Source organism: Zonotrichia leucophrys, chromosome 4A, assembly GCF_028769735.1.
Source record: "Zonotrichia leucophrys gambelii isolate GWCS_2022_RI chromosome 4A, RI_Zleu_2.0, whole genome shotgun sequence".
In the NCBI taxonomy this organism is placed as follows: Eukaryota; Metazoa; Chordata; class Aves; order Passeriformes; family Passerellidae; genus Zonotrichia; species Zonotrichia leucophrys.
Window position 1 is genome coordinate 19628108 of NC_088174.1, and position 71058 is coordinate 19699165.

General features: G+C 41.6%; 3 protein-coding genes and 1 long non-coding RNA gene across 12 annotated transcripts; 1 reads left to right on the forward strand and 3 right to left on the reverse strand.

The window, feature by feature from the left end:
- Positions 1–5981: 5981 nt before the first annotated feature.
- VGLL1 (vestigial like family member 1) lies at positions 5982–14248 on the reverse strand. The gene is made up of 5 exons (XM_064712785.1): positions 14011–14248; positions 10610–11493; positions 9600–10016; positions 7446–7505; positions 5982–6827 (listed from the first exon to the last, which is right to left on the reverse strand). The coding sequence occupies exons 2-5, from the start codon at positions 10818–10820 to the stop codon at positions 6787–6789; spliced, it is 729 nt and encodes a 242-aa protein (XP_064568855.1). The 5' UTR covers positions 10821–11493; positions 14011–14248; the 3' UTR covers positions 5982–6786.
- A 5391-nt stretch (positions 14249–19639) lies between these two features.
- Positions 19640–30365, reverse strand: HTATSF1 (HIV-1 Tat specific factor 1). The gene is made up of 9 exons (XM_064712786.1): positions 30026–30365; positions 26282–26486; positions 25928–25975; positions 24626–24780; positions 23470–23633; positions 21791–21890; positions 21165–21254; positions 20545–20682; positions 19640–20161 (listed from the first exon to the last, which is right to left on the reverse strand). Exons 1-9 carry the CDS (start codon positions 30194–30196, stop codon positions 19877–19879), a joined length of 1356 nt encoding a protein of 451 aa, XP_064568856.1. The 5' UTR covers positions 30197–30365; the 3' UTR covers positions 19640–19876.
- Positions 30366–36021: 5656 nt separating this feature from the next.
- BRS3 (bombesin receptor subtype 3) lies at positions 36022–40912 on the reverse strand. Its single transcript, XM_064712859.1, has 3 exons — positions 40397–40912; positions 37374–37725; positions 36022–36786 (listed from the first exon to the last, which is right to left on the reverse strand). Exons 1-3 carry the CDS (start codon positions 40810–40812, stop codon positions 36379–36381), a joined length of 1176 nt encoding a protein of 391 aa, XP_064568929.1. The 5' UTR covers positions 40813–40912; the 3' UTR covers positions 36022–36378.
- A 17875-nt stretch (positions 40913–58787) lies between these two features.
- Positions 58788–66577, forward strand: LOC135447692 (uncharacterized). 9 transcript variants are annotated; one of them, XR_010440244.1, is made up of 12 exons: positions 58788–58897; positions 60899–61562; positions 61637–61664; positions 61771–61938; positions 62022–62102; positions 62180–63284; positions 63361–63402; positions 63498–63541; positions 63642–63686; positions 63768–63808; positions 63890–66256; positions 66439–66577. It is a non-coding gene; the product is annotated as an uncharacterized LOC135447692 (long non-coding RNA). The 9 variants fall into 9 exon arrangements; XR_010440245.1 differs by lacking the exon at positions 58788–58897 and having other exon boundaries at positions 59792–61562; positions 63890–66140; positions 66215–66256; XR_010440247.1 differs by lacking the exon at positions 58788–58897 and having other exon boundaries at positions 59792–61562; positions 63890–66140; positions 66224–66256.
- Positions 66578–71058: the final 4481 nt, after the last annotated feature.

Below are 71058 nucleotides of genomic sequence, written 5' to 3' on the forward strand. Positions count from 1 at the left end.
AGCTCCTGATACTCCATTGCATCTTATGAGGGAGCCTGTGTCTGCCCTCATAAGGATAAAAGGCAGAATCAGGTCAGGAGATCCTGGGCTTTTCAGTATGTATTAAAGCAGATTTTTGTGTCTGCTGCAGCTGTGTGTATGAGAGATCAGGGGCTGGATTTGCACAGGGGTATAAATCTGGCTCTTGTTCTCCCCAGTTTGTAAAACCACAGAAAGGATTTTTCCCAGTCAAGGAGGAGCAATAAAGAAGGCTCTCATTTCCCTGAAACCCCTCCCTTCTCAAGCTTCTTCATAAAAACAGGCAGCCATTCTCATTAGTCACTCTTACACGGTTGTTTTGTGCCCTGCAGCCTGTCAGTGTGGGAAAACTGCCTGGAATCAGAGCAGCCTGGCAGCCTGCTGCAGCATCAGCACCCTGCAGGATGATTCCAGAGCTGCTTCCCAAACTGACATTTCTCAACAGTAGTTTCAGGCTGCTTTCCCGTGAAGCAAGAAAAAAACCCCAAGAAACCCCAAACAAATGCAACTGCTTTTTGCTTCCACAGTCTGTGGGCAGACTACAGGTTTCTGTGCAGGCAGGGGGCTCTCGTTAGCGCCTGTGCCAGGAGGATGCTGCCCAGGATCCCTTGCCGGGATGAGGCACATCCCTGAGTCGCTGTCTGCTCATGCCTGTGAGCTCCACTGTGACTCTACCTCCTGATCTTCCCCACTGTCCCACCATGCCACGGGTTGTTCCTGCAAGACAAGCTCCACAGCAGCGTGTTTTGAAGGGCAGACTTAGAAGCCTCCTCTTCAGATCCATCTCATCCTCCAGCCCTGTCCTGACTCATGCCCTATCAGCAGCTCAGCCCTGGCCTGGGGAGGGGCAGGGGGAAGGAGTCCCACAGACCAACTCTGTTCAATGCACCACCTTAGTGGTGATGCTTGTGGATTTTATGCCTTAAACCTGTCTAATAAACCGAATTCTCTGTAATAATTTTTTTTGCAGGAAACAGTGGTGCAGCCATGATCCTGGTTCTACAGATTTGAACAAACCCAGAAAAACAGTCCAAATTGTTCAGGACAGGTGTTGGGTAATCATTTCATGCTCTGCTTGCAAATGCAGATGCCAGCAAAAACGTGCTTAAATCCTTCATGGAGTAGAGTGGAAACAGGCCCAGCCTCTCCTGCCCCTGCTCTTTTACTCAGAGTAAAACACTCACCTTCGTGCTATGCAGCAAACTCAGGTTTTGGGCACCCACAAGTGCCACAATCCTTAATGCTGTTTTTCTAGCATAGTCCCTTTGTCATTTGCAAGCAAAATAATGCCTGACTTTTGCAGTCAGCAGTCATTAGTGCAGCCTTGGAAAGGAGGGGGAAAAAAGAGTGTTTTAATGCTATTCTTTTCTTAAAACGTGGCACAAATCTAGCACCAACAATGTGGGGTGGAACTGTGATAGTATCACATGCCTCAAATGTCTTGGTTAGGTGACAGTTTAAAGCCAGGAAGTTTTCCTTAGAATCGACTTAGTCTACCCAGGAAAAGAAAAAACAAACAAATTTATGCATTAAAAAGTCCAGCTGGAGGACTTTCCTCATTGCCCATCACTTTTAATTAGCTGATGTGTTTTCCCCTAGAATGGGACGAGCACAGCGCCCAGACTGCACACATTGTTCCTTGGCTGGGGAGCTGCACATATATATAATTTATGCTGCGCATGCTTGAGACTTGATGATGTTTGGGCAGTTCGCATGGAGCCCATGCAGCATGGGTGCTTCTGCACTGCTCTCTAGGGTGACAGGGCCCAACAGACAGCTGGTACAGGATTATTTTAGGCTGTGCTCAGTCACTAGAGATGCCCTTTGGGAGTTCAGTACATTCAGTTTCCTCCCATCCACTAAATTTGTTTTTCTGTTTGGCAGAGGAATCTATCTAAAGTGACACCTTGCTCTGGGAAAACATGGTATTGGGAGCTAATTGATTCCTTTATAATTCTGAGCATAGAAATATTTTATTTTTGTGTGGGAAAGAGATGTTATTTTATCCCTATCTTAGGTGGAAAGGTCATAAGCAAGAGCTGTAATACTGTTGCATTCCAGAATCAAATGCTGCTTGATAATATTTTTATAAGCCTGTGCTGATTCCAGCATTAGCCTTTTAGAGAGAGATAGATGGGGAAAACACAAATGTCCCTGGTCAGATACAAATCCAGAGCTTGCAAATCCTGGGCTGGGGCAATGGAAGGAGATGGGAGTACAAGAGGTGAGGATGAAGGTCAGGGAAGCAGCCACTTTTCTCAGGGTTTTGCTGTGCCTAATTTGACCCCACCTAGAAACCAGGGTGGCGGACAGCATGAATCAGCAGTGAATTCTTGGCATTGGGCTCAGCCAGGTCCATGGTGGCTCACAGGGGACCCTGGGCACTCCTGCTGGACCCTGTTTTGGGGAGCACCACATCTGAGTTGGCTCACACTGGCTCAGTCAGCTCCATTATGGCTCCAAGAACTTGAAAACATCCTCTGTGCTTTCCTGGACAGCCCAGCTGCTGCCTGCTCAGCACTCAGTTTTGCACCTCCTCAGTAAATAAATTGTGATCTGTAGCATATGACCACAGTGCAGCTGCTTGTGCAGCTATATTGTCAGACCAATAACACACAGTCCTCTGACACAGCCTGTGATAACTGAAGCCCCTCCCAGATACCAAGGCACCAAAACCACCTCGTTTGCACCAGTTTTCTGCTGAAATCCTCCAAGTTTAATGATATATGCTAGCTCAAAGGAGTACCAAACCAAATTCTCAGTGGGTCAGTGACTAAGTGGAATAGAGCCCTGAGCCCAAAACATGCAATGTTTTAAACCAGGCACTGCAGGAAAACAGAACACAGAAAAAAGTGGTGCAACAATGCCTTTACTCTGGATCATACTTGGTAAAGCCTGAAAGAAAATGGGATTAAAAACCACAAGACAGTAAAAAATTCCAGTGATGAGTGAGTGCTTGCCAAAGGCTACATGCCACATGGGTACATGAGGTGTCCCTTGCTCACCTGGGATGTGACAAATTAATTGACGCCTGAACAGAAATGAAAGCAAATGAAAGCTCATGCTCCCTTTGAAAGCGATGAGCATTCCTATTTTTTTAAAAATATATGTAACACTTTAGGTTATTCTTTCACAGCAAAAGAATCTCTCTTGTTTGTCACCACAGTCTGGGGCTATTTTTAACACTGCTAATGAGTGACTAAAGCAGGGTGGAGTAGCTAAACTAGCTTGCTGCTCCCAGCCACCCACAAGGTTTTTCTGACCATCAGAGGTGGACCAGAGCCAGCTCATGCGAGGAGTCAGAGCAAGGCACCTCTCAAATGTCTGTGTCCTAGGACACAGATGGTGGAAAAAATGCACACCCATTCCTGCAGCTGAGTAAAAAAAGGCCTAGACTCCACACAGGGCAGGTATGTCCAGCGCTTGACTTCAATCTCTGAGACTAATGGATCTCAGAGATGCATTCATCTCTGACCAGAGCTCATAAAGCATGTAGTTGGCATCTCATCTGTCCATCAGAAAAAGACAGGAGAAAAGCTACCTGTGCAAACAATTTATTCCTGGATTAGAGGACGCCCAATTCAAGGAAAGTAGTGGTTTCTCACAGGGTCAGTAAATTAATAGAAAATCATACAATCATTATGGTTGGAAAGACTTCCCAGATCATCAAATCCAACCATTAACCAGCATCACTGTGTTCACCATTAAAACACAGCCCTGAGAGCCCCACCCACCCACTTTTTGAACACTTACAAGGATGTAACACCTGGCCCCTGTCTGTTCTTAGGAATGGTCTTGGCAGAGGTCCATTATCATTCAGGGGATCAGAAGCTGTTGAAAGGGGAACATCCAGCATCCCTTCTCCCATCACCTCCAGGACTGTTGCATTCAGAGGAGGGACCAAAGACAACTGGAAAGCACCAGCTTAAAAATGCGGGTGTTAAAGTGGTAAGCACTGCTGCCGATCTCTTGTCCCCAGCAAGCCTCTCTTGTTGAAAGACAGGCTGAGTTAACATTCAGGCAATGCAGTCAAGCCTCCACTCAACACTCACCGCAGCTGCCTCAACCATAGAGGCAAGAAAGCTCTTCTGCAAGGTTTTATTCCAGCAGAGTAACACAGTTGCTAAAGGACAAACCCAGGGAAAAGAGGATGAGCTGCGTGGAGCAGGAGCTTATGAAGAGGAAGGGGTGGGGAGCAGGGCTAAGGGCTGGCCAGAGGGGCCTGGCCTCCAGGGGAAGGGGGGTGGCCACCTGGGATGCCAAGCCAGTGACAGGGAAGGAGAAACCCGAGGAAGTGGGAACACCAAGTCCATGGGGGAGATAGTTTTTCCCCTTGGTAGGGATGACTCTATGGTAAGTGGCTAATGTTTCCAAGGCTGAGGGGATTGACCAAGGGGGGAGAGCTCATGGGATGCTACACCAGATGGCAGCTGCTGGATACAGCATCCCAGTTGCCAAGTCCTGGCCAGTAAGGAGAGTACGTGCCGAATGGGAGTGAAGACAGTCATTGGAGCATAACAACAGCAGGGCAGCACAGGAACACTGCAACATGCTGGGCTTGAACATCCCGAATGCAAGAAACACTCCACTCCAGACAAACTATATTCTAGAGGAGCCTGTATGTGTATCTATATTGTTTTAATGTATACATGTATAAAGAGAAGCCTACCTGATGTAGGAAACTGCTGTGAAATGTTCAAAATTCTCTTATACTAAATCATTAAAGGCAAATTGCAGTGATGGGTTAACTATGTTTATTGCAGAAGAGCAGTGAGATGCCATAAACCCGGGCACACTCTGGCGCATGGTGCTGTGATGGTATTAGACAAAATGCCAGAATAGCAGAGCCTCTGGGCCGCAGCCCTCTATTCCATCCTCCTTCCTCTGAAAGCCAGGGAAGAGAGAAAGCACCTGTGTGCCTGGTGTGGAGCCTGCACTGGCAAGGGGTCCAGGGACCTTTGGGCTATTTGGACACTTGTTCCCTTTCCCCAGGTCTGCCAGACAGCTGGACAATGAGGACGCAAACCTTGCAGCAATGGCTCAACATGACCCTGTCAAGGCAGAGCCATTAATGCCTCCCTGTTCTTGCAATAAGTGACATACATTTAAAAACAAGGGGTTTCCCCCCCCCACACTGTCCAACTCCACTTGTCTGATTCACCAGAAATAAGGGTTTTATAAGTAATCTTGTATATTCCCAGCCCCCCAAGGGAAGCACTACATTTAACACCATTTAAATAGACTATCTTTTCAGACCTTGCAGGGAAATTAAATAAGTATTGTCCTTTGGAAGGGATGGAAGAGGAAGGAAAAAAAATTCAATATTTTTAAGAATAGAATTATAGCATATGCCAGTATGACAGATTTACATGATACAGGTAGGAAATCTTTGCTATGGTTCATAGAGGAAGTCAAATTATATTACCATGTAGCCTTAAAATCAGGTAATTAAATGAGTTGGGATAACAAAACTACTTGGACAAATATTTTTAAAAGAGAAGAAAGGGATTTTTTGTAGAAATATTAAAAAGGAGTGGGGTTTTTTCAGTGCTTATCTATAGCGAGACAGGACATTGGTGTATCTTTTATTAGTTTAGTTAAAACAGTTCCCCTTGTGATCTCAGATTGATGTAGAACATGTAACTGCTAAAGCAAACTTGTAAAATTAAAAAAATAAATCCTTTTAAAAAAAATCTCAGTTTGAGAATTAGTACCACAAACTCCTGATGTTGTTAAACTCATATTATTTATAAAATTACACAAGGTGTTATAACTGGAGCTGTGGCAGCAGAGATATCTGATATAACAGTCATAAACATTTATACCAGTTCAGGATTTGTCCTATAAAAATCACAAGCTCTGCCATCTCAAAGGTCAAATTGCCTTCAGCAACTACACAGAGCTGTCAGAAAAAGCTAATCATGCTCTATTATATTATATTAATGTATAACCAATGGAGAAGGAAAAGATAAACCCACAGAGCTTATTTACAAAAGGAATCTCTTACATCTGCAGAGAGGCTGGGAAAATAGAACACTCCTAACCTGCAGATTTTTGCTGAATGGTATTTTAATTGCACCCAGTGAGAACCAAGGTTTCCTCTCAGAGCTCCTGTGAATTCACTGCTTTCTAGAGGATGATGATACATTAGTGAGAGGACAAAACAGAGCCTTCAGGCATAAGTATATTATATACTTCTGAAGAGTATCCCTAGGAATTGCAAATATGGTCATAAATTGCAGCACTTTCGCAGCATAAATAATGTGCTTTGCTGGCCTGTGGTTGAAGTCTCTTGCCAGTGGCCTAAGACTGTTTTAAACAGTCTTATATGTAGATATCAAATCAAGCTAAGAAGGTCCAGCATTGAAATATGCTAACTGCATCCCTGCATTTATGGGTTATCAACTGCATTGATAAGAATTGCTCTTCTTATCAGGAGTGGTAAATTAATAAACATAGAAAGATTAAAAAGGGCAGGAGTCCTTTCAAGAGACCTACATGAAAAGTCTTAAATTGACAATATATGGCCACAACAAACATACTGCCCAGGTTAATACCTCAAACATTAGAAATCATTGTATAGAAATTACTGTATAGAAAAGGATTATTTTGTCATTCCCCACACAGTAAATAGTACATGTATTCTTCCAGCTGAGAGAAAAAAACACAGGATAGCTGCAGTTCATTTCTTCTTGATTCACAGTTGCAAATAATAAAAGTTCACAGAAATAACTTTCTCTTTCAGAATAAAGTAGAAACATTCAGTTGCTAGAAGTACAAATCTCGTCTTCTGTCATGAATCTGAATACCTGAAAGACACAGCAGCATCAGGACAGTCAAACAGCACAGTCCTTGCAATGTCTTAAGATGTTGTGCAAATAAAATCGCACCTTTGAGTTTGGTGCTAAAGAACCCTTACTAGAATAACCAGAGCGACCTATTCAAAGTATGCCCAAAACATTGCACATCAAAGAACCAAAAACGGTTGGTTGTACCAAGAGACTAATAAAAATAAGAAAGCCTGAATGCTTTGGGAATAATTTCTTAGAGTATGGTGGGTTTGTTGGTGCAAACTGCAGCAGTGCTACCACATGCATGCTTGAGGTATAAAACAAGGGCTGTTCTATCTTTCTGGGATCTGAAACTTGGACAGTGAGTGCAAAACAGGCATTGGGAAATGGCAGTCTGAAGGTATAAGCACAAAAACTAAGGTGAAAGGGGTAAAAAAACCCCCATGTATCTCATTTTAATATAATGTAGTGGGGTTTTATTCTTCTTTATTAATGTAGTTATGGGAGGTGGTGGTTCTATCTGGGGGGAAAATGAGCTCTTGAAATACAAAAGCAAACAAGGAAGATCTTCAATACTACATGCATAAGCAAGACTGCTGTCTGATTTGTTCTAAACCTGCTGGTTTCTTTACTCACCTGCAGTGGCATGGCTTACACTGGGATTTTCTGAGCCTTGGTAAGAGCTTCCTTTCCTCTCTTAAAAAAAACACAAAACAAAACAAAAACTACTGGGGATGAGCAGAGATTCAGCACAGAGCTAAAAGTAGACCATAGTTACTAAAGAAACCTTGTGCTTTTGCAGCCCAGCCTATAGCACAGGTGCTGAGGAGCTCTGTGCTGTCTGGCACAGCAACATACACTTCCATAAATATAAATATCAGCTGTTCTTACACATGACACAGAGCAAGAAGTAGTATATTTAACAGATAGAGCCAGGAAACAAGGACTGCTGCAGCTGAACTAAATGTACATATCCTAGGGATTTGCCAAAGACTCCCTGTGAGCATGAATCAGCCATTTCTTATTGATCCTTGTTGTGTTGTTTGATAATCACAATTTGATGGCATTACATGTGTGGTGCTTAGAGGCTCCGAATATTCAGAAAGGCCCTGTATACATCCTGAAAGAAACAGCTTTAATTGGTAATGGTTGGAGAGTACTGGCCTGTTTCATTTAATTTTCAATTTTTTCCTCACTCATTTTCTTTCTGAATTTTTGGGAAAAGAAGTCCACTGTTGTTAGTAGTGCTTCCCTGTTATCAACACAAGACTAATTTCATGAAATAGCTCTTTTTCTGAAGGAGTCAATTCCTGGGGCTCCCAGGAATTGGGATAGGCTTGCATTGCCCCCTTGGGGGAAGAGGGCACCTTAGCTTGTTCTTAAATGAGATCCCAGTTCAGATGGTGTCTTCAAAGAAATTAAACTCTCATTCACTACCTACACAAAGTCTAGGGTGAGTGCCTGTGCAACACATACAGAAAACCTCTGCTCATATACCACAAGCAGACAGCTTGCATTCCAGCTGAAGATACAGACACTGTCCCTTTAACATGAACAGACAGGGCATTAGACATTCTAGCAGTAATGAGTTAGCAAAACACATACGGTCAGGTCCTCATAACAACATAGATCTGTTGTATCCTCAAAAGAGGAACTGTAGATAAACTCCTGCTTGTATCTGCAGGCAGTCTTTAGCCCACATTCTGCCAAATTCCTGCTGATGCAGTTTCAAAACTTGGTAACTAGGAGGTATTTCACAGCTGCTTATTTTTCAAAACCTAAGCCTCAGGATTGCTTCACATGCCCAATGTTTTTTGTTTAGAAGAACCAGGAAGGACACACCGTATTTTTCCAGCAGACTCCCTAAACAATTTCACAATCCTTTTCCTTCCAGACCAGTGTCAAGCTACCTGACTGGGGAATGCCCAGGAATAGCAATGCAGATGTACCCCAACAGGCATCAGCACTTTGGCCAGGAAGCCTGACCCCAGAGACCTTCTCAAAGGCAGAATTACTCACAAGAGAACATTTTATCCAGCAGATCTAGATGCTGTGGGGACATAAATGAACTTCAGGCATCTTTCTGCCGTGCACTGGTAGTACCTCGGATTGGGATTCCTAGTAATTGTGGATAATAAGCAACAATCACCACTGTGTGAATTGCATTAGCTCTGGGAAATCTGCAGAGAGCAGCCATAGCCTTCGGCAGCCAGGGCAGCAGCACCTCATGGCAAGGAGCTCCTAGCCAGGGGACAAGGCAAGGCTGGTCCACCAGCCCCTGTACCCTCACCATTCCAGCTACAGACAGGGACTGGGAGGGAGAAAAACCCCCTGGCCATGCTGGTAAGGGCTGGAGTTTCCCACCCTGTACTTGGAACATAATTAACAGCCTGCACAGTGGAGAGGCTGCTCAGGGATCTTTCCTGGCCACCCCTTTCTGGTCCCAATGAGGGAGCATCTGATATACGCCACACCTAATACCCATGCTTATCAGAGATTAAGATAGCACTATGAATAATGCTTATAGTCACTTAAAATACCTTTCCAATGTAAGCCAGAGGTGAAATATTGTGTGAGCAGGCACATTTTTTTGCACATTTTTTGATTAACCCATACTATATGGCTAATTGATTCCAAGTACCACAGTACACACCAGGCTTATCTACTGTAAAAGATTTCTGTGAGTTTGCCAGAAGTTGGATCCGGCTTGAAAAGCTTAGCAACAGATGGCATTATTCTGTCACTTTACATCAGATGTCATGAAAGAATAAAGCGATAGTGTTTTCTTACCTCCCCCAGGAGCTGAACTTTGACTCATATTTTGTAACCTCGCAGGTCCAGTCATACAAGCAGAACTTGAGTATTGCTTCATGGTGCATTCTTGCATGGATGTTAAGCACCTTTCCTGTTGCAGAAGGCCAAGAAGAGAACTGTATTTCCTGTCAGAGATCAGCTCATCGGCTGCATGCAGGTCAGGGAGGGTGTGAGGATACACTGAACCAGTGACACTGGGAGTCCCAGTTGGAGGGAAGGGCCATAAATCTGCAGGTTGAGCTGGATGACTCCGCAGAGGCGATGGCTGGCACTGGCCTACCACACCAGCAGCAGAAAAATTCAGAGCAGAAGTTGCCATGCTTGTTGAAGAAGATGATGGATATGGTTTGTAGCAATGCGAAGAGAAATTCCACTGATGGGGAGACATGTTGTCTACTTAAAAAGAGAAAAAAAGCATCTGAAGTCTCATCATTTCTTACTTTTTTCCCAAGGCAAATTCCAGTGGACTTCTAAGGGAATGCTGCCAGATTGCATATTCATTTTTGCAGAAACACAAAATCACTTTAATGCTGCTTATCTTAAAAATCAACCACAAATTCATAATAAAAGCAGATTAAACCACCACCATCAATCTTTCTACTAAGTACTTATACTGTAGTATGTGCACTACAAAACCACCAACTTAGGCAGGTTTTTGACAGCTGCAAGCTTAGACAAATATATTTTTGTGAAGATTACAACTTAAGTCATAATGCACTTATTGCATTCAGCAGTGATGGGGACACTTGGCTGGAAAATGATGACCTAGTCCTGTCAACAGGACCATGGAAAGCTTAGGAATCACTCCACTAATCACAGGGATTTATCCAGGAATTCCCTGCTACATATCCTAGGGCTTTACAAGTATGATTCTCTTGCTTTCTGTTTGCACACAATTTCAAATTTAAGATCAAGGGATGTTAAATTCCTTAGTAAAAGCCAGTCATCCCATCCAACACCAGGCCCACACAGGGAAAGGAGCTCACCGTTTTTCAGGACAACAGTCTCACCCCTGTGCTTTGTGCTCAGGTCTTGGGGGTTCTTGACATTGTTGAGAGCTCTAGAAAAATGTTCATCTACCATGCTGTTAATGTCCCCTTGGAAATAGGTGAACACCACGCTCTGAGATCCCCATTCTGTTTTCACAGGCTCTTTGCTTTTACTCAGCTTTGGGGAAAGCTTCCTTGTTTCTTCCATTTTCAATGACCAACAGTCCCTGCAAAAAAAAAACAACAAAAAAAAAAACCCAAAAACAAACAACAAAACCCAAAAACACAAACCAAAAAAGCCAGACAGGGCAAAGAGACAATATTCAACTTCAAGTGCCTAGTGAGTGGCGAGCTCAGCTTCCTCCCAAAAATGGTAGGGGCCAGAAGAACACTCATTAGTAGGAGTAGATTCTCTGTTTTTCTGCTTTTTCCATGCACCTCTTTACTGATTTTCCTATTAGATACTTCTAAAATGAAATACTTGGACAGAATTGGCATATCTACCCACCAGCTTTCATTTCTCACCCTGACTTTGTAAGTCTGGGCTTAGGATGTAGTACTGTGCAAGTGTGCCCTCTGAAAGAACTGAAACACTTAAAAAAATAATTCAGAGGTGGCACTATCCCTGAATGAATTTGGGGGCTGAAGTTATCAAAATGCTTTGTCCAATTTAGGTTTTTGTGTTGTTCAAAAAACAATGACAAAGTGAAAAAAAAAAAAAACCTCAACAAAAGAGAAGCAACAAAAACCCCAAACCCCACTATACTACATTAGAGCTGAAATTAATAATTTTTAGATAAGGTAAAGTCTGAAGTACCTTAATCACTTTCAGCACAGATCTCCAAAACAAAAAGACTTTTAAGAGCAATTAGTTGCTTCACCTGTTGAAAAACAACATTCTGATTAAATAATTGGAAATTCAAATCCTGGCTAATTCAAGTAAAAAACCACCACAAAATGACAACAAAACAAATAACCTTTTCTTGTTTGAAACAATTTACCTAGGAACATGGTGGTTCTGCCAGCTGCTTAAAATTTTGGAGCAAGACTGCTAAAACACACACTGTGGGTCAACCAGAATGTAAGGCTGACAATCCAGAATTTAAGGTAAGACAACAGGTTTAAGGCAGGAATGCCTTAAACGAAAATAGTTTGCAGGAAATCAACAGAGGCTCTCTTTTATTCTCTTTAAACATCTCTGCAGCCAGGTATTGTAAGAGTAGGACAAGGAATGTCACTACTTGCCCTGGAGAAGTATAATTTTAATGCATTTTTACAGTTTCTGGCCACAAGGGAGCAACTTCCCAGCCAGAGCTCACAAGTCCTTCTCTAATCAAAATAATATTTAGCAAGACTCAGGCTACAAATGCAGTGAAGTGCCTGTTGTTTCTATTCCATTTTCCAGTCTCATTGTCAGGTCGTGACACTGCATAGTGTAATTGATTTAGGTAGCAAAAGGAAGGCTGTTATTTTTCAGAGATCAGGGCAACCTTTAGCCAATAGCCAGCCGTACTGCATAAAACATCATGAATCATTAGATATGTGTTTCCATCCAACTAACTCTGTAATACACACCACTGCTTAACGCAGTTGAACACATTTATCTGATTTCTTTCCTAGTCATACATCCCCTAATCCTCAAAAGCTTCCCAATAAACTCCACACTCATCTGCGTCTCAAAGGATACCCTGAAGTGCCTGCGGAGTCTGCCTTCAAATGGTTTCTCAGAATTTTCTTGCACATGAAAAAAACTGCTCAGGCTGCAAGACAAGTATTCAGAAAGTATTAGGAAGCATGAGGATTAAGGTTGTCAAGCCATAATCTATCCCCATTCTGATGCTTAAGCCTTCACCTAAAAACTTCTTGTCCTTGTTTATCATTTGCTTCCATATTTAGTTTTGCTTGTTTACCTCCATCTCCCACCACCATGTGCTCTGTTCAATTCTCCCTGACTCATGGTCACTTGCTCAGCCAGGCCTAATCTGTCACCAACCGCTAACTCATGTCCAAACTCAGGAGCTCCTTAGTCCTTATTTTAAAATTTCTATTGCTTTACCCCATCCTCCTAGATTCACCTAAACACAGCAGTGGGAGCAGGAGTGCAAGGTCACTGATTCAGAAGACAATGTTTCACAACTTTAAAACTGACCCAGCTTTCCCAGACATAGAAAACTTTAAGAAACACTTCCTCCCACTTTACAGGCACCTTTCCAAGGCCCATGAGGGGAAGCAGGAACTAGCACAACCCAGCCACACAACTGGAAGGACTTTGAGCACAGGAAGAGATGCTGTTTTTTCCCAGTCTTGTTTTAGAAAGCAACCTGCAATTTGGGTTAAGAAACTTCACAATTGCTCAGCCAGGGGCCAACACTTGTCATTGAAAATTCCAATCCAAGAATTGGCAAAGACACGAGCAAACAGATGGCCTGAGAAAGGACAAGAAGTCATCTTGACAGCAATAAGCAAAGCAGCTTTTCCTACTCTGCACCAGCACTACGCATCAACATACAATTTACAAAGCATTAGTGCTGGCCCAGAGGATCACTTTTCCCATTCTTCACTCAGTACAAGCCATTATGTCTTTGTACCACTTTATCAACATGCTTAACTAGCTCCTGACATTTATTCTGGGCTCCTTTAGCATCATTTGTGTGCAACAGCTTGTGTGATTGTGACCAGTTAAAATGCTGGAAAAATAAAGTATTTTAAAGGAAAAAAGGTCATTTATCTCTTTTTTCCCAGTGTTTCCCTTAAAAACCTCTTGCACTTTCCAACAAGTAGGCAAAGGAAGGCTAGGTATAACATAGGTTACATCTCAGTCCTCTCAGTGATTGTATGGGCATAAGGATTCTAACGTCCCAGGAGACAGGACCTGAATTTGCAGCACTATAGTCTTCACTACCTGAACTTCCTATTATTCCATCACCCAGCACGAGGTCTGCAAATGGCAGAAATCCTTCTAACTTGTGACTGACACAAACCATTGACCAAAATAGAGTAGAAGTGGAACTCAGGATGAAAGGGACTCAGCTCATATATCTCACTACTCTTAGAATGGGTTAATAAGGGCAAAATAGTGCAAGTTATTTCTCCTTCAAGTGGACAAGGACCTATGGTCAACACAGGCTTAAGAGTGGCGGCTGTTGACAGCTCACCACAAGACCTAATACTTTACAATATTTTCCACATTCCCCACACTTGCCAGCAGTACTAATTTAGCAGTACTGGAGCATCTGACAGGGAACACTTCATTCTTGATTTCATGTAGCTCAAAACAGTTTTAAAAACAAAAAACTCCCACTTCTCAAGTATTAAACCACAATTTAACAAGCAGGCATTTCCTGTCAAATAAGGGAATAATTAAGGGAACATTTGAGGAAGTCAGTGAATTGTCCTACCTTAACTCACTGTCAGTCAGATTTTCCAGATGAGCGACACTCATGTTGTGTCCAGCAGATCGGGATCCTTCCTGGGCCCGGCCAGCTCTGTGTGCACTGCAGCGACTGCAGAAGACAAGCCACGTTCATGAACTCCCCACACTTTCTAGCCTCCAGCTGCACTGAATGAGGCGTTTCCTTCAGCCTATCTGCTAAGAATGCATGAAATGCACTCCAACGAGTCAACCAGGTTAGGAGGTTTCAGGAATGAGGAAAATAGGATTGTAAGTAGGTTTAGGTTTGGTTTTTTTTTGTTTTTTTTTGGTTTTTTTTTTTTTTATGACAATGTGTATACAATAAAGAAGATACTGTGGACTTTGGAAAAGTCTGGAGTAAGATGATAAACAAGATATGGCAATGAACCAAACTTGCCCAGGATGATAAAGGATTTTTCCTATGTTACAGAATATTCACTCTTAAACTGGTAACAATAAACACCTATGAGAAAAAGACCTGCTTCCAATCCAGATAAACTGCATAATCAATTTTCTCACTATTCTTTGCTGGATCTGTTTTAGTAACTACAGGGAAGAAAAAAAAAAAATCATTCTTTTTCTTTAAGGGCTGTAGCAGGAAAGAGGTTTTTTTGTAGCAAGTTTACCAAAATTAGCAAATTTCAACCATTCCAGAAATGCTGAAACAGGGTCAAACTTGCCAGTCTCAGCTGGAAAAAACACACTGAGGAACTAGTCACCAAACTGGTGACATTATGTCTTTTATAGAGTAGCTTAGGGGTTTGTTTACTCGCCCAGAAAGCTGGAGAACACAATCCAATTCCCTCTGCCTAAATACGTATGAATCCACCCTCTGCCCTTCCCAGAACAATTTAACTACCAGGCTGGGAGAGTTCCCGTGACGGTGCTTAGTCTTTTATTGACACACTGTTTGCGCAAACACGTTTTCATTGTGAGACAGACTGGATTCCAGTCCACCAGCAGGGCAAGAGTCTTCAACATCTGCACTGCTCTTTCTCTGACTCCCTTTTCTAAACTGTGTTGTATGGCAGAGATTTCCTTCCGCTAAAGCTTTTCAAGACCTTATTTGAGATCTTCCTCCCGTGCTGACAGTTAAAGCTCTCGACAGGTTAAGATGGCATCAGTTTAAAGCTCCTAGAAAGAACTACCAGGTAAAATGGGATTTTCATCCCTATTCTTCAGTACAAGAATGGAATGACTGATTTCCAGTGCTTTTGAGGCATTCAAAGTGTCAAAACGCTGAAGAAAAAAATTGAAAACCTTTGAGAATTAAAAATTTAAATTCTATTTGTCCTTATTATAAACTGCTTCACAATCTCAATTTTAACTGCAGTGTCTGCAGTGATCCTTCCTGCTCCTTTTCTCTCCATGCAGGTCCATTAACATCCCAAGCCAGGAAGAAGGCTGAAACCAAATCCATAAATAGGGAACAAATACCATATTCCCACTTAAAGTTCCAGCAACTTGTCTAGTGGGTCCAGCTGGAAGCTCTGGCACATTAATATATGTGGCTTATAAACTGAAGCTCCTGTACACCAAATGCTATGGTATCTTTTACTGAGGAAAAAAGACAAATATGTTACCTTGAAACTAATCAGCAGAGACTTGTTCTGTTCATGAGTTTGTTTATTAAAAAGGTAGTATAAAACACAACCCCTTTAAAAAACAAATCAAACGAAAGGTATTCTCAGATGCTGTCACAAGTCTAGATATTATTCAAATAGCACTTTGCTTTGTAATGTTGCTTTTTTAAAGGATAAATGAAAATGATTAATTTATTGAAAGAAAATCACCTGTCAGAAAAAATTTTGAGTTTAGTTACTGAAAAGTTTAATCTAACAATATACTTTTCATATTACAGAATGAGCAAAAAACCAGCTTGCTGCAAAAGATTTCATAATTCTATAAATATTTTACAGAACTTTCAGAGTATTCTGATAGTAAGATGTCAAACTATAATGAACACTACAATACACACAAGTCAAATCAACACAAATACACAACTCACAGAATTCATTTACCATACTGCAGTATGTTTTCTCAAATGCAGAAATAAAAATAAGAATTTTAAAATCCAATTAAAATCCATAGGAATACATGGGGTTTTTTTCAAATTTGGTTTGGTTTAGTTTCAAGAATTCCAGGTATGAATATTGATGAAAGACAAGTTTGGGTTTCTATGAAGTATCCAACACCTTCAATTTTCTTAAGTGAATGAAGGTAATTATTTTTAACTGTTAATAGGTTAACCTTAACTGAATAATGTGTAGGATGTGTTTTAGCTGAAATGCACTGCACTTAACATATTGAAGGTTTTAAGTGAATTGCAATCCTTATACAAAACCTAAGCTGTACAAGGGAGTGAAATTCAATTAAAAAAATTTTAAAAGCCAGCAGGAGAAACAGATAAACATTTTGATGCAAAATGAAACTAATTCTCTATTTACACCAGTATACAAACATTTGAGAACTTGCAAAAAGATATAACCTTCTAAAAAGCCTTTTATTTTGAGGCTTTTTATCTCCAGGTGTCTACATTGGCCATGCTCCTCCAGCCATGTCATGTCTGGTGAATACCTGTAACTCCATAAAAACTCCTTTCTGCAAACCACTGAACAGCATTTGATTTTAAAGCAAACTACCAATTTATCCTGAAGCTCAGCAATTATTTTTGGATGGCTCAGAAAGCGATTCTGCAAAATTATGGTGAAGGATTAGTTAATACACTGTCATATTGTACTTAAGTGGCTTTACATCCATATTATTACACTGAAAACTGGTAGAAACATCTATTCCTCTAGTTCAAAACTGAGCAAAAATAATTATCTACAAATTGTTTCAGTCTGCTGCTAGTTATTGTTTCTATCATATACAGAGGAAAGGAGACAGATTATCTTAAAATTAACCTCTCACCAAAAGCACAGGGATGGAGGAACATGCAGTATACACTGGAATGGGACCTAAAAAAATAACCTTAGAAACTGAGCAAAATGGTTGTTGTTTCACTTCTAATAAGCAAGGAAAGTAAACAGAAAACACTTTTAATTAAAGAAAAAATAAAGTGAGAATTCCTTTAGGGTTTTAATTTCTTACAAATTTATGTACGATGCTGATTATTAAGAAAAATATGTAAGTTTAAAAAGGAACTCCGCTTATTCAGATTTGTTAAAATTTCTGATTAAACATTACTGCTCTATACTCTAAGAACTTCATAATCATAGCTCAAAATAGCAATTTTATCTTCTGTGAAAATTCTTTTGTTCAGACTGATTTATACAAATTTCATAAATTCAAAATAACTTCATAATTTCAAAAAGGAAAATATCTAAAGAACTTGGTTTTAATGAAAATCTGCTGAAAAGAGTCACAGCTGCATTAACCTCTCCCTGGACTACTAAATGCCTCAATAACTTAATGAATAGTTTATAAAAATATATTTTTACATTTTACTGGGGAAAATGGAGGTAGACAAAAGGAAAACACACGTTTTAGTATAATTCCACACTTGAGAACAACATATTTGCATGGAAAAAGAGCTTTTATTACTTAAGAATCCTAGTTAATAGGAAAGCCAGTAAAGCATTTGGTCTCAGTCTTTGTTGGTGCTCTACTTTAGTGTGAGGTCTAAAGGAGAGGATGAAAGGACTAAGAGCACATTGAACTTCTGCACCAAGCCAGTCAAATTTGCACATCAATTGGAGAGAGGAACATACAGCACTTCCTTATTTTTCAACGTCTTATTTCAAATACTAAAATTATCCTTGTTCTCCATATCTGATACCATGATAAGACTTCATAGAACTTTACAACTACACATATTTCCACAAGTTTCCTTGTATCAGCTGTAATTCCACTGTAAAACAAGTGATTTAACCATGTAGTGTTACACAACTGGGCTCCCTTAAAAAAAAAAGCAAACAAAACACAAGAGAAAGAGATCTAAAGCCTGGAGTCCAGAAGCTGGAAGAAAAAAGGAGCACTGAAAGCAATACTCACCACACTAAACCACACTCCTCATATGCAAACACTTCCAGCTCTCAAAGGTCTGTGGTGCTTCTTACCAATAAAAATAACTAAGGCAGAACCAACACAACCCAGGAATGTGTCTGAATACACCACTATGTGCAGCAACTAACCAGGCAGTGTTCCAGATTCCCTGAATTCTTCAAACACCTGCTTTACTGAAACACACAATCCACACACTTGGAAAGATGAGAAAATTGACTTTTTTTTAGCTGGCAAGAGCTACATCTCTTCTTTATAATGAATTCAAAATGGGAAATTTGTCATATCAGCATATGATGAGCCCCCGGACTTTTAACCCCTAAATTCAATTATGACGGCTATTTTTGTCACAAAAGAAGTAACTTATAACCACAATGGCAGTGTTAACTTAGATGCTCTTGTTGGCATAGCCACCCACACATACCGACTATATATTAAAAAAACCCCAACAAAATAAACTTAGACAACCATCTAGAATTCAGGACAAAAATCTGTATGGTAATCTATGAGCACAAGGTTTGAAAATAACATTTTCAGAGTATTCTGATTACCTCATGATGGAAACACAGCATCTATAGTTTCTTGCAATCCAATATGAATTTAAAAATCCTCCTTGCAAATATGTACTGGTGATCATCCCTATAAACAGCATGCTATGAATTTTGAATTGTTTAGTGCCTAAATCATGTTCTTCTATCCGTACTTATCAAAACAGTGGAATTCTAAATTAAGAATGACTATGCCCAAAACAGTTCCCCCCAGTTATTTTTGAAAGTCTGCCACTTACTAAAATATCTTAAGTTAGAAGATATTCTAAGTCCTTGCTTTTGGAAATATTTTGAAGTGGAGTACCACTTGCTTTTTCCATATAAGAGCATTATTTGAAAGCATATTTTAAAGTATTCTAACTTTTGCACAATAAACTGCAGTTTGAGCTGCCAAAGCATTTAAATTTTATGAAAGATGTGAAGAGCATACAGAGCGAAATGAAAATGTTGAGGAGAACTCACATTCAACATGCTAATGTAGTTTACAAAAAACCCTTACACTAATATAAAAGCAAGAACTAATAAAGCCACCAAAAAATCAAAAGCCTATTTTGATACCTACCACATACAGACCATGAAGAGTGTAAAAACAATGCTATTATGTCCCAGAATGTGTGTGTTCATGCACTTCTAGTCTCCTTGAGATAATTCCAGCCTCTAACATCAGCAGAAGATCTGAACAGGGAAGGAAAACTTCATTTGTTGAATGCTCTGATTTAATAACATCTCTTCACTCAATTTGCCTTAGGGCTGCTGTGGCAACACTGTCTGCCACTTTCTTTAAGCTTATGACCCGAGACTACTCGTCTGCCACCTAATACATAGCAACACATCCAATGCATTCACCCTATCTGGATCATGGCACATGTTCCATAAAATTATCCAACATACCAGGACACAAGTTATTGAAATACTGAGTTCCAAGGGAACTTAACAGAAAAATTAACAGTACAATCCACAAATCTTGTGAAAGCTTTGCATTACATAAGTTACATATAGTTACATAAACTTAAAGGCTGGAACATATTTCACACTCACATCATGAAACACTGACAAGCATAGTTAGAACAAAAGAAGCCTGATGAGTTTTACTGTGCTCTTGAAAACTTGAGTTACTTCACCTGAACAGCCAATTAATACAAAATTTTAGAACCCCATTAAATGAAAACTTCAAAGCATACAGTTGATGACATTCTAATACACCTATATTCATATGAATATCGCCTGAAGTCACCCTGAAGAAAGGGATACACTCAAACATCACCCTAAAAATCATGCTTTCATAAAGCATTAAAGATGTTATGTATCAGCTTCTCCATCACTGCCTGCAAGGCTGCTGTCTGTGGATGGAGCTCCATCTTCATTAATACCCCCACCATTATTCTCCCTTTTGTGAGTTTCATCATTTGCATCCTCCTTAGGTGTGTCATTAACCTCTGGAGGCTGTTTCCCTTCAGGCAGTGTAACACTACTTGATGCAGAATGCGAATCAGATGCAGTTTGCTGTTCCTTTGCATCAGGATCCCCTAAAAATGACTCCCACACCTTGAGCCTTTCTTCCCTTTCTCTTGCAGTCTCCTCCACCTGTTAAAGAAGTGTTTATACACATCATTAGAGTCACACTTGTTAAAATGAGTATTTACACAGATGAAAATAGGCAAATATTTATATTACAGAAATATCTCAATGCTGACTGTGAACTAATGATCTGTATATCCAGTGGCTAATCCTCTAAGATTAGCCACTCTGACATTTTCAGTCATTCAGGACTCAAACAGGTCCTCTAATTTTTTGCTAAGTTGAATAATTGAGAATGATTTTTGGAGACATTCTACAGCTTTTGAAGAAAAGCAAGATAACGCAGGCAGGGGAAGGGTATGGGGACAGGAATGCCAAGGACTCCTAGAATTCAAGGAGGTTTACTGTTTGGAAGACACATTGGATAAAATGGAATCACAAAAAGCTACCTGATAATCCGTTACACCATCCCATGTTTCAGCACTGAGCTGACGGCCACCAAACCACCTTCCATTTAGAGTCAACTTGCACAAATCAGCTTCTGTTGCTTCTTTAAATGACACAGAAGCAACACCATCAGGGTGCCTCTGTAAGGACAGGCAACTTGCATTTAATAATATTCTAACTAATGCATTCATTCCAATACCCTTTATATTGTCTTATAAAATCCATCAGAATATAGCTCTATTCTGATTGCACATAATCATGTTTGAAAAGTTCAGTTTTCAAGTTACCATACGTTGTTCTACTGGCACACACAACACAATTTTTGAACACAAAATAAAAGTTATTTCAGCTAGCTTAGCTACAAATAATGTGTCCATACACTTTCAAACTTGTAACATATAACCAAGCTCCTAGGAAGAGTTAGCTGCCTTTACATAGGCTGAAGTATACAGGTGCTTAGACATTCAGTTCTAAAAGTTTTAAAGTACTAAAAGATTAAGTCAAGTTTCCATGAAGTAAACACACCCAAATGAATGCTCCACTCATATTTACAGCAGCCTAAATATTTTGCATTTTTGCACATTACATCAATTCTGCCAATGCAACATATAAAAATACCTACATCAAATATGAGAACCTTCTTTACTTGACCAAACTTTTCACACTCCGTCCGCAGATCTTCTCTTATCTCATTTAGCACTAGAGGGTCCTCCTGCAGAGCAATTACACAGCTTTAATTAAACACAAGCATTCACTTCCCTCAGCTCTATTTTAGATCCATCACAGTGGTACACGTGTTGATCTGTTAAAAGTCCATAAATTAAGTGCTATTATGCTACATTTTCAAAGCTACTTAGGAGTTGGCAGACAGCTCTCATTTGCATTTAATAAATACTACTTGTAAATAAAGCTATTCTGTGCTCATTTCTCCATTCTAACTATTACTGTTGTTTACTCCTCTTTCCATCCCAGAAAAGAGTATTGTGAGATATACAGGTTTTTCAGACAGTGAAAAATCCCGACTTGAAAAATACATTCTTATCAACATTTTCTCCTTGCTTTTGGAGAGAGATGAATGAATTTAAAGCAGATGTCTGGCACAGGAGAACATCCTTCCCAAACAGCAATTTAATTTTGCTTAATTTTGTTTTCATCCACTTAGAATTTTGCTACAACTTGTATGGCAGAAAGTTGAGACATGTTAACTTCTAGCAGCACAATTTGCAGAAGCAAACTGCATCTTCCTACCTCAAAGTCCTTGGGGTGAAACATATTCCTGATAATAATGATGCGCTCATGCCGCATTCGAGTTGCCCCATCTTTCTTCTCCGGCCTCCAATCCAGCTGTCTAATGAAATGAAGCAACAGTAAGAAGATATTGTTGCGGCTCTCTTCAGTTTCTACAAGTATTTTTTGAAAAAAAAAAAAATCATTAATTCTGCATTTCTTGCGCTATATTAACATAAATTTTGACAAAAAGAGTTAAGCTATTCTTCTAAAAAATACAGTAATTACCCAGGTTTACTACTGCTAGCTACAAAGCATTTGAGGTTGTAAGGTACTTAAAGGCTCATAGAAGGAATACAAATAATTTTTGAAAGTATTTTTTAAAACACTGAGAAAATATTTATGAAGTATTAATTCCTTCCTAATATCAACTCAGATAAAGGAACCAGCAGTTTTCAAGTGCAATTAAAATGTCGGTATTTTACCATTTTTTCCTAACTTATTCGGGAAAAAAGGAGATCCACTATTCCCCTAGGTAAAATCTAACTGCGTTTACTTAAAAGAACATGTAAGAACACATCAACTCTTACACTGGTATTACCAGAAGATGTATTTTGTTCCCCAGTATACAGCCACTAACACAAACTAATCACATAACCCAGCACATCTGTTCTAGGACTTTGCCTTCTCACAGCAAATCTTACTTCTTGTAGAAATGCCTACTTCATATCCTATTACAAAAACCCCCACACATTTACTTACACTTTTAAATCTCAAGATCATACACTGGGGTGGGGAAATCTTAAGTTTCTTCTTGTACCTGCTACTTTAGCTGAAGGAAACTTGGATTTCCAACGAGAGTAGTTATACCAGTAAATTCAACTCAAAAGGAACACAGTCCTTTTATTCACACAAATTGCTGTCAAATGCAAATTCATAATTTTCATACACCTGCCTACACACTGGAGACTTCTTACAGCAAGAATCATCAGTGTATTTTTGGGGCAGATATATTTCTGGCTTTAACTGATGAGATATCAAGCAGCCTTGCTTCCCTTAACTATTTCTGCATTACTATTTACAACGCTTACTGACTGTCGCTTTCACTGAAATACCAAAAATATTCAAACTTTTTTCTTCTTTAATCTGCATCTTCTTGGTTCCAAAAGGCAGAAGAACAATTTTTAAGAGACAAAATGAATCAAGGTACAACTCAAAACCCAGTATATTTTGTAACAGAGAAAGACATCTGGGGAAACTTACAGAGATAATTTAGTATTTCCTCCTAACAGCAGGCATTTCTTGCCCTTTGCAACTACTGCAGTATGGCACTAAATATATGTGAGCAGCCAGAGTGTTATGACCTTCCAACAGTAAGCCCAGATATTGTGGCAGGACTTGCACACTCTCATCCACTGAAGAGGAAGAGAGTCTTACTTCCTCAGAGTTGTAGTATTTTCTTCTACATCTGAAGGCATCATTGCTCCCTGTGTATTAATTTAATGCATCAATCGCCAAGAAGTTCATCTTATAAACAATTTAGGAGTTAGCCCCCTTCAAACGTGCAATAGTTAAGCTATTTCATTGTCAGACAAGACTTTAACCTTTGCAAAACTTAGCACTGTATTTGAAAGAAAGCATCACTTTTCTAATAGCACTTAGAAGTCTAGCAATATTTTACTGAAATAAAAAATACAAACTTCTGCTGCTGTGACAACTTCTTCTTGTAGTCTTTACATTTCTTCTTCTTTTTGCTTGCATCATACTCCCCCTTCAGTTGGAACTTTGCAACTTCCACATGCAATTTATAGCCTCGGATTTCTGCTTCATCCAGAAGCCTCAAAGCAAGTTGAACTGATTCTCTCTATTTCAAGATAAAGCACAGTACAAACTTTAAAGCACATGGCAAAATCAAACTGTATTCCAAAAAGTTGTCATTAAGTATACTGTGCTAAGAATCAAGTCCCTGTCACTGAAAACCATAATGCTGTCTTCTGACACAGCTGGCACTGTTTTCTTGATCAAAACCCAGTATTTCTTCACTCCTGTTATAACTGATTAATACTTCAAAAACAGCTGCATATTTCATTCAAATACATCATAGACATGAATCTGCAATATCTAAGCAAGCTGATGAACTTAAAAGCAAGAATAAAAAGGCTTCAGGGAATTATTTCCTATAAAACTTGTATCACTTTTCCACGAACAGCAGATGTTGAGACTCTTAAGTAATTTTTAATGTTTTCCTAAAAGTCCTTTAGAGTGAAGACAGCATTTATGCTTGTGCACTCCACGGTCCTAACTACTACAATTGCAAAAATAGTACAGACTACAAGCCATTTGATTTAGTACTGCCTTGTACTTCTTGCAGAACTAAAGCCAGCTGCACTTGCAATCACCAGCTTTCCAAATTATTCACAAGTGCAGCACATAAGGAAATAGTACTGCAACCTAAACTTCTAAGGCTTAATAAAGAATGAAAGCACAGTTCTGAACCAAGCCAGTTCTCAATTAAAAGTTGTAAATACAGGACTACAGTATGTTTCTTCCTGGCTCATTATTTCTCTATTTTTGGTTACACAGTGGCATATTTTCAAAGTCCACTATCTTTGGCACCCAAGACAGGAGCATGTAGAGACATGTTCAGCAGGTACTATGGCCATTTCCAGGCCGAGGATGAGGTTGGGTAAGAGGAAACAAATGAGCTTAATGGGCATTTCTGTGTAAATCTTTAAACCAGACACCTATATTCTAAACTGTGCTTTAGATTATCAAGAGTCTTCTGAATGTGATTCTGATACAATGGCCATATGTGCCTTCAGCGTGATGGACAACTTCATTTCAGTGCACCCTGACCTTCAGATAACAACAGAGGCCATCTCCTTTAAGATTTCCTTCCTTATCTTTGTACAGTTTGACCTTGTGTTCTTCTGTCTGAGGATCTCGCATGATGATACCACATTTTGACATGACTTGTACAAATTCATCTTTCGTAATGTCTGGAGGTAAACCTGCAAAATAAATCCCAACAGAAGGCTTAAGGATGGTCTATTTTTAAAAAAGCCTCATTAGAACAAATTTTCTGTAGCATTTATTTAAACTAAAGATATCAAAAAGGACAATTATTTACATACACTGCAAGAAACCACTGCCCTTCGGCCTTACCTTCTAAGCATTACTTCATACTAGTATTCTGCAAATCCTTGTACTTTATAATAGAAGTAATGCACAGAAAAATCTCTGTGCTCCCTAACATGCACACCTAGAGATTTCTTGTCAGACATCATCCACACGGCAGTGGACACAAGACCTCTGCAAATGTAACTCTCCTACCCAAGCTTCAAGTCCCATTGCACTTCTAGGTATCAGAGACAAAAAAAAAAATTGCATAAGAACACAACCTATAAACAGAAAACTGTTTTCTTCACTCACAAACTCAATAAAAAGAGTAGCGGATAATGTATTAAGATTTTAAGAACTGAACTCTGAATTGAGGATAAGAAAAAACCAGAACAGATGAGAAAATTATGTGGATGTCCCATGCTAGTTTGGCCTGCATGAAGATTTTTGAATCTTTTTGAAAATGATTGTGAAGATGCAAGTATGTGCACTCCTGTGACTGCTCACAATCACCAAGTGTACCTAAGTATAGGCATCTAAAGAAAGCACCCCACCATCCAAAAGAACTAGAAAAACACTAATAAATAAGTGCACAGATACTTCCATTTGAGCTTTCACGTTACTTTCTCATTCTCTTCCCAACATTTTTACTGTTTACTCCTTCTTACCTTATAATTATTTATTAGAGCAAATAAAAACTATAGATTAAGTGATGCATATAGTTGATCCGTTGTCTCATCATAAACTTGTCATTATCCTATCCCTTAAAAGCCTGCAGAAACTGTTTTTCCTACAGAAGAATAAATTAGTGACTTGGCTGACACAGCTCAAAGAATATCCCATTTAACAGATAAAAGCATGGAATCTGTCCATTCTACTTCTTTCCCATATCTGCAATTTAAAGGTCACAAAGACATTACTCAGTCATAAATATAACATTAAGCAGCTTGCAGTGACAGATTGAATAGATAATATTAGAGACATATATGACTCTCTTTTACCATCTTTAGCACAAAGTATATAAATAAACACTCTTACCTGTCACATAAACATTTGTGTTCCTATCTTCTTCAACGTGAAACCACCCTAAATACAAGAATCTAATTCAGTCATGCTAATACATTAAACACAGGAGCATAAACATTTATATTCCAACAGATTTATGAGAATTTTTGTTGCTCACAGAGAAGTTCTGACCATGTCGTCCTTTTTTTCTTTTTATATACAGATTCCGGAGGATACTTATGAAGCACCTCACAATTTTAGAACTATTCTGCAAATTACCAGCACAACCTTATCTTTGCTGTACCAGACAACAATGATTAACTGCCAGTTTTTCGTCAGTACAATACAGGTCACAGCCTACGCAGAGGGAAGTGCTTTGTCACTTACCTGGCTCTAGCTTCCTTTTTTCCAATTTTTGTTTTGGATCTGTTTGTTTTTGTCTTGTCTCATTGGCTGATGGTTGTGTTCCTGATTTCTTAGAACTTACTGGTTGCTTACTCTCAGTGGCTGTACCAGAAGCAGATGAAGTATCTGTCTCATCTGCATGGAAACCATAGTTGGCATGATAGGTTGCCAAGAAATCTTCTGTTATCTGAAAAGAAATTAGGAAAATTAATATAAAATTTCAAAGAAGGTTCAATACAGGTTTGTATTTTAAAGTTAGTAGGTGATGGTCATTTTCTGATCTGGCAACATAGAAAATAACAATATTTTAAAACGATCTTTGCAAAGCCATACACACAACAAGAACAATCAGTTCAGGCATTACCTGAACTAGACAAAAACACAAATTCCATGCATATGCATATGTAGTTTTTACACAAACACTTCACAGGTTCTGCCATTTTTCAAACAAAGCTTTCTGCTTTCCATGTGAGTTGGATCTGCCTGAAGGACAGAAATCAAGTGCTCCTGGCCGTGGTGAAGTGTTAAAGTGATACTGATAGTAAGCCAACAATTTATCCACATATGATGATGAATGACTGACATTTGCAGCCATCTACCTTTACATGGAATCATTTCCAGAGATGTCATGTATTTGTGTTGACAGGCAGTGAATATTACACTTAACTAGAGATGTTAACACGTTGCTTCCAAGGCAATAGGCTTTACATTATATCCTACAAATAGATAGAGCGACTATATTTGGATAAAATATAAGACTCGCCAATGCCTATGCTTTAGGGACCAAAACAAAAGAAAAAAACCACAAACTATACACAGTATTTCCAGCCACTGGCAATCTCAGGCAAAGAGATACATCATAGCTGCTTTTGTTAGCATCTCCACATTATGAAGTAATTTCTGAAGTTGCACACTCTGAAATATTTTTTCTCAAAACTGAGCCTTAACCTTTGAAAAATCTTATCTGACTCTGACCTTTGCTGCACTTGTTTCATTTGTATTCAAAAGGAAACAAAACTATGCGCCACTAAGCTATTATAAGAGAGCAATTTCAAGTGTCAGTGATGAAAATGTAATCTCTTATTTTCCATAGTAATTTGAAGCTTGATGTTTGAGCTCTAAAATTTCATTACGACAAATCAGAAATGCAAAATTGACAGTAACAGGCTTGTCAGGAACATAGCAAGATGCCACGGAGTCCCATAACTTTAAAGGTGAACACAAAATAACTCTTAGGCTAAACAAGATTTGCCGCACACCTCAATGAAGAATGTAAATGGCTGCTCTTACAGGTATGATGTAACACAGCATCAAGAGAAAGTACAACCACATTTAGTGAAAAAAGGAAGACACTGCTCTAACCAGGTGCATTATCTTTGACACTAGCTATCTTAGCGAATCCTTAGTGCCACAGTTGATGAGATCCAGAGAATTAAGAAGCTTCTGTACTTGCTGGTGAACAGCATTATTAACTTTTATCAGAGAACCTATTAGTAAAATAGTGATTAAACCTGCAAAAGCATTATTTTTCAGCTTCTGGGGGAACCGCACTCAGTGTAAACCTCCATTTACTTTCAGCAAATTATCTACCACAGACTATAAAATTTTGTCACTCTGTAACAAAGATGTTTTTTGCATAAAACACTACCATCCTACCATATGGCCATTACCACTACTTCACCTTAAAATGTCTTTTTACAAGCAGTTTATACACATATAAAGGCTTTCATTGGAACTCCTGTCATACCCGACAGCACTAGCAACAAGTAGTCACAGAACTACTTACTGGGAACTTCAATCCGGTTCTGGTGGAGCACATCACAGAGATCAGTCCTACCTACACATGCACACAGTCACACAGTTTAGGGTGATTAAGCTTATAGAAAAAGAAACACAATACTAGAGAATACGTGAGCATGTAACTAACTGCTGGTGCCACTGAAATGGAAAGGAATAGAATAACCAAACGAAGAACAGATACCCTGTGCTTGCAGATGACAGCCAACGTCTGTATTTTCATGGCAAGTGATGCAAGCAGCAGATGAATTTCACATGTTATTTTGTGCTATGTCTGTGAAGCTAAACTAAAAAAGTTGGCATTCATCTATACAGTACCATTGAAATTAAAATAATTAAATAATAAACAAGGTTGCAATTGCTTCTATTAAATAATTTACTGTCTCCAAATTTTTCTAGGGAATGCTGGCAGATAATATCATTCACTTTTTGCCCTGCTTTGAAATTTGCCTTAGTGGAAGTTCAGCAGACACTGTACTCCCAAAGCAGAGCAGCAGTGCAATGCCAGTCTATGGATAAAAATTACTTAGACCAGTCAGAGTATCTTTTGTCAAGAAACAGATTAAAAATTTCATTACTGCCCAAGGAGAAAGAAGTTCAGCTTCTGGTTACAAGAGTCTCCTCAGTTTATCTAGGTAAAAAATTCTGTTAGTAATCATCAGAAAAACTCCATGGCATCCAGCTGGGTAAAGAATCTTTGTGCAGCACTGTGGGTCATGGATAGGTCACCAACTTCTATTATACATCGTATTCACTAATGAACTTTTCTGCCCCTATTTAACCTATCCAACCCTTAATGCTATCTCCTCTCCAAGACGGAACAGACAAAAAAAGCACTTAGGAAGCACAAATGCTACTGAGAAGAGACACATTCCAAAAGAGGCAAGAAGAAGGGGAAGAAATGTGAGCAAAACAAGAAGAACCCTCTTACAAATTACTGTTGTTACTGGATATAGCATCCCACAGGGAGCCAGAAATACTCATTTCTCCATTGCTCCACTTTCTGAGTCTGGATTTTTCACATTTTTACCCCTCCATAAGCCATCTGCTCCACAGACACCTTCCTAGGTTTACACGCATTCAAACTTGGCACTACAGGCTTCACTCTCAGTCAGATTCTCTACATTGCAATGAATTCACAGTCACAAACTAGAATTGGCACATTACATCCATCAAGTAGATGCCATAAAACGTCTTAATATGAAATTAAGTAATTGCTCTCATTCATTGCTATATAAGGAAACTACTATTTCACTCGCAAATCAGTAGATTGGCTCAACATATTAAATCTATGTCCACTCACCCTTTGAGGAGCCATGTTATTACAGCAAGACCATATTTCATAGTTAAAACATTTAACAAAATTTTAAAAAACTAAAAACTGTAATGTATTTCCATGCTGTGGAATGCCACTAAAACAAATACACTTATTTTTCAAATGTACTTCTAAAGCTGGAGAAGATGGAAAAACACATCTCTTACTTGACATAATTCTCAGATAACAATGAAAGAGATAGTACTACTCTGCTTCCATCTAGACTTTATAACATACTAATTAATTTCTACACTGCCCACAAAGAGATCACCACAGCTACTGTGGTGAGACTACAGTGGTGAGCTACAGAGACCTAAGAACATCCCAGGCACCTCTGATCAACATGCACAAATATAACCATGACTTCATCCCAGGCCCGAACAGTTCTACAGATTCTCCGCCCAGGCAAATAGCCAACACGCAGTTCCTCACGACAGCGCAGCCGGTCAAAGACGGAAACGACACCGTGGTTTTGCCTTTAAAAAGGTATGTTTTGGTGCTGCTGAGACTCGCAGCAGACACGATGTGGGTGAACGCAGACGCCTGCGTACCGACGAGATCCGGCATCAACCGCTCCTTTTTCTCCCCCTTCCTCGGGGCTCCCCCGTACCTACCTTGGGGAACCAGGCCTTCTTCTCCAAGTCCCACTCGTAGGCAGCCCCGTCCGCCGGGTCCACGTAGGTAAAGGGGTCGGACTCGCCTTCGCCCTCGGCTGGCTTGGCCTCGTACTGCTGCTGGAGCTGCAGCTGCCGGTAGAATTCCTCGTTTCCATCCTCGCCGCTCATGCTGCCGCGTTCACTGGGCCTCGGACACCAGCGCTCTTTCCGCCGCTGTCTGAGGCAGGCAGGCCCGCTCCGCCCCTCTCGGTGGCGGGAACACGCGCGGACAACCCCGCACCTCGCGCGGCCGCCACGACCGTTCTGGGCCCTAGCGCGCGCGCGCACAAAACCGGATATACCCCATCCGCCCCCATACCTTCCACCCGCCCCGCCTCTTTACCCCGAGCTGTAGCCAATGAAACGAGCGGTATTGGGTCATGCGGAGACCGACAGAGCCAATGGGAAGCGGAGGGAGAAGTCCTTCCTGTGAAGGGCGGACGCAGGAGGCGGGGCCTGGGCGGGGCCTGGGCGGGGCCTGGGCGGGGCCTGGGCGGGGCCTGGGCGGGGCCTGGGCGGGGGCCTGGGCGGGGCCTGGGCGGGCCTCTGCTGTCAGTACGTCCGTCGTGGGACGGGGGCCGTTGCCACAGCGGCCCTGCCCCTTTTTCTCTTACCTTGGTTTTTTTCCTTTCCCTTCACCCTCAGGCTGCCGCTGTGTTTCACCATACACAGGCGGGGGCACTGCGTGAGGGCAGCTGCCTCTGGCGCACCAGACTGCTTTGGGCGAGAAGCTGTACCTTGACCGGCTTTGCATGGAGTATACTGCTGCAGTCCTCCCTGCTGCATCTGTTTCCCTATTACGCCTCCGACAACACTGGACAGTGAAGAGGCTTGCTGCCAGTGGTGCTGTGCAAGGCTGGCTGCCGTTCGGCACTGGAAGTGTACGCATGTCCTACTAGAGGCAAAGGTAGAGCCAATAATAGAAAAATTAGATTGAAATGGCAGTCTACATGTCAAGGAATCATATTGCTTCTCTCTGCCCTCTTGGCTGAGAGTGTCCAGCGATTGTGTTCCCATAGAAAAGGGTTCGTACGTCGTATTAGTGGGATGAAGCTTGGCTTCAAAACACTCAATTCCTTTTGCATTGATGATGTCTGCAATTACTACTCTGTCTATGGATACTTAAATATTTTAAATACAAATTTCACCCATTTCTTTTAAAAGCCCTTCATCTAATGCCATCTAGTGGTTTTTACAGTGTAGCCCAGACAGCATTACTTGAAAACAGAATTTTAATTGCTATTGTATTTTAAAGTATTTCTATTTAGAGGATGAAGCAGCACACTCTTCATGTTTTCTTTGGCAAACCTTAACCTGGAGTTATAAAACCCTGTGTATCATTGTACACACTATAGATGAAAACTGAGCTGAACAGCCCCAGCAAAACCAGCAGTGGCTGGTTGCGAGGGGCAAAAAGATCTTTCCACTCAAAAATAAAAATAATAAACAGAAGTCTTCTGGAAATCAGTATACCAGGAACAAATATAAAGACTGGAATGGTAATTAAATCAAAGACATGTGATTGTGAAACCCTGCAGGGAGAGATGAACATCAGCTCCCTGACTGGGCACCAGGCTGTCAGACAAAATTGCTGAGGATATAGAGTTCTAGTAACCTTTGCTGTTGCACAAAGAACATCCAGCCTACTTAATGACATCTTTGATGCTTCAAGAATTTTCTCTAGGCAGGTCTATTATGGTAGTTGTCCAAAGATTGCTTTGTGATCCCTTATAAACTTACCACCTAAGGGACATTTTCTACACTTTCAAACAGTTATTAGATTTTGGAGTGGAGCATAAGCGGCTTGACATAAACTGTTGGTTGCTTATAAAATTTGGAATTGGGTATATATTTGGAAATCAGATAATGATAGCCTTAAACTTGTAAGAAAAATATAATTTAAGTCTTAAATTGCTTGTTTTATTTTTGCAGGATTCTATTATTTTAATGTTTATTACCTGAGTGTTTGCAGTGAAGTCTGTACAGCTTTCCCTGCTGTGCAGATCTGCCTACAGCAGGGCGCTAGGTTTGTCCTGTGGAGCAGGAAATCCAAGTTTATTCTCAGTCCAATGGGAGTGAGACAGTGCTTCTGTGCAGCAGGGGTAATGCTCAATAAAACTGCTCTGCACACTTTGATGTAGTTATGAGGACAAACTGCCTCGAGTTCCCTCACACTTCCTTTGCATAACAGAATATGTGACAGCAGCTGCTGTGGTGCAGCCTCCAGTGGTGTCACTGCCATCTGTTACCTCATCCTTGGTAAAGACACAGTGAACAGTCCAGGGAGACAACTCAGCTGGAAACTCATCATTTTGTGGTGTCAATACAACTTTTCTCACAATCTTATGCTTGAAAGTACACAGATCATGGCTGCACAAGCACTGCTGCTGCAAGCTGCATCTTCTGAGGAGGGCGCAAAGGGCGCAAGCGTTCCAAAGCTGGGATCAGTCCAAGTTGTCAAGAAATGATGTTTTAAATTCTGGCAAAATGTCTCAAAGCAAATATTAAAAGGAGGCATTAGCATGATGATTCTGTATCTGTGTCTGTGTGATACAAGCTCATTTTGGCTCATCAGAGCTGATTGATGTCCTAAAGGTACAACCTGAATGTTGTTCTAGAGGTACCACCTACTAAAAGTATAGATAAATTGGTTTTCCTGAAGTTTTTTGCTTCTTTTAATAAGGGAACCAGCAATTTGCTGGCTAATCCTTAATTTGGTAGGCACTATTTTCCTGAGCTGCTTTGTTATGTTAAGTGAAGGCAGTAACTAATGACTAAGTACAGACAGTCTACTCCTCTGAGCTTTTCAAGGGTCTGGAGCCTCTATCTGTTACACAGGTTACTGAGAGTGATGAGGAGTCTTAATGGTAGGAAAAATTACAGAACGAGTACAGATGTACTAAAAATTCAATATTGTGTCCCGTGCATGGAAATTCCACGTCATAGTTCACCTTGCGCTGGGGGGACCATCTGTGGCAGAGCCGACAACTAAATGCTGATTAAAACCCATATTACATTTTTAAAGTAACTCTGATTGAAACGTGTAAGTGCTGTAGCTGTGTGTACCTTTGGGTTATTCTTTAATTGTAATATTCTTAGCAGAAGCACAGGAATGTCAACAGGCAGCCCATGTAAAATAAAACAAAACAATTTTTATGGGAACAGGAGCGGGAGCTTTAAAATGGCTGTAATTGTGTAACTAACTTTTATATCCCAGTCACTCCCACTTTAGCAGTGTTTTGACATAGGTTTCTTAATTTTTGTGGATTTTGGGGTGGATTAACTACTGATATTGAAACTGTTGCTAATGTGCATGTGAAATGTCTACATTTCATTCACAAAACAAACTAAAAAAAACCCAGTGTGTCCTAGAAACTGTATTTACTTTCTCAGTATGACTCCATATGAACAGAACCTTTGAGGGAGTCATCCTTCAAGTACTTTGTGCCTTTTTTCCTACCTATTCTTACGCTGTGGACATAAATAGTGAACCCCTAATTATTCATCCCTTTTATTTGCCAGATAATACTCAGTACTTATGTAAATAGATGGTATTTCCATATGCTTTTATAGAATTACACTTGTATTACTTAGGGATGAAAGAATCTGGTTTTGGAACACTGAGAAAAGATTGCAAAAGAAGCAACCCTTTTCCCCTAAATCCAGTTATAGTAATGTGGAGACCTTTTATGCATAATGATATTGTGGGGAGTAGATGTAATAAATAATATCAGATTGGTTAGATAAAAATATATGTCGACCCATATATCACTCTAATACATCATGCCATGAAGATTTGAATGTACAGAATTATCAATGCATAAAGTACATAGAATAATTAAATTGTGGCTTGAAATATTGCCAGTCTTTAAACAGAACATGTGCAGAATATAGCAAAAACATCAGTTTTGTAACAAGATATATTCACAGTAGAAAGACAATCCAGTTAGAGGAGGAGTTACACAAGCAAAAAGTAGCTGCATGCAAATGAAGAGAAACGGTGAATTAGGAAACTGGGTTTTAAGGGTTAGCCAAAGATTTTGCAGTGGGAAATTTGGTCTCTGACAGAGACAAACTGTGAAGTCCAGAAACATGTAGATCTGTTTCCCAAAGGCATTACTAAGCTAAAATAAAAAAGGCTGTAAGCAACGGTATTGTTGGTGGATATTTCCTTGGTTTAGAATTTCCTGTAGTAAGATCCAGGAAGATAAATGTACGTTCATAAGTGTGTAGGCTTATCTACTTATTTCAGTCTCACCCTGCAGTTTCATGAAGGAAAGAGAGAAGAAGAAAACAGCAGTGCAACATGTTCATATTTGTACATGGCTCTCTTCCAGGCAATGTGTTACATTGAGACAAGGAGAGTAAAATAAGGTCTCTGGAGTCTGCTTTGCAATAAATTGTATTTCTGTACTATTGGATTTCCATTTATTTCAGTGATCCTATCCTGGTTTGCAATTGGTACAATAAAAGGAGGAATCCATTTGAAACGTAGTGCATGTAGCCTTGCAGCGACATGAGGACCATAGTAAAACAAGGCCATGTCTGATGGGATTAAACTGGTCTGTCATTAACTGGTTTATGATGATGACTGAGGTTGTATTGCAATGCCCCTGGGATTTATAGTTTGGCCTTATTTTTCTGGTCAGAGCAGGCAAGAGAGAGAGTCTATAAATACATTTTCTCATCTTATAATCGACTTAGTTAATGATGCATGAGTGGATGAATCTCCAGCCATATGTTGCTAAGGGGCTCTGTGCAGTTGAAGGAGGGCTATACCTTCAAGGGTTAGCTGAAATTGAAGGTTCTGTGACTGACAGAATTATTTTAGCTCATATGTTGCAACTTGTGTTCTATATTTTAACACACAGATTCTTTCTTGGAATAGAAGTCCCTTCATTTAAACAATGGAAAATCTATTGTGTTTTCTATCACCAGCTTCCACAGAACAAAATTTTGGTTCAGGGAACATAAAATTCATGAAAATAAGTGTCACTCAAATATTTTGTAACATGGGGTAGGAAGACTTGCCTCCTGTACTTCCTGATGGGAAGGCAGTCCCTGCCAGCAGTGCTGCTGTGCATGGACAGGCTGTCCTGATTTGCCTCTGCAAGCCCAGTCATAAAATCAGTGGATTTGAGATCAGAAGGCCTATGGCATTAAGACGGCCTATCTTAATGTTAAAAAGGGATACAACTTGAAGAATAGAAAATTAGTATAGCAGAAAAAATCCAGCTCTCCCAGTGTGCTTGAAGATGTGTAAGCCACTTAGATACAACCACATACACTACAGCAGAAGTGGATCTGTGCAGGTAAAGAGTCAGTCTGCCTCTCCATTCTGTGCATTTTTCACTTCAAACTCACTCTGCTCTGGTTTGATGGATTGACCACACACTTCCATCTTAGAGAAATCCAGGTTGTGCACTCAAGACCACTTTGGGATATAAAGTAAGGCAGAAGGGGATATTTGAGCACTTCAGAAGTGCACTGTAAATCCCAAATAGAACCCTTGATACAGATCCACCCCAATTTATTGATATTAAATCACTGTAACAATAAAAAACTCTGCACTATCAAGATGTTTTACCCATATATCACAAAGAATTTTACAAGTGTGGTTAAAGGTGATTATAACGTTCTCAGAGAAATTATCACCTGCTCATTCCCTTGACTTCTTAGGAACATCCATCTCACTACAAAGCAGTCAGCTCTTACCCAGAATTTCTGTGTCAGTGACAGAGCAACAGCTACTGTGGATCTGGCCCATATTGCTTTTTCTTTTTTTACTTTACAGTGCTACAAATCTTAGCCTTTCATTTTAGCATTCTTTCTTGTGTGTTTACTAATTTTTAACATTCAGGACAAGAAAATAAATAAATAAAAAATGTGCCTGGTTGATAGTGTTATGACCAAGTGGCTTTGCTTGCTTGCTGCAGATGCAAGCAGTTGTCAGAGGGAGCTCACAGTCATGACTCAAAAAGCAAGTCACCAAGAACAAAACTATCCTTACAGCCAATTCTTGCACCAACTCTGCTAAGTCCCTTCCTGGCCAGTACAAGAATTCCAGCTAGGAATCTGTGTTCATTCCTGGAAACATGAGTAATCCCTTTGAGCTTATGCTGGAAAGCTCAGCTGTTGCAGCTTCTTCCCCCACACAATTTGATTTCTTTATTCCATACTTTGAAAGATGAGGAACTGCTGATGAACACACTTTCACAGATAGGGCAAGCCATGGCACCTCTTTCCAGGATACCAGTAGCAGGAACTTGATAGCAATGACTCAGTTTCTGTCCTTCTTCTTCCCACATGGACTAAACACTTTCCTCTTCTTTCGTGATGCTATAATCTGTTAGCAGTGTAACACTGATTTCTGAGCCACGCATGCTGCCTGTGACTGACAGGGCTCTGGTAGGAGAACTGCTCTGGGGAGCACTGGGAGGCTTTGCACAGAATGCTGCCTTGCAGCATGAGACTTGCTTTTTAAAATGTTGCCGGAAACTTTTACTCAGCCAATAAAGAGCAAAAGGGTTGACGCAGGAATTGCTGAAGGCCAAGGCACGGGAAAAAATAGTTGCTATCAGATGAAAGGTGGAAGCATTGACAGAAGTGTGGTATGTAAAAGAGCGGTACAGGTAGAGGATGTGGTTGGGCAACCAGCAGAAGGCAAAAAGAGCCACAAGCACCAGCACTGTCTTTGCAACTCTCTTGCGGGATTCAATCTACAAGAAAGAAATGCATAGCTGGTGGTAATAGCAATTAGTAAAATATTTGTGTTGTTGGTGCTGATTTGCAAAGCAGTGTGAAAGTCTAAATGCTTGAATAACCAAAAAAGCAAAAAGTAAAAATAAAATGAACAAATAAAACCCCAAACCAGAAGACCTAAACCAGAAAATAAATCTATTTCATATTTTTAACAAAGCATTCCCAGTCAAGAGCACATTTCTTTTCCATTATACATCATATGACACTCTCATCTAGACTAGGACTTAAAAATACGGTAATTAATGTGTCAGCTCACATGGATGAGGTCCCAGTATTTAAAATTCAATGTTTTAACTCTTGAGTTTACAGGGTCACGATAAAACACAGACCTGTCTCTCTTTAGGAAAGAGTGGACACTCACAAATGACGAGTCATGAGCATATGCCTAAGTGCACAGATGAGTTTGGATTGAAATTTGGTACGGGCTAAGTTTGTGGAGCTTTTTACTCCATTATGAGGTAAAGTTCTGCACTTAAGAATTAGTATTTAATCAACACAATAGACTTTAGAAAATTGGAGAGTTTAGTGCTTGATCAGAGCTTACCTGCTTACGGGCATGAGAATGTTCTTCTGCTGGCATGTTGGATGTACTTTTATATAAAGTTCTGGCGATAAGAAAGTAGTAGACAGAAATGACAGCTAAGGGCACAATATAGAACACTAAGAAGCAAACCAGGGAGTGAGCTTCCTGCAGGATCTTCTCAGATACAGGATAGGGGGCACACGCCTCAAAAGTTATATTTTTCTCAGGATTGCTGAAAGAATACAAATCTGAAAAAACAGCCTCTGGGATAGCAAATATCATGGAGACAATCCAAACACAGCCCGCTTTACAGCAGGTCTTCAGGAGCGCATCTGAAGTCTGCAGTTCCAAGGGTTTAACAATGGCTCTGTACCTAGAATGACCAACATTGCTGTCAGAATAAACACAGAAATAATGTGAGCACATACTGCAAAATTCTTAAGGCTAAAGCCATTACTGTTCTCGCTAAACAAAGGGTGCTGGAATTCTCTTGGAAATGAAAGCAGACACCAGCTCTTTGGAATTAAAATCAAAATGTAAAAATTAATTTCAGGCATGTATTTTAATGGATTGACAGGCAGGAGTTGCCATTAAAACCTTCCTATGTAAAGATGACTTCTAAAGTTTGGATTGGAATCACTAAGGGCAATCATCACTCCTAATTTTATGACACTGCCTTGAAAGATATATGAGGGAATTTGTATGCAACATTGATGAAGGTATGAAACAGGTTAACTACTTTATAAATAGATGAAACCATGCATGCTCGCCCTTCCTTTCCTCTGTCTTCCTGAGACCCCTGCTGAGTGCAGTGATCTGACTCAAAATAATACTCCAGGATTCATTCTTATTTATAAAGCAGGAGAGGGCGCTGCTTTTGATTCATGCCTGTGATTCTGCAGCATATGGACTGAGTCAGGCATACAAGAAGAATCTGGATTAATCTATAGATGTGTGATAATCTGTGTGGAACTGGGACATAGACCGATTTCCATGAAGGTAGATGAAGCACAAGAAACAATATACCCTGCTCCTAAAGGACCAGGGAGTCTTGATAATGCAGAAAGAAGCAACCCCTCCAGGGGAACACAAGGCTGGCATGAAAAGAAAGGCGGTTAAAAAGGACCCAGAGGATAAGAAAGCCTAGTTGTGTCATTTTGCACAAGCTGAGGATCTGGTCTTTTTCTCCTCTAGGCAAATTTAAATAGAAAGCTGGAAGCTGGCTTGCTATTTATCAAATAAATACTATTTTTATACACTTTGAGCTCTTCTAGCATATTGGAACACAACAGTCTGGCATTAAGCCCGTGACTGATCTGAGCTTGCTCTGTAAAAAGTTTATGATGTAGTTACTCTGTGAGAATGTAGTGCAGAGTATTTATATAATGAAGCTACCATGAAGAATTAAACACAGAAACAAGTGTCTAAACCATACAATCAGAGGAGAGTTGGGGTTGGAAGGGATCTTTGAAGGTCATCTAGTCATGGTCAATTCTGAATTGACATCCTACAGGACCAAGACCTTGGAGCTACAATAGATAGTTCAACATAAACATTAGTTTATTTTCAGCAGTAGTTAAAAAACCCTAAAATAAACCCCAACCAAAACAACAACAAAAAAGCAAAATGTTAGGTAGTATTAGGAAAAAAATGGAGAACAAAAGACACAATTATGCAATTACCTGTATCCCTGATTCATGCAACTTTTTATTATCATGTGTTGCTCTGCACACCTTAACTAGAAGAAACACAACCTAAGGATGGATTATGACATGAATAGCCTGGAGACATGAAGAGAGATCACTGTCTCCCAACACAAGTGCCAGCACCATCAAATGAAGCCATGTGCAGTGCAGAAATAAAAGGAGTTACTTTGTACAGGCAGTGAAAGCCATTGCTAAGCAAGTTCAAGAAAAAGCTGAACAAGTATCCAAAAGAGAAATTCTTGGAGGTTATAATAAATAGACAGAAACAACATCTGTTCAGTGTCATCTGAAGGTATAGGGTTAAAAATGTAGTTCAATAGAGGTTTTTTATTCTTCCTACATGTCTTTTCTTGTCCTTATCCTACCACTGCTGGAGGCTAATACTGGTCTACATGGATCCTTGATTTGACCCTATGCAGTCATTCCTGTGCTGGCTGATTATTTTGGAGTACAGTAACTGTACCACTGGTAAAATTCTGGACACATGAACAATTTGCTATTACATACAATCCACAATCGCTGGCAGACAAGAGTACCTTTTTTCTCTCTCAGTACTAAATTTCATTTTTTGTTTTTCTACTCCTCAATGCTCCTGCTGATTGAACTGAAATCTCCTCTTAGTTTTGTTCATTCAAGAAAGAAGTACGCAGAAAACAGATTCAGCACTTACTGACAGCAGTCAGAACACTGATCCCTCCTAGTAATGCTGTCATTACTAACCTGAGTTTAATTTCATGACCCCTGGGCTAAAATATTTCTGTAAAAGACAGAAGAACTACAAGAGAAAAAGAATTATATATATATATACACTTCTCAAGGTGAAAATTACATTAGCCATCAAATCACGAGAGTCATTCCTTTGTCCCCCAGTCTGTTCTGTGTTTTCATTTGGCTTTTTATCCCATGTCAGTCTTTTATGTTCTAGGATTTTAAAGCATCCCTGAGTACATAGGTTAAAGAATTTTCACTCATAATCAGTTTTGTTTTTCATCTTCCTTGACTACTTCACTGTACCACTAGATAGCACCAATATACTGTCTTTTCCCAACTTAAGCCATTTCCTTTTTCTGTGCAATTGAGAAAAACCCTTGTACTGTACCTCAAACTAATAAAAGGTCAGAAGAGTTAAAGAGTTTTCCTCACCTCACTGCCTTAAAAAGAAGTGCTACAATTTTACTATCACACATTTTAAAATTATATGGGGGGCTGGTATGTTGGGATTTTTAATCTATTGCAATGTGCTGTTTAAGACTGTGCAAAATTATGATATCTGCTATTTTATTAATTTCTAATTTCAAACCTGCAGCGTCTCCTGGCAAATCAGTTGCACAGACCCACCTGTCAGCACTGAGAACAGTCAGGGTAAACACTGATACTCCAACTGATGTTAACTGGATAAAAGACAGCAGCTTGCACCCAATTCTTCCGAAGAGCCAGGTATCCACAATGTAACGTGTTGCATCTATAGGCACACACGTTAGTAAAAGCAGCAGATCTCCGAATGCCAGGCTGGTGATGAAGATGTTGGGAACCGTCTGCATTGATTTAATCTTGAAAAAAACTTTGATGAGTATTGCATTTCCAAGGAGACCCACTGAAATGATCACAGCGTATGTAACATAAATTGTGCACAATATTTCTAATCCTGGAAAGGAGTCTTCGGTCCATTTTTCATTCGTGCTTTCATTTTCAGAGCTTGATTCCACAGATGCACACAAAGTCTGATTAGCTGATTGCAAGTATAATTGAGACATTTCTTTAACTGTCTCTTCTCCCCAGGCTGGACTTCAATTGATAAAAAAAATGTTTAATATTTAGCTTGCAGCATGTCAGCAGGGTCAATGGAAAGGTAGAGGCTTGTGTCTGAAAAACAGATTCCTGTTGCACATTAAATACTTTCACTCCCTTCTGTATCTCAAAACATGCCTAGGAGAAATGCACATAGGTCTTGTTCTGAACTAGATAGGAGGAGAATTTTTTTATTGGCTTTTCAGCTAGTGGAAAGAGAGGGAGGAGGAAAAGAGAAACAGAGTTCCTTTAAATACATTAGTTGAAATGAGGTGGGATTTTTACTGCAGATATACTTATGATAAGTAAATATCATATTGTATCAAAACTATAACATTAGGGTTTGTGTATTACATAGCAAACATTTATTACTATTGTTCAAAAATTTCTAAAATGAGACTATAATGAAAACCTGAAATAGTTTTCTCAATAGTATGGCTAAGCACAGAATATACTAAACACAAATGGCACATAAATGGCCACACATTAATGGCAGATAAAATATATCAGAATATAGTTAATATTTTCTGACAAAGCAATAGAAACGGACTATGCTCTTGTTGCAGCGTGACAGGGTGGTAGAAATGCTGCAACCTTCTTTGAAACACCTCCTTCAGAAGCCGCTCAGAATAAGGCCACAAGAACAGCCATTTCGAGTCCATGCGCATGCCACAGATAACTCAGAAGAGGAAAGGCAGAAAGGATCTTTGCATGATATATTCCAGCAAGGGGTTTATTGCATTCACCATGCCAAAGGGACCAGAGACAAAAGACCAAACCATGTGGTCTGCACGACTGAAGTGTGGGGTCAGTGACCAATGACCCGAGGGCACAGGTGAGGGCAAAGGGTAGGACCAAGGGCAGCAACCTGCAGGGGGATGAGGGATGAATAATTGGGGTGGGCAGTGTCACCTGGCCAATGGGCGAGGCAATCTGATGTAGATTGACAGTAGTGCTGCAGAGCATCATGGGTTACGTCTTCTCTATAACCCTAGGTGGGGAAAACTCTATGATAGAGTCTTCCCTGAGGGGGAGGAGTCAGAGCATTCCACATGCTCTGATTAGCCTTTCTCTCACAGAAATGCAGTGACGTTCCAAAAGGCAATATAAAACCAAAATTTATGGCCACAGTACTGGTAACACTTAGGTTTTTTCCCTTGAAACAGTCCCACTCTTTCAATTTATGCCAAAATATGAAGAAGTTTACAGGTAGTTGCTGGATAGATACCTGTTATCTTGCAATAATCCATGTACATATTGGCTTTGAATGGTAAACTGGTGAGTCAAATCTTATGAGAGAAGATTCCTGATTTCTTCATGCTTTCTCCATCAGACATGTTAGTATTAGTATGGGTTTTCTTATCTTTAGATATGTCAACAGTCAAATCTCAAATAATCTCATAATGTGCTCAAATCATCTTACTTTGATGAACTCCTGCTTAACTTTTCGGTAAACTAAGATACAAGAAACGTGGTGCATTGAGCTAAATCTCCTAAAATTAAGAAAGTCAAGATCTAATTCTAAATAGTGGGAGTAGAAAAGAGATCAAAGGCCTGAAGCCTTATGCCTTGAAAATTAAGATCAGTCACTGGAGTATTTTTCCTTCAGATTGTTCTTGAGCTGTGACATTGGAGTGGAGAAGGTATCCTGCCCAAATCACAAAAGCAGCCTTATAGTCCCTTTAGCTGCCCATATTCTGACACACAAAATCAAGCTTGTTTCATTTACTCAATAAAAAAAATTCTCTAAGTACTATGCATGAAAAGCCTTATTCTTTTCCTCCCACGGTCCCAATCCTTTCAAATATAACCATGCCATATATATCAGGTGGTGAAAGACCAGGTGGTAGAATGTACATCAAATGAAAGATCTGTGCTGTGTCATGGTGGGAGGAGGCGTTACTGATGGAAAGAAGATTCATGGGTTAAAAGTACCAATTATGCTTTTTGAAAGTGCTTTCAGAAGAGAAGCTCTTTTCATCATCAACCAGAATATGTCCTTTCATGCAGGTGCAGTATGTAGGTTGCTCACAGATTAAGGTACCTTTGAGGATCCTGATTATGTTGTCCACCCACACTGGCATAGTACCATACATTATATTTAATACAGAGTTCAGTAATTGTAGCAGATTGTGACAACTTAATGTCAGATACTTACATAAATGTTTCATTTTCCTGTATGGGAGATTCAGGGTGTCACCAAACATTGGGAACTAATTGTACTCCACCAAGTGTTGAGTACTCAAGGGTGGCATCTGAACGATGCATCAGGTGTTTAGCTGAAACTGGAATTGAGCTGGAAGAAGCTCATTGCTTGTCTTGAATTGCACTAGAGGTTGGTTGATGCACCAAAGCTTGGCCAGCAGCAGAGATCCCAACCAATTGTTACAGTCCCTGAGCTTCCAGAGCTGCTCAAGAGATTTGGGCTGGCAACATGGACTCTGAGGTTTGGTAGTTCTGTCACTTGAGCATTTTGTATGCTGGGATGAAGGACCTGAACTGGTATCCCTCTGAGCAACTCATAATCCACAGGACAGGATTCTTGAGCTGTTAGTTGCTCCCAGCAGTTGGTTTGGGGGATGATTCAGGTGTGAAGGGAAAGCAGACAGACCTCCCAACCCATATTAAAGCCTCTTGAGGGTAACGTGTCACAGTTGCAAGCAACTCCAGAAAGTGGCGAAAGTTTAAAATTCTCTTTATTCCTGGTACTTCATGTGCTCTTCATCCCAAACTGGACCAGAGTTTGTGTATCCAGACCCGAATGCCCATTCTCATGCTTCACGCTTTAGAACTCCCCACTATCTGGAAACACAGACTCATTTTTCCCTGGTCTCTCTCTCTAACAGGGCACAGTACCCATGTCTAACCCTGCTCAAAGCAACATGAAATTCTGCTTGATTTTTTCTTTCCACTGAGAGACTGCTTTTTCCCCATCTTTTTGCCTCCCTGGAAGAATGTGGCAGCAGGAAGTTTTATAGTTTCTCACAATTCTTTCCTCAGTCCTTTTATTACTGGAGGTTTTAGGTAGTTGTCCAGCTTCTCTCTTTATGGAGCATAAAATACTGTCTTAGTGGATCAATAGGAGGTGAAAACCACTATTTTCAAAAAGCACACAAAATAACAATGCCTAGACCCAACGAAAATCTGAAGGACAGATAGCAAACCACATCTGCAATTTGTTTACGATAGCAGAATTTCAGCTATTTCTGATAGCTTTCTGTTTTTCAAATCTAGCTCTAAAGGAAGAGAATGGCATTGTTATTCCAAACCGTAAAGTATTCTAAGGCATTATTTTAGAGTTTTGTCTCCTGGTGTGAAAAGCAGTTGAAGTAATTCTGGCTAGTTTTTCAGGCTCAAGCTTCACAGATAATAAATGCTGCTTTTGAAATCCTTTTTGAAAACAGCTAAAATCTTAACTCACTCATAAAGAAAATTATTTTCCAAAATATGAATTTTTTTTGTTGCTTATTTTTGGTATTTCAAGGTGCATTGGTCATGCTGCATTGATCATTATTTATAAAAATATGTCAGAATGCCTTGCAGCTAAAGTGCTAGGAGCACAAAACTGATACGTACTAAACCGCAGCTATATTAGCCGGCCTGGTTAAGATAATTTCATTAAACCTAAGATAATTTTCACTCATTTTTTTCGGTTGTTATTTGTATCATTTCTGAATGATACAAATTTATTTAGTATCTTAACTCTTCTTTTACGTCTCAAACTCATTTTAAACCCTTTGATTGTCCCTCCTAGCATTTTCACCATCTGTTTATTGCTGGCTGATGCATCCTTCTGTCTCTCCACAGAGTGAACTGATGTTTAAGTTTGTTGGGTGTTAACAGTAGACTGATTCTGAATAGCTTGCCTATCCTAGTTCTGAATTGGGTAGAGTCTGTTGTGGCATCTTCTCTTAAAAAAGGCTTTTCTTATGTTAGGATCTCTCCTACAGATGAGCCTGGTTGCTGTCCATGTGCCCAGACTCTTTAGTGCAAAGCTGGACTTTCTGCTGGGACACCACAGGCGCATTCCTGGACTCCTCCATCATGGAGAAAACTGATTTAAATCTAGCAGTCTGACCAGATCAATGTAAATCTGTCCCTTTTAGCAAATCCCAGTAGCCTTCCTTTTAGGTCATGTTTTTCTGACACGATGGAAAGCTTTTTGCTCCTTCATCAAAAAGTCCTGATCTGGAGTCCTTTAACAACTCCAACTTATAACACAGACTTTGCATTTGTAACTAGGATTTCTGAAATGTATTTTTCTTCCTAGTGTTTTCTGAGCTGGCTTTGCCACATTTGTTTTGAGGAGTCCCTGCTCTAGAGACAGCCTTCTCAGGGATAGGTGTGAATAATTGCCTTGTTTCCGACTTATATCAGTCAGAATGTGCTACAGCTTTAATATCTTCTCTTTAAACTGAAATTGCCAATGGCATCACATGTAACAGCAAGATGAAGGGGCAAAATGCCATTTTATGGCTGTGTGAGTGTTCCCAATCCATTTTCTAGTTTTCAGGCAGGCAAGTATTAAGTGGAAAAGCCTGAATGCATGCCGGAGCAAGCATCCATGTCGGAGAGAGCAGTTCAAGTTCAGAGCAGATTACCAAAACATTCAGGGCTGCATTCTGTTCTGCTCTATCCTTCTAGGAGATTTGGAATACGTCATTTCCATGTACCACATTGAATGCCTCTCAAAACAGAGAACATCACCTCCCTATCTTGCCAGGCATCTATTCCAGAGTGACAAGTTTCAGGCAAAGTGGAGGAATGTTGCAGAGGGCACTGCCCACGCTGGATTTCTTCACTTGTGATGACAAGGGCTTGATTTCAGTGTCTGTCAATCTGATGGTTTTCACCACTAAGTTGGAACATCTTCTCTATCCTGTATTGATTTTTTTTTACCATTGCCCAGTCTCCTGAGCAGCTGCAGACAAAGCAACTACTGAGCTATGAAAATGGAAAATGTTTTTAGTACACTTCAAAGACAATTTCCTCATCTGTGTCACATTCATAACAGAGTGTAACCATTTATTGTAAAAGACTACACATGTAAGAGAAAAAAACATTGTTTTTTTTCTGGGTTTATTTGTGTGGAGTTGATTTTATACCAAGGGCAGAGGGAGCTGTGCAGGTACTGAGACTTGGGGCATCAAATCCTGCAGCAACATTTAATTGGAACAGTGTCCCTGTTTTTTGAACCTAAGATGAGATACCCAATTAAACTTTCAAATACCACAAGACTTATCAGCATGCCTAGGAGCAAAACTAACACCATCCCAGCCCCCCACTGTTACGAAAATGAGATGGAAGGTCAATTCAGAGGAACTGTCCAAAGGAGCATTTGGTGATGCAGCAACAAGATGGGGTATCTTTTTGCTTAAAATATTAGAAAAGAGTTTCAGATCTTGACACAAAGCCCAAATTCAGACTGTCAGTGGAGTTATTGTGATGCAATTTGCCTGCAACAGGATCTCAAATGCTGTCATTAATCTTTGGCTCCACATAACTTTTATCCTGTTTTTCCATTCTTGCATCCCTTCCAGCCCTCTTTTCCAGGAGTTTCCTCAGCCAGTTTCAGTATGGGAACAGCCAGTGAAATATCGGTGTCATTTCTTAGAAAAGAGAGAAAATAAACACTGGAACGAAACCCTTGCACTTCTCTAGTTACAGGAGCAATCAGGTGATGAAATAATGCAGCAAAGATAATTCTTCTGGGCATCCTTGAAACTCTCCATGATTCATTTACTTTGGAACCATTAAAGTGCCATGACATGCTAAATACTTTCTGATACCTAAAAGCACAGAGAATTGTCCATTAAGGCTCAACAGTCATCTTATGCAATAGGCAATTATCTTCCCAGTATTTTGATTTTTAATCTCAATCATTTTCCATAATGACATTTCTTTTGTTGTCCCAGTAATAACTGTCTGCTAAATGTAGAAAGAATCATACATCTTGTGTGTACTGCTACCAATACTGCAGATTCACACAGGCAGGAGGAAGCTTAAACAAGCTGTACTAACCTTTAGCTGCCATCCTATGTAAGATTTATCTATCCCAGGGTTACCAAAGCACTGTACATATGCTGAAATAGAAGACAGCTTTACCTACTTGTCCATGAACAGACTTAAAAAGTCTCCAGGAACCCATGAATGAGCTGCCTACATCTTGGATCTGCACCCCCTGACTTAGCTAGGATGAGGAGTGGTGGAGTTTTGTGCCAGTCTAAATAGTAAGGTGGGAGTGGGGAGGTTTTGTTCTATTTGCCACAACTTCTGCTGTGATTTTACTGTCATTTTTTTTGTGGAAGGGTAGACTTTAGGAAAATAAAGATAGTGCAGAAAGTAGTCTCACACCTGAGGAGTTGCAGCTGTACTAATCACCAAAAATTAGGAACAGGCCTGCTCTTAATAGGCCACAGCTGTGTCCAATAAGAAGAGTGCTACAAAAGAGTGGGTTAGCTGGTTGAGAAGAGAGTTGGACTTTGTTGTGTGTACTGTGAGGAAGAAGGAGTTCGTGCTGTGAGGAGCTACCCATGAGAAATAACCGATAAGGTATGGGAGCCCTGCAATAAGATGACAACAATTTTTTATTTCTTTTGTATCATCTAACCTATTGTTAACACTGAGATCTGACTTCAAAAAATTCAAATGAATATACCTTCTGAAATCCTTTTATTGCTTTAAAATGGAGCACACATCTCCTAGTGTATGTATCACTAAAAATAATCTGGGAGTAAATTGAGAACAACTTAGAAATCAAAGTTGCTTTTACATTGAGTCATAGAATCATGGAATGGTTTGGGTTGAAAGGGACCTTAAGATCATCTCGTTTCAGCCTTCTGCCATGGGCAGAAGTCAACTGATAGAATCCAAATGGGGAGGAGGAGGATGCACTTGTCTTGGTCACACACTGGTCACAGCTCCAGCCAGAGCTGCAGAAGCTGCTCCCATCATTTACAATTATCAGTGCTTAGAAATTTCATGAGATTTGTTTCTGTGCATGTCCTCTCCCTGTTAAAACCATCAATGCACAATTCTGTGGCAGAATGTCAGCACAGATATGCTGGAGAAGAGCAAATGCTACAGTGTTGGTGTGGAAGATATTATTTCAGCCCGAGGAAAATTACACATCTTCATTCCAGCTGACAACCTACACAATGCCATGCTTGAAACATAAATGATACACTGTTTAGCTGGAAAAGCCATTAGGCATGTGACGGAGAGTGGAAGTGAGCTAACCGCCTTCCCAGAACAAATAGCACTTTGCATTTAATGTCAGCAACTTGACAGGGTTTTAAAAATTGACTTTCAGATTTTGCTTTTTAAAAAAACAACAACAACAATAAAAAAATAGAATCAGTAGGAAGAATGGAGACCTCCACCTGTGCAGCTTGCCCTTCTTCCCACTGGTACACCTCCAAACTGTGAAGCATGCTGATGGATCTGCCCAAGAAATGGCATTTCCAAACTTTTCTTGGCAGCCTGAGAAGTCTTTTTTATTGCAGCACTTTTCTTGCTGTTTGTCCAGCTTTTACCTGAATCTTTGCTGCTCATAATCCTTTATGAGGGCATGTAGCAAAAACTTTAGAAAGTCAAGGTGCATTTCAACTTTTATCAAGAATGTAAAAAAATAATTACAGCATGCAGGAGACAAGGCCAGTCTTATGTTGCTCTCATGTTTTGCCCTCTTCTGCTGTCTTTTTATTTTAAATTAGAGTCATAGAAAATACGTTTGGGAGGACTTGCTCTAAGGGAAAATCAATCTATACCAATTCTGGCAGATATTTGTCTTATCACCCTGAGTGTTTTTTAAGACCTGCGGTGAGGGCAATTCCATGTGCTCTCTAGGTCTCTTAGTCCTTGAAAACAGAAATTGTTACCTAATGTCTATTTGAAATGTAAGCCAATTCTTCTCTGTCCTCTGAAGTGAATGTAAAAAGAATTACCGCAGGAAGGAGAAAGTGCAGGTTGATGGAGACACATCAGACTATCTACCCACCTGATCTTATTGATGTAGTGGAGACAAACTGGTCTCAAAGGGGCTCAGGGGAGGACTAAAACTCCAGTTCTCCCAAAGAACAACAGAGCCTTCTTCATCAGTCTCTCAGGATCCCCATGGGCTGTGCAGCAGCCAGGTTAGGGGAACAGGGGGGTTAGGCACAGCTTTAGCACCACAGCAGTGTGTTGTGCCTCACACTGGAAAGCAGGGAAAGCTTGTATTTAGCAGCAGATTGTGGAATAAAGAGTTTACTATAGAAAATGAAAAAATCCAATAGCTTATGAGCAAGAGCATGGCCATGGTGATGCAGAGGCCTGGCTGGTTGAATGAGGTCAGCCAGGAGTTGGTGAGGAAGACAAAGTTCAGCATCAGCAGCGCAGCACAAAGGTTGAGCAGGATTTTTGAGGGGTTGTCTCTCCGTACCTTCCTAAAAGAAAGGGGAAAGTCCGGAAGGTTATCACTGCATCATCCAATTTACAGACTATTTACTCCCTACAGGAGTGTGTTTGCAGTCTAACCGTATGCACAGGAATATTCCAGATTCTTGATGTAATAACTCACCCATGTCCAGGGGTAAATTTTTGAAATGACAGGAATTTTTACTCTTTACAGACATTTTACTGAAAGAGCGGTGAGGCCCTGGCACAGGTTGCCCAGAGAAGCTGTGGCTGCTCTGTCCCAGGAAGTGTTCAAGGCCACGTTGGATGGGGCTTGGAGCAACATGGTCTAGTGGAAAGCATCCCTACCAATGGCAAGGTGCTGAAACTAGAGGACCTTTTAGTAATCCCTTCCAATCCAAAGCATTCAATGATTTTGTGAAATTTAGGAACATAAAAATTGCTGAACAGTAAAGATAGGTGCTTGTATTGAAGTAGAAGTATTCAAATCTCTCTAATTTTGCAGCAGACAGACATCAAAATAAAGCAATATTTATACTCTCAGTCTTCCCTTTTATGCATCACAGCATCAAATACTAGCAAACATTCTGATCATTGCTGCAAATTCCTTATTGCCAAAATATTACAGTCAGTGTAAGAAAAAGGATCATACTTACTCAAGGGTTAGGTATGTCATGAGCGTTATTCCCAAAAAAAGTGAAGAAGCACCACATCCTGCATAGCTTGTCAAAGTTAATATATGATCATGTGTGACATCTATTTCGGTCCGGGCCAAGTCCTGTGTTACAAGATAAAGAAACACAGTTGTTTGCCAAGACAGATTTAGAAACTTCCTTTCACATAGCGAAATTACTGTTCTGCTTACTGCTACTTTTGGAGATTTTCCATTAATATATTTATGTGTTTTTTATCGTACAGTCCCACAGAATATTCAAACTAGTAAATGGCAAATTAGCCTGCAGTATTTAAAGTATCTGGCAATAAGTTGTGAAGCTAGAAAAGCTGTTCTTCAGAAACCACAAACTGAATATGGATTCCAAGATCTTACCAAAATTATTTCACCGGGACCTCGCTTTGTAGGAGAAACTACTTTGTTTGAGTGGCAGCTGCCATGCTTGGGAACTGCACAAACCTGCTAAATGCCTTAAAGCATTGTAGATCCTCCCTGTCCAGGAAACGCCACTGCAAAATCAGACAGGAAGCTGGGCCCTGCTTCTCCACAGCTGCTGCCAGGAGGAACACTGAGAGGATTTTGTTGTTCCCTGACACAGTTTCTCTTCTATTTTGACTAGTAACATGCATCTCCAATGTCCCAGAGATGATGCTGCTGAAGACCTGTATCTGTGCTGATCACCAAAGTGACAGTGCAAGGTGTGATCTGAAAATCAGACTGAATTCTTCTTGCTTGAACAAAAACTTAAGCAAGTGTCTGGAATTGCAACCATCTCAATTCCTTTCTGTAAAGCCACAATTTTATTCCCAGGAGAGCTTTTGCCTCTGGAGCAGGGTCATGCTGACAAGGGAAGCATCCAAAGGCAAAGGTGGGGCCTCACCCCATCCTGTGGGCTGTGTCCTACCATGAATAGACAATTTAATCTACCTGATTTGCTTAGAACCTGCCTGTCTCTTTGCCTTTTGTGCAGCCCATTCTCAGGCAGTTGTTCCAGCTTTTGACATTTTGCTTTTAGGGGCAGTTTTCTCTATATTACAGAGAAATAAGAGGTTCTAGATAATGACATCTCCCATATTTGTACTAAACTTCACTTTCTCATGGAGCATAGATAAAGCTTTCAAGAATGTGTAATGTCATTAGTTGTCGCTGGCAGTTAATAAATTTAACACAGTATTTCCAACACATATTAAGGTTGATTAAATTACACTGCAAAGTACAAACTACATCTGTAAAACAAAACTGCCTCAAAGCAGTTTAAAGGACTTTACACCATTAAATTATTATAACTGTTTTCTTTGTATTGCTGATTCTGGCAACATTGCAGATATCTAAGAGCTTGTATAGAGATGAATCTCCCATCTCTTCTCCAAAGCTAGAGATGACTTTGTTTAGTACCACAGGACTTTCTCGGAGATGATTCATGGTGTACTCACCAGTAGGACTCCAAAATGGGTAAGATGGTTACAGAAACAGATTGTATAATTCATATCTGTATATTCCATTTCACACCCCGATGTATTCCAACCACCCAGTCCATCTGTGTAATAAAGAAAAAGGATTTTTAAGCAGAGTTAGTCATCCTCCATCATTTATTAGCTCTGCAGCATGCAGGGTGTGTGAAGACAAGCTCAAGTTAGTACAGATTGCAGGGTCATTTAGCAGCACACAAGTGAGATTTCACACTGAAACACATCTTCTGTAGTTGCCTGAGAACCTCAAAATTTGGATGAAAGCTTTTAGTGGAATGAAGAAATATTTAAAGTCATTTACATATCTGCACACATAGAAAGAAGCTAAAGAACCTAGTGCTGGGGGGGATTGTGCTGGAGGATGTGGAAACAGAAGAAAAGAAACACAGGGCAGAGAGTTTGTTTAGGCAGCACTTAAACAGCCAGATCTTCCCTGGTAAGACCTAATGTTATGACCCTATTTTTGTGGTCTGCATCACAAATTCAGAAGCTAAGATTCTGATCAAAACTAAGCAAATAATTTCTACTCCTAGTGATTGCAGAGGAAACCTCTCTCACGTGCTCCGAGTTAACCCAATTCACAGTTATCTCTCTCTGGTGACTGTCTTAGCCATTTTAAAGACCTAATCCCAGCAAAGCCCCTACTGTATTCCCTGAAGTCACGGTAAGAGTTCATCTGATATTTCATTAACTTTCTGCCTTTTTCCTTAGCAAAGTCTTCTTATTTGTGCAGATGCAGCATTGCACACTGACATACCCATGTCCTTGGGGATAACACTGAGTACCGAGGTGTTGATATCAACACAAAGCAGCAGCACACGCTCAGGTTTCAAGGTGCAATGTCAAGAAACCAAACCTCTGGGGACAGAGCCAGCTCGACAAGTAACACTTACTGTTTTTCCCAAAGTCCCAAAAGACTCAGTGCACTGCAGCATTGCCCTGGAAACAGAAGAAAGGAGGCTGTAACATTTCTTCAGGACACATGCACTCCGTCTGCAGTTGCAGATGGTGTATCTCACCTCGAATGGGGGTGTATAACCAAGGCACTTGGATTTGATTACCCCTGCACTGCTTGGCAGCAAAGCCCACTTTATGTCTGCGATTATTTGTGTGCGGTGCTGCAGAAGGGGTCTGCCTGTGAGTGGAGACACCACGAGATACTGGGCAGCCAGACATTTGGGCTTGAGGAGCCAGCCAGGATATTGGCCATCTCACCCATGGCACTAAACCAGCAGAGCCCCACTTTTTGCCTTCCCCTTTACCAAGGGAAATCTTGCGAGTCAGTGATTTTCCCAGTTTTAGCTGTATCTTTCAATATCTTGTAGTCTTGACAGCAGCAAATCTGACAAATCGTTCACCTTAGACCAATTCCCGTGTCTAATCTTATTGGGTCCATGTGGTGCCTGAGATGTCACACCAAATTACTGGTGAAATTCAAAAGTTATGACTAAGACCTGCAATAACAACCTGAGATTTTATACATTTGAAAAAAAAAAACCTCTACAAGAAACCTTTACTTTAGAATTTCAGCAATTCCCCCTCTCTGAAATCAGGCAGGAAAGGCAAGTGAGAGCTGAACAGATGTAAATGGATATTCAATGCAATAATTTCTCTTGGAGACTCTGTTACTCATAATGCTGCAAATTTTTCCAAGGCACAGATTCATTTACTTTTACTATTATTATATCATTAATAAAGTTTAATAATGTACAGAGTTTACAGGAAGCCAGCCTAACAGATAAGCTGTTAAGATGTGTGATTTGTAGGCTGTCAAATATAATTAGGCACAGAGCCAAAGATGTAGGTTTGGATGATAACTCATTAAATATTTAATTAAGATAATTTTAAAAGGTCAAGGAAAAAAATCTGAAAGGTGCCAGATGGTCTGGTAGAGTAAAAATGACAGAAGAGAGGGGATATCTGGGTGAAATTTCTGGGTATGTATTTGCCAGATGGAAAGAGCATTTTGCCACAAAAACAGCAATTACAAGTCCTCATTAACTCAAACTCTAACCAAGTTCATCTTATTGAATGATTTTCTTCTGCCTTGGGTTTGTAATACGCTCACGTGGAGGCTGGACCTTAAACATTGGCAGCACAAAAATTCTGAGGAATTCAATCAACAAGTTTGACCCATGCCCACTTAAAAATACACTTTAACCTAAAGTCTGTTTAGACTTTAGTCTAAGCTTAGACTTTAGGGTAAAGTCTAAACTTAAATTTAAAATAGACTTAAACAAAACAAAGAAATTTGATTTTTAAAACATCTTCGCATCTTTTGGGGTTTTTTTAAAGTTCCTCTCTTTTGATGACCTGACCTATTTTCCAAATTCAGATCAAGGATAAATCATTTCAGTCCAATCCAAGGCCCACTATTTTCTGGCAAATAAACTACTCTTTGAAAAAACAAAAAGCCTAGATCAGAACAAGGAAACAATAAAAATGTCCCTTGTTGCTAAGTATGGATTTAGAGTCCAGACACAAGCATTAGTGACCTGCACGGAATTATTAAACACTGAGATGTGTGTGGTCAGTCAATGCTTGGGTCCATGCATCATGGAGCGGTCAGGCAGCAAGGTGTTTTAAGTTTATTTGTCCTGTTCCAGTTTATTGAAAATGTGAAGTCAGCTTTGCCTCACCCCATCACTGAGAAATGAACACATCCTACCCTGTTCTGGTCTATGTGGTGGAGAGTGACAATCATGGGCTCGTTAAGGTTCTGAATCGATGCATTTTCAATGCTGGCACTCACAACATAAGTGTTCAATCTCTCCATCGTTAAACTGTCATCCTGCAGGGGGAAAGCACACACATGCAAAATGAATCCAAGCTCTGGCCTGCCCTATTTTTTTTTTTTAACTGTTTTCCTTGGATGTGGTGATCAACTAAACACAGCATAGCAAGGGAAAATACAGGATTTAGATCACAGGCAAAACCAGAGCTTATGCACTTTTATCCTTTTTCATTTCTTGTGTTGGAGGACACTTATCTGTGTTCCCTTCTTGCCCGTGTAAGATGTGACAGCCTTCAGGGAAAGGCATTTGTAATGTCTGTGAAAGGAACATTGATATTCATCGTCTGAGGCTTAATGATAACCTGGCATAAAAATTCCCATTTTAAATGCTCGCCATCCTGCCTGTTGTTTTCAAAGTAAAAAATTCCAGGCATTCCTTCATAGCTAAATTTCCTTGAAGACAATCACCTTGTCAAGGCAGATATGACTTTTGCATTTTGCATGTATCTGCCACATCACCAGGCAGACAGGGAGAAAATGGATGATGCTTGTCACCTGTGAAAGGAATGAGTGTGTCTTTACAAATAGAGTGTTTGAGCCTGCTTGTAGGTAAGACCAGAGATTGATAGACAAGATAGTAAGAGAAAGGAACCATAAAATCCAGAGGAATAGTACTAATTGACAGAACAGAGATACAGAATGGGGGGGAGGTTGGGGGGGGGGGTGCATATTAGGGGGATCATGTGGCAGGTGATTCGGTAAGTCTGTACCACTCAAGTACCTCAGCCAATGGAGAAAGAGAGAGGATGATATGGCCAGGAAAATAGGATTAAAAGGACACTGTGTCCTCCAACAATTTGAGAGACCCTGGGGGAAATACCCCACGGCCTCTCCCTTTATTTGAATAAAGTTACAGGCCTCCTCTATCTCCTTTTTGGATGCAAACCTCTGCACTGTGAATATTTTTGCCCACATGTACAACAGAAAATCACAGTGAACTGAATCACCCTGTTGCATTACAGGCCCAGGTGCTGAAAGAAGAACAGGATCACAAAATTGTGCCCCAGAAGTGCCATTTCCTTGCGAGGCTGGTAATTGGTATTTTTTAGTTCACACTCTGATGTGACTGTGAGAGACTTGCCATTGCAACTCTGGCTATGAGAAATAAATTCAACATATTAATACAAAGCCAAATATCTATGAATAAGGAGCATGGTCAGAAAGAAGCAGGGTTAGACCATGCAACACAAAACATTGTTCTCTCTACTGTAGTTCAAGTTAAGGACACTCATCCATGCTCAAAATAAAACAGTCCAACTCACTCAAATCAATGACAATTCATCCATGGACAATAACAGAAACAGGGGCTGGTAATAACTTGAAGTCTCCTATTTTTATCCTAAACGACTTCAAATTGTCTTCTGAAGTTCAAAGGACAGCTGAAATCAAAGGACAGCAGGCATGCTACAGTACCTAAGTTTCTGCGTGCTAGGCACAGATTTGATTTTTCCCTTTGCACTAAGCCACAGGCTGTGAAGTCAGCACAGAGTCAAACTGGAGCAAGTGGACAATGAAGCGGCTAAAATCCAGCTCTGAGTCATCAGGCATGCCATATGACTGGAATAAATATGTTTTTCATCCTACAGAAATATAGACATGATGTTAGGATATGATCCATTGAGCCACATTCCAAACTATTAGAACACCTGGGGCTGGACTAGCCTCCCTGCACATTCCAGTGCTGCAGATTCTCTCCAGGTAGAATTGAATCTGCAGAGGGCGATCACAGGCTCCACTCCATTCCTGTTGTTATCAGTGTAATGTTTCAAAAACCATTGCCTCACAGGTGATGTGATTCTGCTTGTGAAAAGAGGACTGAGACGTGATGGCAGACAAGGTCTGAAGCCATGAGACTACTGTACCACTGACTTTTTAAAGTCCAACTCAAGGATTTTGATTTAAGCATTAATAAATGGTCTATTTGGCATCCTGTAAATATGTACGGTTTCCAATAGGTGAGCATCAAAAATGAGGCTAACCAATAAGAGGATTGCAATAAATATATTTCTATATCATTAGCCATATTTTTGGTGGCTTTCCAGTCTTCATATAGCAGCAAAAGTGACTGCAGTGAAGAACACTAGTTGAAAATTACCCCCAATAGCTAGGCCATATTTGTGTAGTATAAAGATCATCACCAGCTTCTTTCTTCCTTCCTGCAAGATATTAATTAGTCATTGCCAAGTTCCAAAAATACTAATTGTTGCTTGCTGCTGAGAAAGATTTCATGAGTGAGGTCTCAGAGAGAGTGGCCCCTGAGAAGGACACCCCTGTGTGCCTGTCACTTTGGTCAGCCAGAGATCAACTTCTGAATTTTGTGAGTTAGCTCCAGAGGGACAAAATCAGCCCTGGAGGCCAGGTGGCTGTCTCCTGCAGGAGCGTGATCTTAAATGTTCTGACAGCAGCTCTTGGTTGTTCACTCCCCTTACTGGGTCTGAGAGGGATGTAAGAATAACTGGAGAAAGCCTGAACCTCCCAAGGCTGCTGAGCAGTGCACCCTGCTAGTCCAGATACTCTAGGCTCCAAAAGTAATAGAAGCATCCCTTCCTTCAGCTTTTCTACATAACCTACCCATCCATCGTCACCTTATTGCTCACAAATCTGTCTCCTCCTCTTGGTTACCCCCATTTAAACACCGCAGACTTCAAGTTTTTCCTCAAAAAACTGAGAGCACCCCTTAACCAAACTGCTTTATATCTCAGCATTTCTTCTCCTGCTTTGCCTTCCCCCTGTGCACCCGCACAGACCCTTATACAGTCAAATAGCTGCAGCTGAGCACCCTCCTGCCATCCAGCAACTTCGACCAGCAGGTCTCAGTCTCCTATCATGGGCAGATCACATCCATGAAAATTGCTTGGCAAGCACTGCGTCTCACCAAGTCCATGCTGCCTAGCTTCTCCTAGCTTCTAGAACTTGCATAAACTCTTGCATGGAGAGCCTTTCTTTCTTCTGAAGAGGGACTGCACAGGACTTTTCAATGATTTTTATTTCCTTCATCTTCTTTTATCTGTTTCCACATTTTTCAGTTCACTTCAATGCTTAAAATTATTCAGCATTTTTCAGTTCACTTCAATGCTTAAAATTATTCAGCACAGGTTGTTTATCAGCTTCACTAGAGCTGATGGCAAAGGGTCTGGAATGCCACGAGAGGGCACCTCTTTCTTAACTCAGAGGCAGACCCCGATTTAACAGCCAGCATCTTGCATCCATTTCTAGTCAAAACTTTCATTTAAAAGATTTAGAAGATGGCCTTTAGGACTTAGAGCAGGAAAATACCGTGTCTGAGGAGTACAATGAAATGAAGCAGAGAGCCAGAACACAGAACATGTTCAGGCTCACTAAGGCCGTTCAGATAAAAATAAATTTTGCTTTAGGTTGGATGAGCGAAGATTTTTGCCAGGAGGTTGCTATGGTGACTTTTCAGCTCTCCCAAACCTCCTCATACTGTAATTACATCTCAGAGCCCAGGAGCTAAGAATCTGCAATTCTTTGGAGGAAGAATGTGGGTGGCTGACTCTTCAGGATGTTTGTTAACCACCCATTTTTATTCTAAAACAAAAAGATCCATATTCTTGTGCTTTTAACAGATGCTTGCAGTTTCTGTGAACTCTTCAGGCATTTCTGGCTGCCATGTTCCAAGACCTTCTTGAATAACTTTTAAACTATCCTGCAAAGGTTAATTAAAGGATGTTTAGCTCCAGTTGGGCTTTCTTCAAATCACTGCACATTTCACTTTGGTACCTAAACTAAAAAGCACACAATGACAGGAGCATTCTTGCATTTCCTCAGCTTTTGTAATTTATGTTAGTTGTCATTGACTGAGCACTGAAAACACAGAAAGCTGTGCAAATATTATTCACGCTCTCTAGTCATCAGACTTACCCAGTTCTGCCCAGCTCCCCTGAGATAAGACACCATTAAAAAAGAATTAAAGCCCAGAACACATATTCTTTGATTCAGTGTAAAATACTGAACGGCACAGAGAACCGGTACTAAGTTTCAACACACAATTCACACTGTTTTTCTTCAAAACAGATGCATCAGCTGCCATTTACAGCCACACAGCACAGGGGCCTTGCTGCAGAGGACAGTGGGCCAAGGGAGGGCTGGAACTACCCTCAGAACACTGACCTGTAAACAGCATCATAAAATCATAACAAATACCATTAATAGTTCATGAACTAGAAGCCGGTAAATTTTATTGTAAATTATTAGATTGCTTCACTATGTAGGGGCAAGATAAGATAGCAGGGTGTTTATTTTCCTGAGAGTTGACAGTTAGTCCATACAAACTTCCAGATTACAAATTGCTTTAAGTACAAGATTTACTTAGTTTTCTGTTTTTTTTTTTTTTTTTTAATTTCACAGCTGGAAGAAAATCTTTTTGGCCCTGAGTTACTGAGTCCTGCAGCAAGTATTCCAGAAATCTGGCTAAAATCCTCCCACTCCAAGGTGCAGCAGCTCCAGGTGTGACCAGTGAGAATGAGGAGGGGGCAGCTCCTGCCAGAGGCTGCTTTCAGAGGGTTACCTGGGCACGTCTGCACAAGGAACTGCCAGCCCAGAGAAGGAAACGGAAGTATCCCGAATGCCCCTCGGGGAACGGCGGTGGGAGCATCCGGCAGGGGCTGCGGAGCAGCCGGATGTGCCCGGGCGCGGAGCGCCGCTCGGAGAAAATGCCGAGGGACGAGCCCTCGTGCCAAGGGGCAGCACCTGAGCAGGTGGGGCAGCATGCGGGGTCCTGGAGAGCTTTCAGCTTTTATCAGTCCCTCCCCAGTGCCCCCAGAAAAGGGAGGGATTGCTAGGAGAAAGGGGGTTTAATTGAGGGGAAAAGCTTCCTTTCCCACAATTGTCCACATTCAAATTGAAGAGGAATCTACTTCCCCTGTAACTTCAATGGTCTCAATCGAAGGAAACCCTGCCTTTTCCATGCCGTTACGGGTTTTAATTGATAGAGAGTCCCCATCTTTCATTATTTTGCAGTTCAAATGGAAGGGGAAAACCTTGATGATGCTTTTTTTATGAGTTTGAATTAAGGGTAGCTCTGCCCTTTTCATCATAATAAGGCTTAAATGGAGAAGGAAGCCGAACTGTTCCTCCTTTTTAAGGGTTTGAATTGATGGAAAAATCCCCCGTTTTCCATCACTGGAGAGATTTAAGCTGAGGAATGCTCCTCTTTGCCCAATATTTTAGGGGATTAAATTAAAGGGGAGAAGCCATTTATTTGCCACCGTATTAGCCTAAGTGGAGGTAACTGACCTATTTCCTCATTTTAAGGAGTGCACTTGAAGCAAACTTTGCCTTTTCCAGCTTTTTAGGGGTTTAAAACTGCATTTCAGGGCACTTCTACCCACACCCTGGTATCAAATATTTTGGATGGGAGCAAGGCCAGCACGTGTGCACATATGTAATCTTAATACCACGTAGAAGTCTATTATTTTTTCTTATATTTATTTATTATGTAGATAGCCCCAATTAGAGGTTCTAAGGAGACTTTGACTACTCATATCATTAGTATTCTTCTCCACTCAGTCACACATGAAGTACTACTTAGCAGTCACTGAAGAATAATTATGTAAGTTAACAGCAACTTATCAAGTTGCTGTTAACTTACATAAATTGCCCAAATTACGAAGCTATGCTGCCTAAATACAAAGTTTTATTTTGTACCTGTTTTCTGCCCTTTTGCCCCAAGTAGCTGTAGCAAAAAAGAGAGTGCTGCCATTTCCCTGAAGAGCTTTCTCTTGTATCAAGCCCTTTAGTCCCCTTGAATTCCAATCAGAGGGGCCAAACAGCTGCAGCTGCTCTGAGGGCTTTTATACCCAGTGGGATTTTCCCCCTCCCTTTTCCTGGATGCCATGGAAATGAGAAGTGGGCACAATCAGGGGTATATTAACCCCAGTCTTTGGGTGAGGGGCTTCATTCCCTCTCTGGGATGTGCTGGGGTAAGAGCTCTCCTCTCATTTCAGTGAAGAGGCTCTTTCAGCTTATCTCATCTTCCTTTTAGCAGGTGCTTTTAGATATCTAAAGCAACAGAGGCTTGAAGGCACTGTGAAGAAAACAGCAATGAACACAGGGAGTATTTAAGTTCATGATTTTTGGGTTGTGTGTTTAGGAGTGGTAAGGTGCTTTGGTAATTCCTGGTTTTGCTTTTGTGTTTTTTTTGTTTTGTTTTGGTTTTGGGTTTTTTGTTGTTGGTTTTGTTTTTCTTTGGAAGAGTGCAGCTTCCTGAGATTCCAGGTTTTGCCAAGTGCAACACTTGAGATTTTTCAGCAGTTTTATCATGTCACAAAAGAGTGTTGAAGATAATGTCTTAGATTGAGGGTTTAGATGAGTTGAGGATTGTGACTAGGAGAGGGATGGTGAGCAGGTATCTGGTTAGGAAGTTATTCTGGGGAGTTTTGAAGGCAGCAGGGTGAGAAATGGTGTTTATTTGAGCCCCCCCCCCCCGCAAGGCTTTTCAGAAGCATAGCAGAGGCATAGAGGCATTCACATGTCTAACAGCACACAAAGTCATCCACTGCACTCACAGGAATGCCATTTAACTTTGCCTTTCTCTAACCCAGGTGCCACTCCTAATGAAGGCCACAGCCTTGGAATCAGGATGAAGCTGGAGCCTGAAGGAGCCAGGCACACTCAGGAGAGGGCAAGCAGCTGACTGGCTGGGATATGGCCCACATAACTCTGAACTCATACATTGGTTTTGGTTTTCTTTATTGTAGCTAACGAAGAGGTTAACAGGCAATCACGAGGCCCTCTGAGGCAGACTCATTTGAGGTGCAACGTGGATCCACATCACCAATCATCCAAGAGATAAGTTGGGAGCCATGGCTTGGAGATGGGATGATGGGAGAGTAGCGGGTTGGGAGTTCTTGGTACAGGTTTAAAAATTAGCAGAGGGAAAAGCAAACTTCTCCAAGGGGCTCTTAGGACAGCTAAACGGAGAGGCTCTACTTTTGATGGCAGCTTTCAGGCGGGCAGTGCAGAACAGCTCTGGTCTGTCTGGTGTTGTCCAGTGTACCGTGTTACCTAGTGTGTCTTTGGGGTCCCTTTCACCTTCTCCCCTTGAGGCCCTCACCACAAACATAATGTGTCGTGTTTAATGTCCCCCCATTTGTCACGTTCTGTGTCACGGGCGTCTGCACACATTTGTGCCGGAGCTGTTCTGCCCTGCTTCATAGCCTGCTGCAATAGAACAAGTCCTGGGGACTTGCAGTTTGCGGGGTGTCACTTGACTAGATGATATTCCTAGATAGACACAACGTGTTTGGAGCTGTGAAGTCATCCTGCAGCCCTTTGACTTTTGTCCTCACTTTCAGATGCAGAGGATAAAATCCAGGGCAAAACCCATCCACCCATCCCGGGTGAGGAGGTTCCCCCAAGCAGGTCAGTCACTTTTTGTCTCTGCAGGGGGAGTGTCAAGTGTCACTTTGTTACAGCACTGTTCTTTTTCTTTTTAGGAAGTAAAGCTGGATATCAGCAGTCCAGGTGAGGTGAGGTGGGCAAGGTGAGCATTGAGTAGAGTTCAGAAGCAGTGTTATTGTTCAAGACTCACTTTCCAGTGTAACTCTAAGCATCTGTTTCTGCGATTTAGGCAGTCCACTCGGAGCACCCCAAGCCCCAGTCACCAACTGGCTGACGGCCCGGGTTCGCTGCTCTCCTGAGCCCTGCAGAAGTATCACGGGACTCGGCGATGAAGCCCCTGCCTTTTCTATTTAAAGGTGTCACCAGGGTGGCCTTCAGCAATGGCCAAGGAGTTGCGGTGAGTCAGGGAAGTGGGGAGGAGGAGCGAGGGTCCACTCAGGTTTCAGCAATGCCGCATCACCACCTCTCCTCTTATCCCAGGCCTACCCCGTGACGATGGTGTCAGCCTCTGAGTGAGGACAAAGCTTGTGCCCCCAGGAGCCCGGCATTCTTAGGACAATGGTGAGTAGCAGAATTGTTGGGTTTTGGCCAGTGTGCTGCTGAGGTCATGCATTGATATTTGGTTTTCTTTAATGTAGCTGGCTAAGAAACACCAGGAGGTTGTTGAACAACAGTGCCAGCAGGACCTTCCCTGATGTAGAGGCCACCATCTTTTGTAAATGACATGGACCTGCATCCCCAGATGTCTGAGAGATAAGTAGAGGGCTAAGACCCACAGAGAGGATGAAAGCAGGGTGCTGGTTTGGGAATTACTGGAGAGGTTTCTGAGTCAGCTTTGGAGATGGGAGGTGTTCATGAAGTGGCCCTTTAGGCCTCATAAAAGCAAAGTCTCACTTTTGATCACAGAGCTGAGGTGTGCAGCAGGGCAGAGCAGTCCCGGTGTGTCTAGTGTCACTTGTCTATTGTGCATTATGTGTTGTTTGGGTATGTCATGTCTTTTACCTTAGCCCTTTGAGGAGACTGTCAGAAACCCTGGCATCATTCTTAGCATCTGTGATCTCTGCATTCCTTGGCCTGGCACCCAGGCCATAGAACTTTTGACTCGGGAGCTCAGACAGGCATCAGACTCTCTTCTGCCTTTGGAAGCATCCTGTCAGATGTCTTTTCAGGTCTTGTTCTGAGCTGTATGGACAGCTATGCCCCACCTGGATCCATTATGGTGGATTAGGGCTTGTAATAATATGAGGTTAGGTACAGGCTTCTGACCATAGGACTCCTAGGCATCCATCTTTGCTGTTCTTGGAATAAATCATCCAGTTAGCATCTTCTTTTTCCAGGGTTCTCTGAGCCTCATCAGCTCACCATCGGTCTTACCTCGGTCATCACCTTTTGCATTCTCTCAGTCCTTGCAGCCATTTTCCTTGCCAAGAGATTTCTGTCTGTGTTGTGTCCCCATTGTCTGTCCCGTCCTGTCCTGTGTCACAGGTGTCAGCACACATTTGTGCCGGAGCTGCTCTGCCCTGCCGCATAGCCTGGTGCAATAGGAGAAGTCCTGGGGACTTGAAGTTTGTATTGTGAGGTGTTGGTGGACTCTAGATGGGATTTGTAGATGGACACAAGATATCTGGAGCCCTTAAGTTATCCTGCAGCCCTTTGACTCTTGTCCTAACTTTCTTTCAGATGCAGAAGGATAAAATCCAGGGCAGAGCCACCCATCCTGGGTGAGGGGATTCCCCCATGCAGGTTAGTCACTGTTTGTCTCTGCAGAGGAAGCATAAATGGTGGCTGTTACAGCTCTGCTCTTTGTCTTTATTTTTAGGAAGTCAGGGCAAAGAGCAGCTGTCAAGGCTGAGTGGGCAAGGTGAGCATTGAGTAGGGTACCAAAGCTGTTGTTATTGCTGAGGTCTCAGTTTTTGGTGCAGCTCTAGGTATGTATTATTCTTCTTTTTATTTTAGATGGTCCGCTTGCCATCTATCCTAGCCCAGCATGCCCGTGCCAGGTGGGTTCAAGCTTAAGGTATTGGTGTGGCATACTTGTCAGGGTTGGGAGGTTGTGCTTTCACAGTATCTCAGCAGCTTTTCTGCTTTTTTTCTTTGCAGGTGCTGTCACTGCCCTAGGCATGACCAAGGAACAGAGGAGGGCAGGTGAGTTGGGGTTTAGGCAGGCTGACTCATAGGCGAACGTTATGCAGCAGCATGCTAAGCATGTCCCTTTTCTTTTTGCAGGTACCTTCTGGGCAGCCTCCAGAGTCAAATCAAGACTTGAGGTGAGCTGGGGCAGGGGTGCGGAGGACTCCCGGGGATTACCGTTTTTGAGGGCAATAGTCACCTTTTCTGTTTTGCCTTAGGTACCCTGGGGAGGCTTGTAGCCACAGCTTGGAAGCGGCAGCACCGAAGCACACACATTGAGAACATCTCAACATCCATATCTGACCGACGATGGCTTTTGTCCGCTCGTCTTCCAAAAGCTAAGGGTCGGGGCCAGTGGTTGGGAGAAGGGGAAAAGCCTTTACTATCACAGGAGGCAATCTGATGTCAGCTTAGCGGAGAGGTCTGTAGTGGGATGGGCTCCCTGGAAGTAAAGGGAGAGGGTTTCTCCTCAGCCTCACCAGAGCCTTTGCCGGGCAGGGCAGTTCCGACCCCTCTCCACAGCGTCGCGAACTTTGCGTTGTCAGCCTTCCTCGACTCAGCATTGTCACGGATCTTTCCCCCGAGGAGCTTGCCTTCATGTCCTGAGCTATAACCGTGGTCACCCAGCAGTCCGCTTCCTTCTCTAGGCTTGCCGAGCCTCTCGAGCATCTTCTTAACTGCTTTGGCACTAACTTCTTTTAACGAGTTACATTTCATCATCACATGCTGTTGTCATAGGGCTTCCTTTCCCTTGGCCTCATCGGCCTCTGGCTCGTCTTGTGCTAGGACTCTCGGGTCCCTAAGGGGAAAGTGCCAATCAGTTGCAACTTGTCTCTGTGTTATGTCATTTGTGTCTATGTTATGGTGTCCCTGTCTGTGGTATGTAGTGTGTGTCAATTGTCTTCCACGTCATAGGCCTTTGTTACATCTCGATGCTTTATCGGCACTCATCTGTGCCATATAGGCCGCGTTCTACTCACATTCCTTTCTGGATATCCCTTATTCTGGCATCTTTACAATTTTGCTCTTTGAGACAGGAATGTCTCACAGGGACAAGATGTTCTCATGCATCTTCCTTCTCACTACCAGCTTTGCTGGTGCCTTTTTTTCCATTGTCTTGGACTTCTACAGGGAGCGTCTTACACCCTCTTCAGGTGACTGCAGTAGTTCTGTAGGTTCTATTTTCTCAAAGGGTATAGGGCTCAAGAATTCATCTTCCAGAGAGTTATCTCCAGTCCTGGCTTATATTGTATGTACCTATATCATGTGTACCTGTATTGACGTATATTGTATGTACTCATATTGTATGTACCTATGCTGGCTTGTACAGTATGTACTTACATTGTATGTACCTATGTTGGCTTATACTGTGTGTACTTATACTGTATGGAAGCGCGTCACCCTATATTATGTGTATTTACACTCTGTGTATACTTGCACTGTATGTATCAGCTTATATTGCGTGTACTTACATTGTACCACTTATGATCAGAGCTGCCCTGCCCTGGTACGTAGTCACAGTTAGGTAGAACAGTTATAGAAATTTTACTCTTCCTCAGAAGCCTAGCAGAGGTATTCCCATGTCCTACAGCACACAAGGTTATCTACTGCACTCATAGGAATGCTGTCCAACTTTGCCTTTCTCTAACCCAGGTGCCACTGCTAATAAAGGCCACAGCCTTGGAATCAGGGTGAAGCTGGAGCCTAAAGCAGCCAGGCACACTCAGGAGAGGGCAAGTAGCTGACTTGCTGGGATTTGGCCCGCATAACTCTGGACTCATACTTTGGTTTTGGTTTTCTTTATTGTAGCTAACCAAGAAGCTAACAGGCCATCACGAGGCGTTCCAAGGCAGACTCATTTCAGGTGCCACATCACCAATCATCCAAACGATAAGTTGGGGGCCAGGGCTTGGAGATGGGATGATGGGAGAGTAGCAGGTTGGGAGATCTTGGGGCAGATGTAAAAATTAGCAGAGGGAAAAGCAATCTTCTCCAAGGGCCTCTTAGGACAGCTAAAGGGAGAGGCTCTACTTTTGATGGCAGCTTTCAGGCAGGCAGTGCAGAACAGTTCTGGTCTATGTTGTGTTGTCCAGTGTGCTGTGTTACCTAGTGTGTCTTTGAGGTCCCTTCTACCTTCTCTCCTCAAGGCCCTCACCACAAGCATGATGTGTCATGTTTAATGTCCCCCTGTTTGTCGTGTTCTGTGTCACAGGTGTCTGCACACATTTGTGCCGGAGCTGTCCTGCCCTGCCGCATAGCCAGCTGCAATAGGACAAGTCCTGGGGCCTTGCAGTTTGTGGGGTGTCACTGGACTCTAGATGATATTTCTAGATAGACACAAGATGTTTGGAGCTGTGAAGTCATCCTGCAGCCCTTTTACTTTTGTCCTAACTTTCTGATGAAGAGGATAAAATCCATGGCAAAATCCATCCATCCACCCATGCCGGGTGAGGAGGTTCCCCAGAGCAGGTCAGTCACTGTTTGTCTCTGCAGGGGGAGTTTAAAGTGTGACTCTGTTACAGCACTGTTCTTTTTCTTTTTAGGAAGTAAAGCTGGATATCAGCAGTCAAGGTGAGATGGGCAAGGTGAGCATTGAGTAGCTTACAGAAGCAGTTGTTATTGCTCAAGTCTCTCTGCTGCAACTCTAAGCATGTGTTCCTATTTCTGCACCAGGCATTCTTAGGACAATGGTGAATAGCAGAATTGTTGGGTTTTGGCCAGCGTGCTGCTGAGGTCATGCATTGATATTTGGTTTTCTTTAATGTAGCTGGCTAAGAAACACCAGGAGATTGTTGAACAGCAGTGCCAGCAGGACCTTCCCAGATGTAGAGGCCACCATCTTTTGTACATGACATGGGCCTGCATCCTGAGATGTCTGAGAGATAAGTAGAGGGCTAAGTCCCACAGAGGGGTGAGAGCGGGGTGCTGGTTTGGGAATTACTGGGAGGGGTTTTTGAGTCTACTTTGGAGGTGGGGGGTGTTCATGAAGTGGCCCCTTAGGCCCCATAAAAGCAAAGTCTCACTTTTGATGACAGTGCTGAGGTGTGCAGCAGGGCAGAGCAGTCCCGGTGTGTCTTGTGTCACTTGTCTGCTGTGCATTATGTGTTGTTTGTGTATCTCATGTCTTTTACCTTAGCCTTTGAGGGGTCTGTCAGAAACCCTGGCATTATTGTTAGCATCTGTGATCTCAACATTCCTTGCCCTGGCACCCAGGCCATAGATGCGATTCTGATACCTGTCTGAGCTCCTGAGTCAAAAGTTCTCTCTTTAGAAGCATCCTGTCAGATGTCTTTTCAGGTCTTGTTCTGAGCTGTACGGACAGCTATGCCTCACCTGGATCCATTATGGTGGATTAGGAGTTCTACTAGTATGAGGCTAGCTTATACTGTATGTACTTACACTGTATGTGAGTGTATTGGCGTATATTGTCTGTACTTACACTGTATGTAAGCGTGTCACCTTATATTGTGTGTACTTACACTCTATGTACACTTGCACTGTATGCGTCAGCTTATAATGTGTGTACTTACATTGTACCAATTATGATTGGAACTGCCCTGCCCTGGCCCGTAGTCACAGTTAGGTGGAAGAGTTATAAAAACTGTACCGTTCATCTGTGTTTTGTGGGATTTTGGGTAGAAAATTTATTGGGCCAGTGCGGGGACAAGTCCTAGCTGTCAGACACTCGTTGACCCCTTCCTGTTGTCTCACAGGTCCCCGAGGCTACCGATTTCCCCGGAATCTACCATTTGACGTCAAGGAGCGGCAGCGAGAAGATGCATTGAAGCACGTTCTTCAGCGTCTCAGGTAAGGGCCGCAGCGAGCGTGTGAGCGTGCGTGAGAGCATGTGAATGTGTCTGTCTGAGTCCGCTTGTCTCTGCGTGTGTGAGCGCACGCTGACTGGTTTTACCCTTGTGTGTATGACTTTTGCTTTTCAGGTTTTTCATCTCATTTTTAAATTTAGAATAAAAAATCCCCAGCCGGGGGGTTTTTTTTTTCCCCCCCGGCTGGGTTTTTTTTTCCTCAGTCCCAGTCAGTCTGCGAGGCGACGTTCATCGCCAAAGTTTGGGCACGGACCTTCCAGGGACCGGGGTTTTTGTCAGGCAGGAGGATTTTTTGGAGGTTCCCGGGAACCACGTTCCCGAGGACCAATGATTGCTGGGGTGTAATTTAGCAGTTGTGATGAGAGGGATGGTGAGTTTGTGTGTAATCTGAAGGGAGAGGTTATGGTAGATGAATGGTGGTTTTTGTGTGCTTTTGTTGTTTTGGGTTTCTTGTAACAATAACTCAACATGTAATGAAAATAGAAAAAGGTTATCACTTTGTGTTGATATGTGTATTGCTCTGTACTGCTCTGTATTGCTCCATATGTAAGTTTGACTTTTACCAGTGTGTCTATGGATTGTATATGCACTTGCGTTTGTATACACTGTTTCTATGTATTTTGCTGATGTCTAAATAAAAACATGCATTTAATAAAGTTGAATCCCCCCTAATAAAGATATCCCCTGCCCTTCCCTACCCCCATTGCGGCTCCTGTGTTTTTTTGGTGTGGTTTTGTATTTTCTTTCCACTGTATTTCTTCCTGTTGCTCTTCACTTTCCTTTTCTATCTCTAACGTAACTTCCATCTGTCTCTGTCCCTTTGTTTCTGTTTCTCACTCCTTCTGACACTGTCTCTGCTTCTGTAACTATGTTTCCATCCCCTTCCTTTTATTTGTCCATTTCACTATTTCTGTCTAACTGTATGTATTTTTCTCTCGTGTCTATACTTTGCACCTTATTTCTTTTTCTTTGTAACTTTCACCCTCGCTCTTCTTGCTTCTGTTTCTCTGTGTTCTCCTTTTCCTTGGTTTGTCTTTTTTGCTCTCAGTCTTTTCATTTTTCACTCTGCCCTGAATTTTCTAATCCTAACCACTTTCTTTTCCCTCCAAGTCCTGTCTTTCCTTTTTCCCACCCTCCTTTTCTTTTCTCTCTGTCTTGGTTTCTCTCTCTGTTTTCTTTTCTCTTTCTGTCTCTCTGTCTTTTCTTCTCTATCTCCCTCTCTTCTTTTTCTCTCTGTTTTTTTCTCTGTCTTCTTTTCTCTCTGTTTCCCTCTGTCTTTTTTTTCCCTGTCTCTTCCTCTTCTTTTCACTCTTTTTCCTTCTCTCTATTTTTTTCAGCCTTTACTTCTCTCTCTCTTTTCTCTCTCTCTCTCTCTCTTTTCTCTCTCTCTCTCTCTTTTCTCTCTCCTCTCCTCTCTCTAACTTTGTTTTCCTTTCTAGCTTTAGTTTAAAAAAGCAGCAGTAGAAACTTTCAGGCTCCCGGGGAGTAAAGGAAAAAAATAAAAAATTTAAAAATACAAAACAAACCCTTTATTCCCCGGGAGCCTGAAATTTTCTACTGCTGCACCGGACATATAGTTTTTATTCTTTTTACTATATACATTATATAGGAACCCCACCCTCTCCTAATCAGGACCCCCAGCTGACACCAATCAAGCCTAATCAGTACCCCCAGCTGACACACCCCCAGCTGACAGCAATCAAGCCTAATCAGTACCCCCAGCTGACACCAATCAAGCCTAATCAGTACCCCCAGCTGACACACCCCCAGCTGACAGCAATCAAGCCTAATCAGTACCCCCAGCTGACACCAATCAAGCCTAATCAGTACCCCCAGCTGACACACCCCCAGCTGACACCAATCAAGCCTAATCAGTACCCCCAGCTGACACACCCCCAGCTGACACCAATCAAGCCTAATCAGTACCCCCAGCTGACACCAATCAAGCCTAATCAGTACCCCCAGCTGACACACCCCCAGCTGACACCAATCAAGCCTAATCAGAACCCCCAGCTGACACCAATCAAGCCTAATCAGTCTCACCTACCACTAGCTAGAAAGGAAAACAAAAGAAAGAGAGAGAGAAAATGTATCTTAAACACCCCACAGAACCCTAAAAATAGCCTCCGAATACACTCCAAATGCCCTACTTTTAAAAAGCCCCTAAAACACCCGTAAAAATCCCCCAAGAACCTTTAAAAAATCCTTAAATAATCCTAAAAGAGCTTTAAAATTAACCCTAATTGTTAAAATTACCGATTAAAACTAACCCTAATCCAAGATGGCGGCGCCCATGCCGACACGTGTATTCCGGCAAGATGGCGGCGCCCGTGCCGACACGTGGTTTCCGGCAAGATGGCGGCCCCCATGACCGGATATTTTTTCTCGATTTTTGCCGGGATTTTTGCGCTTTCCGCGGGTCCCCGGGGGCCGGAATGATATTCCGGTTCGCGTGAGGCCGGCGGCGTCGCGGGGAGGAGCATCTAAGGCGTCGGGGCGGCCTCTGGCCGCCGCGGCCCGGCGACGAAGGGGCGGCGCCCGGGGGCGGGGGCACGGCGACGGGGGGCGGGGGTTCGGCCACGGGGAGCGGTGCCCGGAGGCGGTGCCCGAGGGCGGGGGCTCGGGTAGGGGTGGGGCGGCGCCCGGGGGCCGCGGCGCCTAGGGGAGGGGTGGTGTCGGGGGGCGGGGGTGGCCGACCGGGGGCGGTGCCTGGGGGCGGCTAGGGCCGGGGCGGCGCGGGCTTGGCTAAGGGCGTAAAAGGTGCCGTAAAGCGCGACTGTCGTAAAATCGGCCGTAAAGCGCGACTGTCGTAAAAGGTGCCGTAAAGCGCGACTGTCGTAAAATCGGCCGTAAAGCGCGACTGTCGTAAAAGCGGCCGTAAAGCGCGACTGTCGTAAAATCGGCCGTACAGCGCGACTGTCGTAAAATCGGCCGTAAAGCGCGACTGTCGTAAAAGGTGCCGTAAAGCGCGACTGTCGTAAAACCGGCCGTAAAGCGCGACTGTCGTAAAAGGTGCCGTAAAGCGCGACTGTCGTAAAAGCGGCCGTAAAGCGCGACTGTCGTAAAAACGGCCGTAAAGCGCGACTGTCGTAAAAGGTGCCGTAAAGCGCGACTGTCGTAAAATCGGCCGTAAAGCGCGACTGTCGTAAAAGGTGCCGTAAAGCGCGACTGTCGTAAAATCGGCCGTAAAGCGCGACTGTCGTAAAATCGGCCGTAAAGCGCGACTGTCGTAAAACGGCCGTAAAGCGCGACTGTGTAAAAGGTGCCGTAAAGCGCGACTGTCGTAAACGCCGTAAAGCGCGACTGTCGTAAAAGGCCGTAAAGCGCGACTGTCGTAAAAGGTGCCGTAAAGCGCGATGTCGTAAAATCGGCCGTAAAGCGCGACTGTCGTAAAAGGCCGTAAAGCGCGATGTCGTAAAACGGCTGTAAAGGCGAGTCGAAATGCGTAAAGCGGTGCGTAAAGAAAGCGCGACGTCGTAAAAGGTAAAGCGCGACTGTCGTAAAATCGGCCGTAAGCGCCGTAAAGGCACGGTTAAACGACTGTCGTAACGGCCGAAGCGCGA

Coding starts and splice junctions, on each gene's coding strand:
- VGLL1 (XM_064712785.1), bottom strand. CDS start 10,820: ATGGAAGAAACAAGGAAGCTTTCCCCAAAGCTGAGTAAAAGCAAAGAG. Junction 10,017..10,609: donor GACTGTTGTCCTGAAAAACG/GTGAGCTCCTTT, acceptor CTTTTTAAGTAG/ACAACATGTCTCCCCATCAG. Junction 6,828..7,445: donor TGTAAGCCATGCCACTGCAG/GTGAGTAAAGAA, acceptor TGTGTCTTTCAG/GTATTCAGATTCATGACAGA.
- BRS3 (XM_064712859.1), bottom strand. CDS start 40,812: ATGTCTCAATTATACTTGCAATCAGCTAATCAGACTTTGTGTGCATCT. Junction 37,726..40,396: donor ACTGTTCTCAGTGCTGACAG/GTGGGTCTGTGC, acceptor TGGTCATTCTAG/GTACAGAGCCATTGTTAAAC. Junction 36,787..37,373: donor ATTCTCATGCCCGTAAGCAG/GTAAGCTCTGAT, acceptor TCTTTCTTGTAG/ATTGAATCCCGCAAGAGAGT.
- HTATSF1 (XM_064712786.1), bottom strand. CDS start 30,196: ATGAGCGGCGAGGATGGAAACGAGGAATTCTACCGGCAGCTGCAGCTC. Junction 26,487..30,025: donor AGAAGGCCTGGTTCCCCAAG/GTAGGTACGGGG, acceptor ATTTCTTTTCAG/ATAACAGAAGATTTCTTGGC. Junction 23,634..24,625: donor GCCTCTGTTGTTATCTGAAG/GTCAGGGTGCAC, acceptor ATCTTGAAATAG/AGAGAATCAGTTCAACTTGC.